General features: G+C 42.6%; 2 protein-coding genes across 2 annotated transcripts in view; both read right to left on the bottom strand.

Annotated features, from left to right (window-relative positions):
* tpm1 (tropomyosin 1 (alpha)) overlaps positions 1 to 3318 on the bottom strand; it is a 9597-nt gene extending 6279 nt beyond the window's left edge. Inside the window, exons 1-2 of the mRNA XM_083973345.1 lie at positions 3008 to 3318; positions 2163 to 2288 (exon numbers count right to left, since the gene is read on the bottom strand). Of these exons, the coding sequence (XP_083829471.1) occupies positions 2163 to 2288; positions 3008 to 3121 (240 nt within the window). The 5' untranslated portion in view covers positions 3122 to 3318. The remainder of the gene's footprint in view (positions 1 to 2162; positions 2289 to 3007) is intronic.
* A 13482-nt stretch (positions 3319 to 16800) lies between these two features.
* Positions 16801 to 63797, bottom strand: tln2b (talin 2b; the record flags this gene model as incomplete). Its single annotated transcript, XM_083973148.1, has 56 exons — positions 63634 to 63797; positions 63441 to 63538; positions 63119 to 63248; positions 62300 to 62455; positions 61685 to 61827; positions 54734 to 54861; positions 54360 to 54423; positions 54033 to 54137; positions 51801 to 51956; positions 50917 to 51018; positions 50734 to 50810; positions 49333 to 49516; positions 48710 to 48823; positions 48224 to 48332; positions 47379 to 47587; positions 47032 to 47130; positions 46181 to 46348; positions 45524 to 45818; positions 43823 to 43989; positions 43022 to 43150; positions 41779 to 41892; positions 41461 to 41574; positions 41242 to 41376; positions 40872 to 41000; positions 40641 to 40743; positions 39439 to 39647; positions 38906 to 39025; positions 38531 to 38728; positions 37841 to 37980; positions 37173 to 37266; positions 36629 to 36718; positions 36407 to 36529; positions 35748 to 35891; positions 35414 to 35575; positions 35119 to 35259; positions 34214 to 34395; positions 33402 to 33534; positions 33187 to 33288; positions 32893 to 33063; positions 32022 to 32168; positions 30470 to 30571; positions 30204 to 30323; positions 28806 to 28952; positions 27600 to 27766; positions 27030 to 27213; positions 26438 to 26563; positions 24767 to 24883; positions 24017 to 24202; positions 23462 to 23569; positions 22598 to 22703; positions 21094 to 21218; positions 18638 to 18763; positions 18485 to 18547; positions 18213 to 18395; positions 18001 to 18126; positions 16801 to 16929 (listed from the first exon to the last, which is right to left on the bottom strand). The coding sequence occupies exons 1-56, from the start codon at positions 63767 to 63769 to the stop codon at positions 16801 to 16803; spliced, it is 7635 nt and encodes a 2544-aa protein (XP_083829274.1). The 5' UTR covers positions 63770 to 63797.
* Between the last annotated feature and the right edge of the window lie 8292 nt (positions 63798 to 72089).

Here is a 72089-nt window from a genome sequence, read left to right as displayed (position 1 = left end):
GCAGCAGGCAACCCCCTCAGTAACACTTAGTTTGTGGTGGCACAGCCAAGCGACAGAGCCACCCGCTGCTCCGTTTGGGGTTTTTTCAGAAGAAATCTCGCCGTACCACTGCGTGTCAATTCAAAGTGAAGACACCAAATGAAGTGAAGCGCGGCTGCAAAGGGAAAGGATGTGTCGTTCGGCGTGTGATGTGCGGGTCCTGTCTGACTATAGGCGGTTATTAGGCTAAGCATGCTTACTTGTTCTCTGGTTTTCCTCTCCGCAATCAACTCCTTCTGTAATCTCTCGGCTCTGTCTTCAGCAGCGTCTGCCTGCCCTTGCAATGATTTAATCCTTCGTTTTACTGCGTCCAATGATGTAGCTCCAGCCATTGTTTACTGTGCAACTATATATAAATATATGTTTTAAGAAAAATCCCCTATCCCTGCAGAAGCACTATTTCCGAGAAACTGAGAGGCAACGAGGTGACGTCCTTAGATTGTGCTGAATGCTGCGTGAAGACAGCCAGGTCAGTGCGCAAGCTTTCCGGAGGCGCACTCTGCAATGCTCTCTCATTTGTTCAGGAAGTAGCACTACGCTGGTATCAAGAATAAGCCGTAAAAACTAAAATATTCTGCATGTTTTGTGCAAAACGTCACGCGGTGGAAACCTGTTGCATTGTCCCCTATAATAATTGAATATTGAATTGAATTGATGCAAAGTAACAATGTGTTTTAATGAGAGGATTACTCCCTGACACTACATTGTGTGCATCATGCTGGTGGTGGCGGAATAATGGAGCCACAGCGCCCTCTGCGGGTCAATCCTCCCTATTACATAAGGTCATGAAATATTCTGAGACCACAGGGAATTCAATAAGTCCTCGCTGGATCAAGTAATTACAGGCTGCATTCTGGACTTTGCGAATATCACAGGAAATCAGTCCAGACACAAGAAGAAAAAACAAGGCCATAAAAACTGAGTATCATTTAAAGTCATATGAGCGCTTCAACTATACTTAAAGATCCATAAAGGCCTATTAAGACAGGATCCACAGCAGTATGTATGGAGGCCTATAGGGAACAAAATTCAGAATTAAGCTTGACAGGCTAAAGCTCACTATAAAGCAGCCTAGAGCCTCTAAGACACTAACTCCCTGAGGGAATCCAATTAAAGTATTGTTACAGCAAGGTGTGTTCAGGGCCACTCTGCAAACTGACTGACTGTGGTGCTGCACACGAACTTGACCCTGAATGATTCATTAATGGGATTGTTGGTCATCAGAAAATGTTTATGAAGATCTAAAGTGTGTTTAGTGTCTCCAGCTGGTCGAGACCTTGAATTGCCTAAATCTAAATTCTTTACATAGTTTCACTTTTATGTGGTGGAATAAAAGTATAACTATGAGAAATAAGGGGATCATTTATTTAGTTTTCTGTAGACGAGCTTAATTTTTCTTTTCTTTCTTTTTTAAGGGAGACGCTGCATGGGACGTTGCTGATGGGAAGCAGCGTTTTTCCCTTTGGTAAGCAAAGAGCACAGGCCGCAGATGTGAGCTCTATCTTGACCATATAAAGCAGTGGGCTATATTTATCCGGGCGCTTGCTCCCCGTGCGCTTGGGAAGACTGCACATTTAGACTTGTTCACTCTTCACTCTGAATAAGACTGGTTGGGCCGGAGACATGTGAGACTGGATACTTCTGGATTTAAATGAATAAATAAATAAATAAATAAATAATAATAATAATAATAAAGTTTTATCCAGTTTAATGCTTGACTTAATCTATGGATGGAGTGGATTTACAAATTTAAAAAAAAGTCAATCTGGCTTTCGTTGGGCTGACTTGTAAGAGTTTGTGCATGTGATCTTTGATATAACATAAGGCGACAATTCAACAATAGTTGGTTTGATTAAAATGCCAATTAGGAGTTTGATGATGATGAGTTTTTCCTGGATGGGCAAATGTACAAAACGCACACCATCCCAAAGGAATGCGATTTCAGAGTTGATAGATAAAGTCAGTTTGGAGCAAAGATAGGAGACTTTATTTCTCAGTGGCGTTGAATTGTCGCCCCCACCCTTCCACCCCCCACCCCCCACCCACACACAGTGATGAGAGGTTGAAGATGTGAGGAAGAGTTGTGCAGGAATTGTGCCTTTGTGAATCCCGTCCCTACTTACATCGGTAGCTTTCTTCTCAGCCAGTTCAAGTTTCTCCTGGGCGTCTTTAAGAGCCTCAGAGTACTTGTCCAACTCATCCTCAGTTCCCTTCAGCTTCTTCTGCAGAGCTACCAAATCGTCCTCAAGCTGAGGCGCGAGTTTCAGTGCAGGACAGTTTCAGAGGTGATCAGCAGGAGAGTTGCGTGAGCGCGCACAGTGCGCAAGAACGCGGACAGACGGACACGCAGGACAGGAGAGGACAGGACAGGACAGGACAGGACAGGGGAAAAAGAAGAGAGAAAAGAGAAAAGTTAGGGAAGCTCATGCAGGTCAGGATAAGATACCTTGGTGGCGACCTCCTCAGCGGCCAGCAGCTTTTCCTCAGCAGTTTGGAACTCCTCAAACACTTTATCTCTTTCATCTTCAGTAACACGCAATTTCTTTTCCAACTCTCTTATTTCGTCCTCTAACTATACATGCATATAAAAGACATTACATATGAGTTAAAAACAATATGGAATAAACATGCAACAATTCAATTCATTATCATAGATGATTGATTTATGATTTTAAATCTTCAAAATGATAATCATAATGTATAAATTCTATATTTACATCACTAACTGTCAAACAGTTGAGAAGAGACTTAGTAACATCCAAAAAAAAATCATGAAGGTTGAGTTATTCTTAACTTAATCCTTATTTGGGATTATCCAAGAAAGTAATTAATCCGTATTTAGGACGCGATCCATTTAAAGGGCAGCAGCTTTATGCTGCTGCTGGTGGTGTTCCTGCTTTTTTTTTTTCTATGGATCTTTGAGTTTTCCCACAAAAGACAAAAAAAAGGAGAAAAAAAATCAGCCGACCTGTTTGCTCCTGTCCTCAGCTGCTTTCTTGTCTGACTCAGCCTGCTCAGCTCTGTCCAAGGCATTCTCCTTGTCGAGCTTGAGCATCTGCATCTTCTTCTTGATGGCATCCATGGCTGCTTTTTTCTGTTTGGCGGCACCAACAAAACGTCCAAATGAAAACCAAAGAGAGCGAGAGAGGAGCTGGGCGTCTGTGCCTTACTGAACGCTAAGCTGGAGTGCAGGCTCTGCCTGACTGTGCCCTGTCAAATATGTACTTTCAAGGGGGGGTGACTGGATTCCTTTGGACATCCAATACTTTTTGGGAGGAGGCGTGTGTGGGTGCCCGAGTGTTTTTTAAGGATCTGCTCAGTGATTCGTCGCTCCCAAACATTTGACTTTTGATACGCCTGTATATGGGGTGTGATGGACATGAAGGCAGCTCCCACGGAAAGGCTTCCAAATGGTAATGTAACAGAAGCCATTAAATGCACAGAGAAGATGTAGATGAACTGAGTTCTTACTGACTGAGCACATCTTGAAGTCTGTATGTGGCACTTGAGTACAGTTTGATTTTTGTTTTTACCACTGTGACCACTCACAGTGGTAAAAACAAACTGTACTCACATGTGGTAGTTATCGTTTTATCAAGTGCCAAAATAATTCATTTTCTTGAATGTTGAATAAATCTGGGGCATGGTTTCTTTTCTTTTTCATGCAGATTATACTTTCTGATTTCACAGGCTGGTAGTGTTGGACACCATGCAGCTGCAGTTACAGTCTGAACAAAGCATTTGTGAACCTCTGTCTTTCTGTCTCTCTCTGTGGCTGCCTGGATGGGTGTGTGAGTGTAACTTCCTGTGGGATAAATTGTAGTAGCTCTGGGCAAGTGGACTGTGTGAGAAGAGATGCTTTCGGTAAGCCAGGCAAGCCCTAGAGGCATTGTTCGGAGTCTGGAGGGCTCAAGACAGGGAAGTGTTTACCTGATAATGTATCAGATATCCGCCCTGTAAACTGTTGATGTGTCATTTGAATGTGGCACCACAGCATCCAGCCCCTGCTGGGCAGGATGGGTTTTATACCTCAATTACCACAGCTCAGCCACTGATTAACATGGCATTTGAGAAACGTTAACTGCTTTACAAACTACTAAAAAAGAACACTACAGTTTATGTGCAGCTCATTTGTTAGACACTTTATAAATATGAATGAATAAGACTGTGTTACCTTAGATTTCCTACAATTTTGCTATCATGTATGAATTAAGAACTGATCATTTAATTCAGAAATCCTATTTAAATTCACCAAACTGAAGGAAAGTTAAAGCACACAACTGTAGTGACTGAGGATCACTGAGTGTATATGAAGAGCTGAGGACACCCCAAGTGTCTTCAAGTCTCCACAAAGATTCTTAAGGATATTTTTAGCATCGCCTTCTCTTTCTTGCACCTGCCTTGGTCTGTAATATGGATCCAAGGGTCTGTGCCAAGAGTCCAAGGTCTAACGCTATTAGATATGTCCCCTAAAATAATCCTTCTCTTGCTTAGGCTTTGGTCTGTTCTATAGATTATTGTTGCTAATGGGAAATGGTCTTTGCAACTTTCTCATCACGTTACTTATATCATTTAATGTATTGTGCTGGTAGACTTTGACTGATGGGCACAGTAATAGAAAAATATTTTGATAATCTGGGCTCAGTTTAGACTGGTATTTGAATAATTGTGATTGGCACTGAAAAACACAGGAGCAGAGATCCAGACTGATTTCTTTTGCTGGATCACATTTCTGGAAAAAGCTTCTCTTTTTTTCAATGTGTTACCTATATGAATAAATATTATTCTACTTATAAAATATGTTGTACTTTAGGCTACATTGGTACAATTTTTAAGTTGTATGCTTACAGTGTTTTAATTTAAAGTTATTTATTCAATATTTCCCAGAAATCCTTTATCATACAATATCACTGACAGTAAAGCACAAGTGGGGTTTCCTTCATTCGCAATTTGATCTTAATTATCATCAACAGTCTTTTCACTTAATGGACTCAGGGGAGTTTCATGATGGCACACGAGATTTACTGTGGCATTCTGGGAATGAAAATAAGCTCCATTATAATGTTTTCCTTTAACACAGGGGCACAGTAAAAATAGCCCAGGGCCCAATACGCTTGTTTTGTAGCCACAACTCTCTCCTCACATACAAACATTATTGAAAGCCAAATGTGTTCCAGCTTACATCCCACGGGAAGATTTACAGCACACACACATTAATACAGAGCTATGTTTCGTCAGTACATTATAAATGAATCAATGACAAACTCAGTGTTTAATCTTAAAAAAAAAAAAGTAAACTATTGCCCACAACATTTGAATTAGAATCAAGTAGTTTACTTGCAAGACCAGGAATTGATGAACAAACTAGTGTCTCCCTCCCTCCCTCCCTGCCTATCTTTGCCATCAGTCGCATTAGTGAAGAACTTATCGCCTTTGTCTGTGTTGAAAACAGCGAATGCATGAGCTCGTTCAACAGCCAAGAATCTCCATAGCATTCATCCTACTAGGCAGCAAACAGCTGTGAGGATGTAGTATGACTTTACTGAATGACAAATTCATTCTTCACAACATAGACTGTTTCTTACTCTGAAAAAAGAAAAAAAAAAGAAAACAGACTTGGCCATCAAACAACTGTTGCCCATTTTCTGGACAGATCTGAAATACTCTGTTGGAATCCCAATCGTCTCTGTTTCTGGACTCAGTCGTCTACACGAGGCGACAGCTGAGTGAAACAGGTGCAGCAACGAGCGAACGAGAATCCAGATTCATGCTCACTACACTACACTCCACTCTTTGCCCTCCTACCAAGTCAGAGTTTTTATGGCCAATGGTGATAAACAAGATTATAACAGTTGCAGTATCACATAAAAACATGAGACGCCTCTGAGTCGAAAAAGTATTTTTAGTGTTATGAGTAAATATAGATGTAACAAGGGCAAAACTGGACACATAAGGGGTCAAATTGTCAAATTTCACACAATTCAAGGCATTGACAACTGAGACAAACACAACAGTCCCTGAACTCTCACACTTCCAACTCTGTAACCCTGTGACCTGGAGGCAGCAGCACAGCCCGTCCTCTTGTCAATTTAAATGACGCGTCCCTCTAAAGCTAGTACTGTAACACTGTATTAGTGAATCTGTTCGGCCCACAGTGACGACCCACTGTGTATATGGAATGTCCGGTTCCTCTGAGTCGCCGCTCAGGGAGGAGCCGACTCGAGCTTGACTTGGCTGTTGTGCCAGAAGTCATGTTTTAATAAGAGCACCCTTGGGAGAAACATTTAAGGTGGTTTTCTCATGTCCAAAATCTCACTGCATTAGAGAAACTATGTGTCTGCTTCTGTTGAGGCTCAGCCATGACGCCTGCTGTTCCGGGAAAATATATGAAAGTACTTGTTCTTGGAAAAAATTCTGGCATTTGGTATGAGAATATAAAATATTCTTTAAAAAGTGAGCTATTGATTTCAATGAACACAAGACAGTGAGGGAATACAGTACTGAGGGAGGTGACTTGCCCTTCTCTGAGTGAAAGTCTAAGAAGCAGAGCTCTGGCAGGCTCCTCTTCAAATACCATGTGGAGATTTCTGCAGACACCGTCCAGATATATATAGAGAGAGCTCCTTGGCCCTTTGAGACAGTACCCGGGGGATTAGATCGCTCCATGAAGGGGCATAATCATTTAGCATAGCAAAAACGGAGAGGGGGTAACTGGGAGGGTGTAACCCAAGCCGTAACCCAACCCTGGTCGATGTCGCGCTGCTGCCGGGTTTATTCACAGTAATGTTCCACTGACATACACCGGTAGTTGTAACACTTGAACTGGTATATTAGTGAACACAGGTGGACAAACTGGACATCTAAACACAGCCAGGGCACAGAGGCAGTCTCAGTATTTTCCTTGATGGATAGTTGCAATACGACTGTGACACTTTGACTCACACAGTTCAGTGTGGTGATAAATCTGTCATTAAGAAAGTAAATCACACATAAGCATCCCCTCAGAATGTTGTCATTTCATGTAATATTTTTGCTTACTTCACTTTACTTTATTGTTTCTGTTTACCACAGAACGAGGAGCTCAAAATTAATAATTTTCCACTGCTTGCATCTGAGGAGTCAAATTCCTGGGCTATGAAGGTCAAATATTTCAGCTGCAGGTGTTTCATTGAAGATGGGTAGCATTCCTCCTGTGCCAAGTTTTTGCCACTGTACAAGTAGCTGCTGTGAAAAGAAATGATCTGTCAACTCGCAGACTGTTAAGGCCAGACATGAATCTCTCACGGACCTGGAATGAGGCACAAACTTTTACAAACTTTTACTCTTACACAGTTTTATAGAAACGCCCATGACCACCACTACGACTCTAAGGGGAAAACTGGGAAAAGATTTGCAATGATAGTGAACATCTAAAGGTAAATTTGAACTTCAGATTTTCCCTATTGTGCAAATACAGAAACAGTGAACAATTGAGAGGGTAAAAGAGATTCAGGTGTAATTTCCATAAGAGACTAAAGTTTGCAGAGAATCCTGAGTGACACCGTGCAAGCAGCTATGACCTACTGAGTGAAAACACAAGCTGGGCTGTGGAGTAAAAATACCAAACGTGGAGGCTTCCAGTACTGCAAACACAAATGTGGGTAGAAGTCATAATGGAGGAATATTTGTGGCCTCGACGGCGCTCCTCCCAGACTGTTTGTTTGTGTTCCCCTTCTGCAGATGGGGACACACAGAGAGGCAAGAATGTCAGCCATATCTGATGCTGCTCAGTCAGCTTCGACCGAAAGAGGGGAGGGGGGCGAGAAAGCATTCGGGGGGAACTGTCACGATTCATTTCAAGCTCATGTGGGATGCCATGCTAGAATCCTGCTGTAAAATTAAATTCTCCAAAAAGGCCAGACATGTTGTAGCCCGAAAAACTGGAGCAGAGAAAAGTCAATTCGTCTGACATCCTGCAACACATTTCTGTCTTCAATTTAGAAAAGCAACTTTTTTGCATCCTAATTGTGTTTATTTGTACGCAGAAAAGGGCAAGTCAATAGGGAGGTGGAGAGTAAATGATTGTTTACAGGCAACTTGGACTTCTCCCATTTCCAGATAAGAGATTCCTTCCGCAGCATCACGGTTGTGTCCTGCTCAGAAATTCTTCCCTCAGGGATCAGTTTGCTGTTGAAAGATCTTTCTAAATCACACACACACATTAACACTCAATGTCCTTCATCATATACAGGACATGATGTCTTCACCCTCCCGCTGCCTAATTATCGTCTTTTTTTAAATCTTTTTATCCTGGTCATACTGGTTCACAGCTGCTCAGCATCTTGTTGATAGCGCTCTTGAAATATTTTTCTTCAGTCTTTTGCCCCTTATGTCACAGGGCTCGACGTTTTAGTGTTTGCACACGGAGGGAGAATCTTTCATACATGTGTCCATATATGGGCTCTCTCTCTCTCTCTCTCTCTCTCTCTCTCTCTCTCTCTCTCTCTCTCTCTCTCTCTCTCTCTCTCTCTCTCTCTCTCTCTCTCTCTCTCTCTGTGCTGCTCTCTCTCTCTCTCTCTTGTAAGTGAGGTAGAGGAGACAGACAGAGGAGAGAGCTAAGTTGCGGGGGCTTTTTGTGAGGTCCAAAGACGTACTCAATATTTCTTTCCATTCCACAGGGCTATAAAACTTCTTGGTATGTGCTTCCAGCTCAGCCACTGTTCTCCCGGTTACAGCCCTGACTGTCAGAGGCCTCTGGCACTGGGAAATGAAACAATTGCAAGACAAGGAGGATGCTGGGCTTGCCTTTGTATGTTTTTGTGACCATAAATGTTTCTTAATATTTCCTCTCAACAACAACATTCATTGTAATTACCTATCAAATCACTTAGAATAAACATTTATAACAAAAAGAAGAACTTCTTCTTTTCCAACTTTGAAAAAGAAAGTGAAGCTTTATGTGAAGTTTATGAGTAAGACTCCCACACCACAAAATGACCATAGCTTGGCTGAAGAAAAAGCCATAATGTGGAGCGTGTGTGAGAGTCTATGGTGATGAGACATTCCAGTGTGGTTTTGAGTGGCTGTTTCAAAGCTTGCAGGCTGTGTGTTCACCGTGACTGGGTCACAGTGGTCTCTCTACGGTGAGGAATGCTACAGGAACCCACAGCTCTGCGGCACCTGCATTCTTACACCAAAGCCTGCCTGCCTGCCTACAGCCCCACGTTTGATCAGATGCCGTGACCATTTTCCAGTCAGGCTCAGACTCACCACTCAGCCGGGGAGCTAGATAAAACAGTTGTGCAAAGTCACTCATCGAAAACAACTGTCTGAAGGCACAGACATGAGGATAAATAGACATCCATCTGGTGTGGTTTGGTGAGTTCCTGCTTTGAGGCCTTGGATGTCTAAGATAACAATATACAGTACGATAAGAAGACAATTATGCTCCTGGGCTGCTTAAAGACAGCAGTGCTCTCATCAAAAGCATGGGAAAGACCAGTGCAGCAAGGAGCTCTCAGATCCTCCAATTATGTACCAACAACCTTTAAACTTCAGTTTAAGTACTAGTACAAAGGTTTTATGAACAATATTTACATTGGATGTTGAGTGAGAATTTAATATCACTAGAACAAAACACAATCAGTGCTTCATTAGAGGTGGTTTAACAACTTTATATAGGCAGACAATGGGCTGTTTAGTTCAGTGGTTTTCAAGCTAAGGGCTGGGCCCTCTACTCAGGGTCACATGATAAATTGAAGGGGTGGTGATTTAATGGTTGAGATGGAAGAGAAAAGAGCTCTAGTTCTTCTGCTTCATAAAATTGGTGTTGTTTTTGGACTTCTTCCCACCAGTCTTTGCTTTTAAATGAGACTATTTCAGAAGTTTAGACAGGCCATCATTCTTGGGTGATAAAAATTCACAGACACTGGAACATGACACATTTTTCACAAAACATTGCAAGCTAAAGCACTGAGTTAAATAAGCTTGTCATCGGGTTTGTCCAAGTGAAATCTTAATCTGAATAGTACAGTAGCTAGCAAACTGTCACATGAATTAGGCCAAGTGGTGTAAAAAGTTTAATCTCGTGGAGTATAAACTGGCAGAAAGTGTAAATTCTCGAGTAGCCTAAAGTGGAAGTAAACAAACAAAAAGAAAAACAATGCTTTAGAGCACTACTTCAGGCACCTAGGAACCATCAAAGAGAGTCAGTGGAGTCTCTGGCTGAGTGAATACAGCAGAGAGAGACAGCCCCTCTGTGTAAGACATAGTAGTGTGGAGAGAGTCATACTGATTAATCATTTTGGCTGTCCCAACACCAAATCCTCTCATGAAAATTGGCATCAGTGATGAGAAAAATCTGCTGAGCACTGAGCAGAGTGACTGTTTATTCAGCTTTAATACAGGGTGGGGAGGCCGCAGGATTGAGAGAAGAAAAGGAGCCAAGGACTTTTTTTTCTCTCTGCAGAAATGTGGCCTGTCATCTAGCGAGTGTTGAGCAAAGTTTCCTTATTAAGACAGAAGGGTTTGGATGGACGAGTGTTAGATTTCACTCTAGACAGCTTAAATCCCAGGAGACACTGCAGATCAGTTCCAGTCGGCAGCACAGTCTGAGACACACGGCTCCCCTGTTCCACAGCTCCCTTCTCAACACTGTACCAGGCATGAGAAAAACCAAGAGAAATCACAGTAAATCAACGAGGAAAACCTGATTTTAGAGGAGCGCGACAGGGAGTCAAGACGGTATCATTTAATAGATGTTCCCGATGCTACATGTGGGGTTGTCCAAAATTAGCACTCAAGTTTTAAGTCTCAGGTCAGTCCCAATATAGCCTTGCTGTCATGCTGACTGAGAAATACTGTGCCCTCCTTACTTGATGGTTAAAGGAGCTGCTGTGCCGTCATGGGAGAAGCAGGCAGCAAACACTGTCACTCAAGACACTCAACACAGGTTGGACTCTCTGAAGGTGACTGCCACCAACTCCCAAACTTCACCGAAAAAGCACCACCCACCTGTTTTCTTATGGAAATGTGGTGAATTTTTCTGCCTCATGTAGTGTTACATAACAAGTAAAAATATGGGGCACTTCCTGCAACTTGACACTCACAGTGCAAGTTCTATGATCTTTGGCTGGAGAGTTAAAGGCCATGTGAACAAGAATTTGTTAATCATAAAAAAAAGCACTGGTATCATGTCATCCCATCCTCTTCAGTTGTCCTCAGATGATTATATCAATTGGATGAGAAATAGAAACAGTGAAATCAAGCAGTTCAGTTTTTTTTTAAAACATCTTGTATGAAGTCACAGCCCAGACAATAACCAGTTATGAAAGCACAGTCATCTTCCACAGACTCTGTTTACTATTCTCATTAAATCAGAGGCTGCACACTGGATAGGTTATGGAGCCAGCATGTTGGGACACCCCGGCTGATTACCTAAAATAGTCAAGGGTTCCAGACCTGAGTAAAAGACTCTCTTCGATCTATCAGCTGCTGTCTCCCAGGTTTATGTTAGGGAGCAGGGCTTCTCGGAGCAGGCAGAGGGGTGGTATGTGAGAATGAGTAAACAGCAGCATCCTTATAGCACAATGACCTCACTCACTTTGGTAAAACTTTACTGTAAGTCGCTGCTCTGTTCCGCAGTGTTTCTGTTCTTCGGCCCTTTAACTACAGCACAGTGCAAGTGTGTTTACATGACGTCTATACAGCATCCCATCCGTGAAGTGCTGAACAGAGCGTGGGTAAACACAGACTGAGGATGATGTTTAAAAAAAAAAAAAAAAAAAATCTCTAAACGAGCTTTTGTGGTTAAAAGATAAAATAATAATAATAATAATAAAAAAGCACAGATATTGAGCATAGGATAAACAACATAAAGAATAAGAAAAAGGAAGTTGGATGGAAATTACTGAGAGGCTTTGGTAATTCTCTTAACAGTTTAATTGCCTCACTTCCATACCATCTTTGGGTCTGGACTATGTGAAACTTCCTGACAAAGTGGATTGAAGCCAAACACTAACTACAGCTATTCAGCCCACGAACAATGCTGGCTTCCACTGTTTAATCAGCTTGAGCAACCTGTAAATTTATTTTTCTGACATGGCTCCCAAACCACTGCTAAAGCCCTTCCTTAGCCTTCATTCTCCTGAATCCTTCATATCACTACCTCAGTAGGATTATAAACACAAAAACACTATTTCTGAGTAGTTTCATAAAAAATCTCAGAGAACAGGTGTGCTCAGAGAGCAGCATAAAGGATAAAGGAGGAGAACATTGCTCATGTTGCCTGAAGTTTACAACTACTGAAGAACTTTTTTTGTGCTCACAGATGTTTTAATGTGACCAGGAGCTCAGAAAGAAACTGTCACATTGAAATGTTGTCTATGAGCAAGAAAAATCTAAGGAGCATGCTTTGGACAAATAGCCCAGCCCAAAACCCAAAAGCCTTTCCTGGTGTGCATTTTTTCCAAACCTCACTTCCTCTTTCATCCTATTTCTCTAGAACTGGAGAAAACCAGCTAAGAGCAGTCTCTCCCTCCCTCTGTCCTGTAAAAGACCATTCTGCTTTTCATGGCCTGTTTCATCTTTCTACACCAGAACAGGTTTCAAAACAGCAATTAACTGGTCAAACTGTCAATTAATTAACTGACAGGTTTCTTCTATGGTGTGGTCTGTTTTTTTTTTTTTTTTAATATACAGTAAAAAAAATAACCACTGTTTAGTTACTGTAAAAAAAAAACCTATTTCATATACACGGAGTATCATTAACACTCTATAACTGGCCACATAGCTTTCCAGTGTGACAACTCTCAGTTTCACTGCGGCTGTTCTTAGCAACAAGCCATGGCTCCATGGCTGAGCAGTATCATGTCTGAGCTCACAGTAGCTAGCATGTTCCAAACATATGGGTTTAAGGAAGCTGTATTAGCTTTGTGCATTGACTGTTGCTCTGCCATGGCTTAAGTATATTGGAGATTAGTGGTGAAATGATGAAAGCAGGCAGTTGACCCTGTGTTGTTTGGTTTAGCTACGGGTTAACACGGCTTCAGGTTTGAGAACTTGAGCGTGGAACAAAGCGTGAACTAAATGGTGGCCGAGCTGTGGGGATTAGGAAATGGCACAAGCCTCTGTCGCTGCGACTTCCAACGCAGCAAATAGGAAACACTTCAGATGCTAGAGATGCACACGGCTAATGCTTGGGATTACTAAAGCATATACAGTATACTACATGCTTTGTCATGAGAACTGAAGAAATAACACAACAACGTTCTTGTGCATTTCTTCATTAAACAACTTCGGTGAAATATTCAAAGCCAATTTTATGGTCTGCATAGAAAATTCTAGACGTCTTGTGTATCATTTCATGTAATCTAGCTCAACATCAATGGCATCTTTGGAAGAAGTGAAATTTTGACAAAATTTCAAAGGCTTGAAATTTGACTCTGTGGGGGGTGAGGAGGTCAATGGCATATGTCACGGTGTAAAAGATCGGATTGAAAAGGGGCATCTAGAGTTCACACCTGAAACTGACATGTGACAGGAAGTCTCTTTAATGGCAACCAATAGAAAGGCAAAGAGTGTGAGGAGTAGATATAAGTAGACTGAAGAAGTGCACAGAGAGAGAGAGAGAGAGAAAGCACCAGAAACCCTAATCCTAAACTATTTTCTGTTTTCTTGCAGACATCATGCCGACCGTGTGGCTTCTTCTGCCAAGTGGAAATTTTGCCGTAAAAAAGCTGTAGATGCACAACCCTTGTGGAAACTTGATTATAGCTATAACAGAGTGGTTTGCTAATTAGTCAGAAACCATGAAGTTCAGGACAATGAGAGGAAGAACTCGCGCAGACCACATCTCTGCTTTTCATCATTAATCTACTGAGGTTTTAATGGCTCTGAACAAACGCCAGAGTCAACCAGACAAACATCCTGCTGGTGCTCAGGACTGGAGGGAGAGAGAGGGTGAGTAGTAGATGGGCACTCCCAGTTAAACACATGGCTTCAGTTTCCCCTCTCCACTGTGTGGCCTGGCCTTGCATGAGACCAAAACACTCAACCAAATATGGTGTTCATTAGGACGACCCATTGTATTGTTAGGCACCTTTTAACCATCGTTTACACACTCTGCCCCTGTATATACCGCTGGCACAGAGAGGCTCGGCTTCAGGGTGCAGCACTGGATCACCTGAGGAAAAAATAAGAGGCCAAGTTCAAGTCTGACTTATTACTGGCAGAGCATCAAACTGTCCACATGAGGCTAATTATCAGCAGTCCTGCAAAGGTTTGAGCTATTAGCTGTGGAGGCCAGAGAAAAAAATAAAAATAGAAAAAATGAATGTGGAATCTCATTCTTGACCAAAACATCTAAATGGGAATCTCTACATACTTCAAGGTCTGGACTGTGAACTAAGAGGGGGAAAAAACACATCTACTATGTCCATATTTGGTCTGGCTTACTTTGCCAAACCCTCCAGTAGAACATATTTCTCCAAACATCCAGTGACCCCTGTGACTGAACTATGAAGGATAACACTGACATCTGCTGGAAAGAATGTAGCATGACTGTTATTTGCTCCATTACATCTACATGCATTGATATGAAACATAATAATCTTAATGCTACAGGTTGTTTGAAACTCTTTATTTATTTATTTTGTGAATACAAAAAATACTTTTGTGACCAGATAAATATTATACATACAGCATCAAATCATAAAACTAATGCAGTCTGTTAAAGAAAGCACAACACCGATTCATAACAGAGCTAGTAACTTTTTCTATTTCCATTAATACTCAGACAAATCAGTTAGACAATATATTTCAGGGTATTTCTGACATTTACTGATAAAAACCTTTTTTTTAATATAGTGATTAGACAATGAAACAAGGAAGTTATTCAGTCCAACATTTAAGAGGGACTCAGCGTAATGAATTTCAACATTTCTTGACTTCAAACACAAATTGCCACATGCTCAAGGAATGCAGTCTAGTGTTAGTCTTCCGATATGGTCTCCTAATCCTAAGGTATCCACAGATGCCCTTTTATATCAGCATTATAATATTGTAGGCAGGTAGGTCACCAGCCAAGGCATTGTACTGTATGGCAAAGGACTAGGTGTCAGTTTATTAAGACCCCTAAGGGCATAATGTTCTGATCCAGAGAGGAAAAGGCTCAGGCTCCCACCCAGCATGATCTTCAGCTGCTCACAGGGCAGACTCAAGTAAGGCACTCGTGCACAATGCAGACCAGACACTGGCGTGGATAGACTGAGATGAACTGCTTAAAATTTCCAATATATTACACATTACTATACTCAAAAATGAAAAAAAAAGAAATCATTGAATCAGTTTCCTCAATCAGAGCTGGAGGCCATTTCCTTCTATTTTGTTAGGAGAATGTCCCACATTTAATATAATGGAAGCGTTAAATTGCCTTCTTCAGTGCGTAAATTTATGAGCAACTTCAGTGCATAACGTTTGCTTGTTCCATTCAAGAGCCCAAAGCCAAATATCATTGCACACATCCAATAACAGCACAGGCTCTCGTTATCATTATCTTCTTCTTAATGTATTGCTATAGACACTCCGTCTAAAGTAGAAATGCCTTTACCAGGACAGGGCAGTGACTAGTGGGAAATAACTGAATGTGTGTGAGTGTATAGTACAGCGGGCACCAAAACCAAACCTGGCCAGTGTTGATGGGAGAGGAATTAAAACATGCAGACAAGAGAGAACAATCATGACAAATAATGTAAACATATATTCCTTTAGACAGCTGTGGATGTGGATGTTAGGAGAGAACTCGTGGCTGGGTAACACGGAGTGGCATGACGTAAGAGGAGCATGACGTATTTGGTCACATATAGTCCAGATTCTCATAAACAACACAGATTACACCTGTCCACTCGTAAATAACTACTTGCTCTTTAGAAAAATTAGTCAAGAATAAATATATTTATAGCTATTGTTGGCCAGTGGTCTGTTTTCTTTTTCTTTATAACTTGTCATTTGCACCAATCACAACAACTCACTGTTTGGTGCGAAGCTAAACATCAGTTCCATCAGAATCTGTGGTTTCCAGAGGTTTGCTGGATTAACAGCAAAACCATAATTTCACATTTTTATTAGTAAAATACAAGTGCCTTTCCTCTCTACACTACTCTATTGGTTAGTAGCTTCATTGATATGTATACACATTATGGTGCATGCAAGCCAGTGGTGACATGAGGCATAACCCCCCCTCCCCCTCCCTCCTGCCTTTTTCTGAACCCTTTGAGGTTTTTTTTTTTTTACCTACAGAATAGAAGCTATGGACCCTTAGGTTTGCTCTGCCAGTTGCAGAAATATCATCGGTTTATCTTTGCTCTGAACCTTCAACAGTTATAACACATTCAAAGATTATAGAGGATTTCTGCATTCATAACATCTTCAATTCATGATTGTAACAGTCAGAAATGCTCATGATGCTGTAACACTCACAAAGCAATGATACATTTATCATACAACTTTATCGTACTGTCTCGACTTGCTTATATTAACAGTAACAGCTTCCTCCTCATTGAATGTCAATGTCACCCACCGACAAATACATACGCACGTGATGCACACACACATACACACATACAAATACACTACAGAGCACAGGCACTTGCTTTTCTCACCAAACAGGCCTGTTTCAAGTGCTGTATATTCCTCGGTTATATGAGAGTAAAGCAGCCATCGGCAACATCATCCCATGACAAGAGGGTCTCATCAGCGCAGCACACATCCTCCCAGCTCAGCCAATCAGCCCTCATCCTCCCTCAACTCGCTGGGCAGGAACTTGTACTGCTGCTGTCGGATCTGAGCCAGCTTCTTCCGGGCTTCCTCCAGCTCCCGTTCCTTCCTCAGCATCTCCTCCTGAGCCGCAATGATCTGAGGAGAATGGGAACAGATGACAGAAAATGTGCCTTTCGCTCATCCTAATCCCATTCCTGTGGATAGCTTGAAATGAAAAACCTGCTCTACAGCTGCACTGTGCTCTGCTGACACTATACAACCTGTTAACTCATAGTATCGCAGAAAACAGCACCAAACAGCACTATATACTGACACACAGTTGCTTAAAAGTCAAGATTACATGTCAAAAGCGTCTGAATTTGGGGCACAATGTAGAAATCGGGCTGCCGTTTTCACAGTGTTCACCAAATGTGGATGCAAGCACCCAAGAATTAAAGCAGATGATAAAAAAACACGAGTGTTCAAGAGTGTAGTGGGGGAAATGGGGGATGTGATTTTTGCACAAAATATAAGCCTACAAGGTCTTTTTTGTGTTGGTGTATTTTCAATACATCATTTCTTACATTGTTATTTTGTTTTCAGATAAAAATGAATAGCAGCAGCAACAATAAACAATTTCCTTGAAATTATATAGTTATTGTTGGGCTTGTATAAAAAAATGATAAATGATCAAGCACAGTCTAAAGTGTTTAAAGACACAGTGTTGTCCACAGCTCCCTCTGAGCAACAGTGATCAGACATGAACGAGACAGCGAATCTCTCCGGTCAGACAAGAGAAACTGACGAGCTGAAGCCCTACAGGCACACACACCGCTGACTGGGACAGTAACTTCATCAATCAAGCTGAAAACTAAAGCTTCCTGTAGCACCCCGGAGGAAAAAAAAGGGAGACACACTCACATCAATTACTGTCAAATTTTTCCAAAGATAAAAAGGAAGCAACTTATCTGCTGTAACAGAAAAATGCTAAAAGTCTTCAAGAGATGTGATGTTTTTGCAGCTGTGGGTGTCTGCTAAACCTGGTAAACATCTTTGAAATGAATGAATACACAGTACCTACAGCAGATCATCACAATTTCAGAAAAACCACTGTGGCATTTCGGCAAATCAGCGAGAGGTGCAAATGTACAGTAAAAAGGGCAAACTGCACAAAAGGGATTAGTTTTGTTCCATGTTTCTCAAAGATCTTATAAAGTTTTGTCTCACCTGAGCTATGCCTCCAACAAATTTGGTCTTTACCACCACACTATCATCTTCATTCTTGTCAAATGCTGCTTTCTGAGCCGCCTTCACCAGGTTGTCTGAGGCTCGCTTCACCGCGTTGCCTGCAGCCTAAAAATAGCAATCTCAAAGTTAGCACACCATCCATGTACACACACACTTTCGATGGATACGTTATGACTGTGTGTCAGCTTTACCTGTAGTCTCCGCATGGCTTCAGAGTCCTGGTCTGCCTTCACCTTGCAGGCCACCAGCAGCTGAGCTGTGGAGGCTGCCACCTGTTTGGCTGAAGAGATGAGCTTCTCCTCACTGGCGTGACCCTGGACTGAGGCGTTGGCCGCCTCACACAGGTTACTGGTGGCTGCTGCTACCATACGTGCCTACAGAAAGCACAAAGTTCAAACATGCTCATTTTGTTTTCAATCTGGGTTTAACACACAAGGTTATACAAGCAATTTTAGCAACTTACTGCTGATATGAGACCCTGTGACCACTGGCCATCATCCACTGCATTGGCTTGATTGGATCCCACCTGAGGCAGGATATGTAGAAACATTATCAATATTGTATGACATTATTAGATGTAGTATGTTCATCTCCCAGAGTGAATGTTTTGACTGACCTTGCCTTGTGCCACTAGTTCTCTCTGAGCTGCTGATGCAGATTTAACGAGAGCACTAGTAGCTGCAGCGATGGACTTTGCGGCCTCTAAGATCTGCTCCTCAAAGTCCAGCGTCTCATCTGCCTGCTGAGAGGAAAACCACATATGAACTAAGGCAGTCAGGGGTGTCAGTGTCAGACTTTCACTACATGACTATTATATAGGCCAAAACAATTCATGATGATGATATTATTGGACAATCTACAGAAAATTTGAGGAGGTAAGTTCATAGTCCATATCTGTACAAGATTAAATGAAAAGAGCGATTACACTAAATGGATAGTGAAAAAGGCAACTAGGTGAACAGGTAAACAAAAAAACCACAAAGCCTAACATCTGCCATCACAATATTCAACATGTGTATTATTACTTACACAAAACTATAGAAAAGATTACTGCCTGTATACATTTACTTATATAGTCTGAAATTTCCATCAATTCTTTGATTGAAATACAAATTATTATATTATATATTATATTATAATAGACTGTACTTGAGCTCATGAAATATCCACTATCACAAAAGGTCTTCCTCCTGGTTTACCCCGCAATAAAAAACCAAAAAAAACCCAAGAAGGACACGACCTCATGTCCACAATGGTAGCTACAACCCTGAACATAACCTGAAATGTTCAGGTTTATCTTGCACACAAAGAACAATTGAAAATAATATTTTTTCAGTGTTAACAAGACTGTAATCTAGATCAATCCAAACCTGAGCTAAATACCAGACTGGAGTAGTGTATGAGTTCAAGGGTCAGTTAATAATTGGCCATCTCTGCCTCAGGAGTGAACAGCATTTGATAGAGCTCCATAAACACATAAGGCACACGTGGCTGGAGACAGGGCGGGACACTGTAGGAATATGTTTGATATATAGTTGGACTGAATAACAACCTAATATATCAAACATATCAGACAGAGCCCTGCAGAGAAGGCTTCCAGGTCTACAACGAATCAGAGGGGGGGATGGGGACGGGGACGGGCACAGGGCAGGGAAGCATGCTGGGAGCAGGAGAACCCACCCCCATCCTTGCAGGGTGGGAGGAATGAAAGAGCAGAGAGGAGAGGAAGTAAAGAGAAGGAAGAAGGAGAATTCAAGCTGCTCTAGACGAGTAAACCAGTGTTTGATGGAAGCATCTCAACACCTGCACAAGCTGGTGGATTATACACTGACTTGATGTCTCTACGAACCGCAGCTCTTCGCTAGAATAAAAATCAAATACTGTACTATGTTGCTCCTGTGTTTTTGTGAGACACTAATTTGTGGACTGCAAAACTTGCAAAAGCTTAACAACAAAAAATGAATGCTTATTCTATGAAAAACGTTTCTGCACAATATACCAGTTAAGCGTAGTTGTAGGTTGAGAGATCAGTGTTATGCCCCCTTTAAATGCTATTTGGTGGAGTTGCTTCCTGTTACATCACTAGAGGGAGACACTGACATCTAAAAAGAGGAAAAGCCTTTCACTCACTAATCCCCTTTTCATAAACGCAGTCTGTAGCTGTGGAATTATAGTACGAGAACAGAGCATTATATGGTACTTATTAAAACTGGGGTAATCTAAATAAGGAATCCTTCACATCATACAGAGGGTGGTACTGACAATCACTGAGCACAGGAAACAGGTACGTATAGAAAAGTGGGGAGGGGAAGCACTACAGGCACACAAGGAGGAGCTCTAGGATCCAACTATTCAGTCTCCAGAGACAGATACACACAGGACACAATCATCATGCAGTAGCACACCACAAACACAATCCTATTTTGCATACAGAACAATGTTAAAAAACAAAACAAAAAAACTTTCACTTTCCAAAAGCACTATCACTACCATCTCCCATCTTTTGTCTATTTTCTCTGTGTATTATGTGGTAAAATTGGTTTGTTTTTCTAAGGGACCACCGCAGCATTGGGGGAGATGAACAACAGGCTGAAAAAGCCTCCATGAGTTAGAAATGAGGAACACTGCAATAAAACAAAGGAAATAAGTTCAATAAGACAGGGGCCCACTCCTTTAGAAAGGGTCACAACAGTTCATCACACATTTGAACTCGCTCCAACACAAGCTCGAGGACCCAGCAGTGTAATTGCGTCTCTTGGCAACGCAACTCACAAAAAAAAGGAAAAAAAAGAAAAAACGTCCAAAAGTGTGTTTGAAGAAAGTTTTCCAAGCGTTGTATGTGAGGTCACTGGACCAGCTGTCTGACTCAACACAGTGTGTGCATCACAGACGCATTTTTTCCCTCCTTTAATGATATCAAGATAGCAGCTCTGTGACGGGAAAAGATGACCCCACCTCAAAGTCGGTGTCACCTTTTCCTACCTTCGGCCCACACAGACTCCCTGCTGATTAATCGCAGAAAGCCGTGCGTGGGTTTGTGTGGGTGGGAAGGATTGAGAGGGGCACTTATACCTTGGGCTTGGCCCTGGGTTTCAGTTGCTCTAGTTTCTTGGCTGCAGCTTCAATGGACGCCGCTGCTCCAAGGAGCTCAGTCTCAGCGATGACAGTGGGGTCCTCGGGGTCCACACACTCTGATCCTGAAAAAAAAGGGATCCACATATGCCCAGATGTTGGTTACAGCATGCTGATATCTAGCACAGGCTCACAAAGGAAACACCAGAGCAATACTTCTGGCGATAATATTTTATTTTATGTAAACACTGAGGTTTGAGGTCAACATTAAACTTGAACCAGATGTTCTTCTTCATGCATGCATTCACACAATCCAGGTATCACAGAGAGGCTAAAGCTCAACTTCCTTCAAATGCACCAAAGCCCATGAGGTGTGCATGCACCCAAAAAAACAGTTTGCAATATGACAGCAATGTTTCAAAGTTAAATAAAATAAACTAAAACTTAGAATAAACGCACATTTGATGGATCTTTGTCTTTTTATAGGTTTTTAAGTGCCTATAAACTGGAGATGTTTGGGAACAGCTTGGTAAAGCAGATGGAACGATGTTTTCATAGATTATGTCGAGCTCTGGGGAAATCTGCTCTGCACCCCCCACCACCCCTGAAAGCCGACCATTCCTCTACCCCACCCCACCCCACCCCTCCTTCTGACTCTATGAAAGGTGATCTGAGGGAACAAAAAACACCACATCCCACTTACCTCCATCTGAGGCGGCGGGGAAAGAGCACGGGAGAGAGAGGGAGAGAGCACATGGGACATTAGAGAGGTGAAGTGGATAGCCCCACTGGGTCTCGGGCTATACGCTGAAATCTAATTCTCGTCCAAACACAATCTATTACGCCTGTCAGATGTGGCACTGCAGTTTCTACAGGAGAGACTCCAGTATATCTGTGTCATAACCATCCTACAGAGCTTCATCTGGAGCAATTTGCAGGGCAATCGCTCTGCGGCGCGATTTCAATATTCTAAAGTGATTTTCATGACCTATCTTTATTAGGGACGCAGACAGGTTTGGTGGCTTCACTCAGTAACACTATAATATTATGCACGCAGAAGAGGATTAGCGCTCCTTTGACTAATCTCCAACATCGCCACAATCCTGTCGTTTAATATATTGGGTTGGGTCCCAATGGGAATCCCCTTGCTTTTAATCTCACGGTATGCTGCAATTTCAGCTTTCCTAGTTTTACACTGGTGTGCGTTTACTGTCTCCCAGTCATCCTAAAATTTAAATCTGCTGCCAACAATTTTTGGAAAGCACACGACCTTCTGTAGAAATCATGCCTTTCAAATGAAATAACATAATACTGTTTCATTGAGTTACCAAAGACTTGGACTGCTAAATATACACAACTTTCATGTGTGTTAAACGGTCCATAAAATCCTGACATCAGTGCGAACGGGGCCACGGGTAACTAAAGTTTGTCAAGCCGGACTCTTGTTTGTGTACGTTGTGTAAGAGCGTGTGACAGTGTACATCAGCAGTGTGTGTGGCCTCACCTTTCATGGCCTCAGCTGTCTGGACGAGCTCTGTCACACACGCCGCCACATGCTTCGAGTGTAGGGCCAGCTGCTGCTTCTGGTCCGGCGTGGGTTTCTGTAACACCTGAAAACACACACACACACACGGTTGTCCTTTAAACCTACTTAGATGTGAAAATTAACACTTATACCTGCAGCTAATGGAAAGTGACAGTCATGCACTCCCTTCCAGCGAGTCTATTAGTGTTGCCTAGATATTATCTTTTTTAAATTATGGATCTTTCCTTTCTTTGAAGTTAACTAACATGGTTTCAACAGTATATTCTTTCTATGATACCACAAATTCTAAAACACAGTATTGTTGTTGGTTTACTACATGATTTACCTGTAACTAATTATGTTAATTAGATGATTCATTACGCACAAATCAAGTGTCATACATGTCAACACATGGGAGCATTATAATGAACTAGGAATTTCATAAAATCTATGTTTTGCTCCTCAATATGCAAACTTATGCAACAAGCTGCTCAGAAATTAAATAATGTCCAAACAAACATGGATGCCAACAAACAGACTGCAGACATAGAGGCACATTTCAACAGCCTGCAGTCTTGTCATTCATGCTTAACAATAGCAGTCATTCAAAAGACCTTCTTTCCATTATCAGTTCATAGTCATGAGCATGGGTGACAGGAAGCCAGGAGAGATTTGTCAAGCATCACAGGATATAATCTTGTAGATAAGACCTGTGAGATTTCACTTGGTAGTGGTAAAGACCAGGATCCACCCATCCACAGCTAGAGACATGCACATGCACACATGCATAGGCCAAGTCCGTTATTTATTAATTCATGACACATGCTTCTGACTCATTCTAACCTGCAGCACTTGCTCCAGAAGGTTGATGTATCCGCTGGTGCACTCAGAGCCGTACTGCAGGGCCCTCACCCTCAGTTCATCCCCCACTTCTTGGTGGTGCGCTGCTTGCTTGAAGGGGGAGAGAACACAGATACAAAACATTGTTCCCAGTAGAAAGTGAACATTTAACAGAGGGCTTGATATCACAGTGAAAACGTACTATGTGAGGCCTGTAGTAACCTCCATATTATTTTACTTGTGCAGATGATCCCAATGCCAATCACATATCAAATATACTGTACGGCTTATAAAACAAATCTCTTAATTCTTTACTAATTTGCTTGTAATGCCTACAATGCTCTGTCTTCCCTCCGCTTTATCTTGTTGCAGCCGCTCTATGGTCACTGAAGGACATGCTGACTTAAAAATGACTGAGTCACCACCAGTGGGAGCAGCCATAAAGTGGATGAAACTCTAATGTCCTATCTGCTCTCAGCAGGCCGGACCCACATGCTCCCTGGCAGCCTGGTGCTGTCTGTGTGAGGCCCGTTCTGGCAGGGCAGTGTGGATTAACACCTTGCAGGTAGTCAGCATATCGGAGATGGCTTTGCGGCTCAGGTTGGCAGTGGCGATCACGTCCTCCTGCTGGGCAGAGTTGCCGGCAGCCACCGCCTTGGCCGTTGCTAGAGTGATGCCCTTTGTCATGCGGATGAACTCCTCGGGCGTGGTCGGCTTGTCTGGGACGTCCCTGGACTGGAACACCTGACATGATGATGGACAGGAGACGCAGGTGGTTACAGGCCTGACAGGGGCACAAACATTTAATATAGATGGGAACGTCCTCGTAGAAGTGCACATGAATGCTGTGTTTGTTCTGAGAGTGTAATCAGTGCAAACAAAACCCTGATATGGGTAGCAGTGTAATAAGTAGTTAGTTAGACTGTGTTGAATTTGGCTTCAGCTGCAGTTCTTGGTAAAGCCTCCTCTCGGGCTGGGGGTTCTCTGATAAGGATTAGCAGTAAATTACAAAAAAACAAGCTCTTGAAATTGCCTTCCTGTTTGACTCTGCCTGTGCCTGCTATCCAGACCCTGATAAGAACAAGGGCTGTGAGAAACCTGCAGGGGCTGAGAGGGAAGAAGGAAAAAAAGGAGCTGGACAGACAATAAAGGAAAAAGAAAGAACAAAAAGCCTCCCTGTTTTGTTCAGAATAATAGACATAGATATCCCTGACCCTCTTTGGGCCAGCTTTGCAGAGAGGATGTGCCTCATCAGTTGACTCCCAATAGACCACAGAAGAAGTGCTTCAGCCTGTCAGGCACTCTTACTGTCAGCTCCTGCTTGATGCACTCAATGGTGGCCTCCAGTGCCCTCGTCCCGCGAGTGGCTTCATCCTCCACTGCCTTGACTGTTTTTAGAAGAGACGTCACATTGGTCACCATGACCTGTCAGATAAAGAGGAGCAATAATGAGGCTCACAGTCAAACCAGGAGGTGGAGCTCTTTCTCCTCAGCTGCTGGAATATTATATTGTAAAAATAATAAAAACTCTGCCTCCTGCTTCACTGACTCCATCACAGTAAATACTGGTTACATGTGCTGAGGATGCTGCTGATGGAGAGGACTGAGGGATTTATTTCAAAATTAAAAGAGGCTGATTTAGTGCTGGTGGTACTGGCAGAGTTTATTCAATGGCACCTAAAGTGGAAAGATACAGCTCATGGTGACATATTCTGTTCTGTCTACGCTGCATTCAGCAGCAATAAGTGCATATTATTAGGTTTGGAATTTGAGCACCATTATGGCCAGGAGTTTGAGAGGTTCCCATTTGGAGGTCACCATATGTTGGAAGAACAAAAACAACCTGTCCACCCGAGCAGGTCTATGGGTGGCCCTAATTCCATTTAGATGAGAAAACATTACACACCCCAAGCGCCACTTAGATGAGATGATAGTCGAGAGAAAAATAAATAAATTAACAGAGGAAGTTTGCAGAAGGGGAAGAAAAATCAAGAGGTTCACAGTTATCTGATTCAGTGCTTTCATCTTTCTTTCTCTATTGCAGTGACCGGAGCTGCGATAAGGTTAGACACAAAAAGGTCTGATCTCTAGTTTTCATTCCTCGGCAGCTTGGTGAAGTGGTAACAACAATCAAGGGCAAAACAACAATTCTCATCTCTCAGGTTAGTTCTCACTGACCTGCCACATGTCTTTCCTCTGCTCCAGTCTTCATAAAGAAAATGCATTTGTACAATTTCTCTGAACCCCCTTAATTGTTTTTTTCTTTATTATAATAATTCACACTACTTTATACTGTGGTTTTCTTTCCAAATGTTGATATTGTAGCTCTGTGGTAATTCTGTCACTGCTTTTTCTTGCTTCTTTTTACATGTACCACCAACTGCATGTGTCATGTCTTGCTTTTTCACCTCAACCAAGGACGCTGGGTCTTCACCCAGGTCTGTTTATTTATTTGAGAGCAGGAGTATGCAAAAGTGCTAATCTGACTGGCACGAAGCATGGTTGAGGAATGGGGGATGGGCCAGGAGAGAACCTATTAGATTTTGATAAAGGGGCAGTTCCTTTCCTCACTTTCCTGAACAATGCAAGATATTCTCTCCAGTTTGTCAGGATGATGATTGATGGAGATGCAGATCACAATGTGGTGGAAGAGCCTGAAGGATTGTTTGGTCTTACAGTTCTCAGTAAAGCAGATTAGCCTTAGCTCTCTCACACAGAAATATGCATCTTTGTAACAAGTCCACTCCTACAGACAGATAGGACGGAAAAGGTGAATAAATCCACACCCTGATAAGAACAGTCACATCGTTCTTGTAAAACAGCAACAGCACCAGATACAGCAGTAAAACAAAGACAGGGTTTATAAAATACACTTCAAGCTGCCGTATTCTCTCGGTGAGAATGCATCAGCTGAAAAATAAATTACAGATAAGCTAAAGCAGATATGACAGTCGTTTGTTTGAGCGGTCTATCCTTTACCTTGGCAGCGCTCTTTAGCTGATACATGGACGGGTCGTCAGCTGGCTTCCCCGCGGCACATTTGGTGGCACCGATGAGTTCGGCCAGAGCCTTGGCAACATCACGCACCGCGTTTATCAGAACCACCTGAGGAGATAGAACAGGAATCAATACGGCACAATGGTCAGAGTATAGGTTTATCAGTGGTTTCCTGGGGAGAGGATTTAACACTGGAGCCCTTATCACTCCCACCTAGTCATGATACTTCAGACTTAGTGCAGGGCAGAGATAGAGGCATTCACACCAGGGGAAGAGGAGACACAATGTGTGTATCGGATGAAACCTCAATTACACGGAGAACGTGACGCAGGCTGCATAGACAGATAGAAGTCATTCATTGTAAATGACTGATATTAGAGAATAGAGTGACGACAAAGAATCTTAATGGCAGAACAAAGCTCCGTGCCACTGAATTAAAAAGTAATAACTGAGCTTAGTTAAAGATTTAAATCTTTTAGAAAATTAAAGCATGCAACTGTGACTACTTATGGCTGAAACAGCTGTGCATCTATTACACATCCTGTAGTCTAAATGTATTTTGGATCGTGATTACCTGTGTCTCAGGGTCCTCAGAGCCCATGCTGGTAGCTCCCAGTTTGACCACCTCAGTGAGCTGGGTGATGGTCTTGGCCGAGGACTGGGCAGCCTGAGCCAGTTTCTCCTGGCTGGACGCAGCTCCGGCAACCAGCAGCTTGGTGTCCTCCACCAGCGCCTTGGCTGTCTTCAAGATGCTCTCCCTGAGGGACGGGACACATTGTGTCACAATCTGCTCCACAGTCACACTCAAGTACGAGCAATATGAAAGGAAGCTGTTGCTTTTCGTAACAGAATGCGTGTTTAGTACGGACAATTTTCAATTTGCATTCATTATATGAAATGCATCTCGGTATTCTGCACTATTGGCAAACTGCTCTCCTCCTGAGTGAGTCATCAACAGAAAAAAGCAGCTCTGGTGTAGCAGTGTAAAAACCTAGCAACTGAAATCTTGAAAGCCATTAATCTATGGCCTGGTTTTTTTTTTACATTATCCAATACTGCTCTTTTTCTTTCTTTCTTTTTTTGAGGTTCTCATTTAACATCTTGTCTAGCTCTGCTTCTCTTGTTTGTGGCAAGGTCGTTGCACCTGTGGTCAGCAAAAGACTCTTCATTCTCAGGGTTCAGTGTTCCAGCTGAGGCGAACATGATGGTGGTGTCCAGGTCAGCAATGATGCCAGACACAGCGCTGGCTGCTGTGATGCAGGCCTGAGTGCCTTTGTTCCCCGCCTGCAGTGCTGACAGCACCAAGGACACCTGGAACATGTGAAGCCCAGTATTAGATATGCAGCAGAGTCCTTCAAACATGCTGTTTTCAGAGGTGTAAAGACAGCTATAAATAACCCCAGTTTCTGCATGCATTGCAACTGTTTAATGATTAAACTGTTTTTTTTTACTCTTCACAAAATGTTGGTGTAGCCTCTAAAAAAGCAAGTGAGCGAGGCTGTAAATGTTTACAGTGAAAGATCTGGACAGAGCTGCAGGATTAAAGCAGGAAACTGGGACTAGTGGAGAGAGCAGGGTTAAGTATGCATTAAATCAGAGTCTGCTGCACAATCACATTAAGTCAATGAGCCTGACTCTGCAAATCACACAACTCCCTTGAAGACTGGCATCTGCCCATCCCTTCTAAACAAATGGACAGTCCTGAGAGGTACATTTCAACAAGGCCCACGCTTCAAGTATCAACAAGCGCAACACCACAAATTATTCCGGTTAGATTGAGCCTTGAATCAAGTCGTAGCCTCAGAGTAGAGATAAATTCTAATGTGTGAGCAGCACTGGTGAGCTGCTGCTGCCAGGGTCACAGCAGGGAGATGTTAGTATTATTAGTAACCGCACAGTGTGAGGGTGGTCAGAGGGCCATGCTCTTGTGACCTGCATGATTAGTACTGAAGACCCAGTTATTACTGCCTAAAATAGCATACAATACGTCAAACCCTCATTCCTCTAATGCTGAAGGCAAAAATAAGCTAAAAAAAAACAACGAAAAGCATACGTATTTGGAGTGGTATAGCAACATCTTACAGTTGCACATGCTTATATGTTCTCGATCACTTTATGTAAATTGGGATATACTTTACATACTGTATGGCAGCGACGCTGAGAAATGCATGAAATAGTTTCATAAAAATGCTAATGCCGAGTTGATGCTGCCACCAAACTTCAAACAGCAGAGATGGCAAATTATGACAGCAAAAATAGACTCCTCTTTAAAAGTCAAAATTAAAAAAAAAAAAAGCTTTCTTCTGCAATAGTTAGAGATGCTGCACCAGTTTCAGTCTTCATGGCTTACCTTCTCGGTGACTGCGCGGGCACACTCGATGAGCTCCCTTTTGGAGAAGCTGTCAGTGGGGCTGAGCTGCAGGGCTCCAGCCTTCTGGACCAGGTAGATGCAGCCATGGCCCAGCTCTTGTACCCGACACCTAATCTGGAAGCTGACCTGAAAGCACAGCCCGGGGATAGACTTACGCTTGGATCTATCTTCTCATTTGCACCCATCTTCTTATTTGTGTCACTGTGCTACACAATCAGAGTCTTGTACTAAATTGGCACGTCTCTTATCCAGCCCGTGGATGAAAATGATTTCAAGCACCCTCAGAGAGGCAGTGCTGGCACTACACCTTTAATTTCCAGACTGAGTTTCATGGGTGGGTGGTACTTCATTATAAGCATCACTATAGGCCTTTAGACTTGTAGAGGCACAATGTCGCTATGGTAACCAGCAGGGTTTCCAGCAGCCTGTTATATACAAGATATTGATAAGAGTTGTGTGCTTATTAGTGCAATGTTTCCACACACTGCTGTCCTCTGGACTACACAGAAAAGCTTTAAGAAGAGAATATGTGAGGAGGAGAATGATGGAGGCCGGGGGGATACAATATATTTCTGTTTGATCTCACAGTGTCGGGAACAGTCTCATAAACTTGTGAGTTTATATATCCGAGAGCATTTTTTGGAGTAAAATTCAGACTTAAAGGGATGGTTCAACATTTTGGCAAATTGGCCCATTGCCATAATCCCTATAGTCATAGCAGTAGGTTTTTTAATTGTCGGTGCAAGCTATTTTTAGAGCGGCCGAGCCGCTACGCTACGGAGGCTTATAGGATTTCTTGGTTTCCCTCATCAAACTCATCAAATACACAATCCAACAACTCCAGAACGCTCTCATGGACAAGTTGTGACCTGCACACTCACCACGCTATGAGATAAAAATGGAACGCAAAGGCAAATGCAGAGACTGCTTGCCGAAAAACACCAGCGGTTTTGCATGAATTTACCTCGAAAACAACTCTGTTATTATCTCATAGCGTGGTGAATGTGCAGGTCACAACTTGTCAATGAGAGCGTTCTGGAGTTGTTGGATTGTGTATTTGATGAGTTTGATGAGGGAAACCAAGAAATCCCATTAGCCTCCGTAGCGTAGCTCTGAGCAGCTCGTGGCTCTGCTCTTCCGTTCTAAAAATAGCTTACACCGACAATTAAAGGTAACGAACCTACTGCTACTGTAAGACTATAGGGATTATGGCAATGGGCAATTTGCCAAAATGTTGAACTATCCCTTTAAGCTAATATTCCAGTCTGAAAATCTAGGCAAAGAAGAGTAAAGAGATTCATGGCACAATGTGCTAAATCTTTCATGTGTGTGATTTGCTCCTACATCCTCTGTAATACAGAGGGTCTGGCCTCTCACCTCCTCTGGCTCTGCAGTGGCTGCGGCAAGGCGTCCTTGGTGTGTCAGCTGTCCATAGTCCACCGTCACCTGAGAGGCAAGGCCACCGAGCTCCTCGGGGCAGGTTACCGACTTGGTCATCTGGCAGCAGAGAGAACATACATCATCAGCAGAAGCAGATTAATGTTTCTCCAGTCCTACTGACAAATATTGTCATTGTAGATTGGAAAAGTAATGGAAAAACACAGAGTCGGACATGGCTATCCCAGCTGCATTAATGCACTCACCATCTCCTGTGCAGTGATGGCAATGGCCTTGGAGAACTTTACCATGGTGGTCTGGTAGTCCACAAAGGATCCCTCAGGTTCTGGGGGTGTTCCTTCATCCAGCTGTGAAGATCGACCCTTTAGTACTTACAGTATCAATTTCAGGGCTGGCAGTACAATATATTTCTACATAAGGAGTTTATATGTGGTGAAAATTTTGTTTTTGTCTGATAACACAAGTCATACTAAAAAAAGAGATTTTGATGAATTATTTATCAAATATTCATACTACACCATTTTCAAGGAGTGGTCTAATAGCTTCATTAAACCTGCGCTGATAATCAGTAAATTTTGGCATAATCCGCACATGGATAATAAGTTCACACCAGTCATTTCTTCATTCTCTATTCTTTCATGAATGCATTTTGCATATTTGTATGAAGATGTTACAATACTAAATATAAGGAGATTTTGGTTTTCTAGGTTGTCACACAATGAAGGAAAGGATTACCTTGGTCGATCATCTGCTTATTTCTTTTGCTTTGTCTTTTGATGCAGGTTCTATAAAGAAACCATCCCACTGACTTTCTGATCCCCCTAAGACGGCTTTAGACCAAATTACAACCCAACCATAAAATCAGTCTTTTTACACATACATCTGTATTATCATATATATTGACCGATAAGTAAGAAGAAATGACAGTGGAGTATAGAAATAACAAGGATATCTGAAGTACCTGTTATATAGTTGGCTGCCTGAGAACACTGACAATTTTATCTTTCAGCTAATGATGACATTTGATCATGACTAAATTTAAAGAACCGAAGTTAAATTACACACATAAAGTTTATTATAACTGCAAACACATATTGAGATCTAGATATTTCTCTACATACTGAGAATTTTTCCACACTACAATATCAAGTCTTCAGTTGCAAATTTTTGTCATTAATAACCAGCTGGCCTCCAAACTCAGGGTGATTAATTTAAGAAGCAGCTACAAAGATAAATCAAGCTGTGCTGGCAACACTAAATCTGAACACACACCATTTGGTAACCCAAGTTCTTTTTATTGTACACTATCACTTGTTAATTGATGTATAATTTCTTAACAATTAAAAAGCTATTAGCGAGAGCATATAAACCTTTTTTATGCATGCATTCTTGTTAAGTGTTCCGACTTTATATATGCTAATGGGGTTTTAATGGTGGTCGCCTTACTTGGTTGAAACGGAGGGCACCATAAAAAAAAAAAGAAGAACATGGTCAATTATTAAACACACTGTCAACACATTGACATGTCCCCCAGCAGGATGAGTGACAGCCAACATCACCAGTGGGCTATATGGATTTGAAACGTGTCATCCATTGGACTAATGAGAGTCACTGACAAGGACACTCTCTCAGCAGCAGACCCACCGTGGAGCTACTCTTGCAGGGAAAACTCATTTTGTCTTCAGACAAATAAGATAGGGAATAAGTGCCAACCTGAAATCCATTTAACACTACCTGTGCAGACTTCTCACAGGACGGTATCACACATGTAACACACACAAACACATTCGTTCTCACCCTGCCCATGGCCTCGGCGATGGACTCCACCATGCCCCCGACCATGCCCCCCTCACTGGCTGCTTCATTCAAAGTCACCATGATGTCGTCCACAGCCTCCTTCATCAGCTGGGAAGCCTCAGAGATGGCATCGTGGGTGTGGGACGCCTGGGGACACAGTCAGCTGATTAATGCTTCTCTGACAGTCTTGGTCTAGCCAGAGGGAAATTTATCAGCTTGACCACAGCTTCAGAGTGTCCCGTCCCTACAGCTGGTAAGTAGCATCTCACTAGAGGACATGACTGGATTCTAGCTGCTTGAACCACTCTGTAATATTTCAAATTTTTATTACAAAAGTTGACAGTAATATGCAATACATCAGAATATAGTTACCCAGTATTAATAAAAATAGGGTAGGGGCAATTCAGTGACATGAAAGAAATTCCTCACAATGTAATTTTATTATTTTCTGACTTTTAAAAATGGTAGCTGAGTTTGAGCAACAGCAGAATCAACCGTGAACACGATTAGAAACTGTGCAGTGAATGGGTTTTAAAAAATGATCACTAAAATCTGAAAAAATCAATTCTAACACTAATAGAGAGTCATAAAAGCTGAGGACTCCCGTGGCTTTGTTCTGTATGAGAGGAACAAATGACTTATGGCTGCGAGTGGGACATATAACAAAGAATTACAGAAACTGAGGCAGAAGGAAACACTTCATGCTCAGCAGTAAAGAATGGCTCAAATCTCCTTAAAAAAACTTCATACTGGAAAAACATGGCTACATGACGGTATTACTGTATTGATCTACTCACAGAAATTTAGCCAACTATCACAGATCACCCTTAAAATGGTGATCATGGTGGCTTAACATAGCATAACATAATACCTTTGGATTCCCCCCGCCTTCCTTGGCAGCGTAGAGCATCTGCAGGGCGGACTCGGACAGGGTCTTGGTCTGGTCCAGGATGGTCATCTGCTGCTGGTGGTCAGGGAACTTTGAGGCCAGGCCCACCGATGCCACAATGAGGGGATCGAAGTAACTGGCCAGCTGAGTCACCTGGGAGAGCAAAGTTTAGGAGAGCTGTCTGAGAAAGGATTGGCTCACAAGACAGAAAACAGAAAGAATGGATCTTTCCTCTAAATCCAGAGGGGATGAAGGGATATATGACCAGACCAGCACCTTGTGTCCTAGTTGGGCAGCCTCGCCTCGGGCAGCAGTGGAGACAGGATCAATCAGATGCCCAATCTCCTGCACCGAGGATGTCAGCTGCTCCTGGAGAGCCTAGCGAGTTACAAAGGCAGAGAATTACGGTATAAGTCACAACAGAAAGACTACAGATCCCATTAAGTTCTCTCTCTCAGAAAAGATAGAGCTGATGGGGTACTTGAACTCACTTCCATGGAGATATCATCTCTGCAGGGCAGAGTCTGACCGACGGAGGCTAGGGAAGCTTGCTCAATGTCCCGGATACACTTATTGATGTTATCAATGGAGTAATCACACTCCCTCTGTCCTGGTGCCTTGTCCCTATCACCAGAGATATTGAACAATTAAAATACATTTCTATATCTTTTGTACAAATGAATATGCTGAACATTTTTTTATCGCTTACTTGAGGAAGGTTATAACAATGTTGACTGCAATTGAAAATCTTTACAGTAAATTTAAAGCTATAAATCACATTAGCATAGTTTAGCTTGGATTAGCTTATTTTAGCATAAAAAATGTCTATTCTGGTTTTGCACCCCAAAATGTCAGCACTTTGAAAGCTTAATTTTTAACGTGTTATATCTAAACAGTGTACATTATGCATGTCAAAGCTACAGAACGGTGTATAAAAACTACTGCTGTGGTTTTAGAGGAGGAACTTGGCCGGAGCAGTGACTTCCTGGAGTTTTGTTATTGCTGTGAGGTTGCCTGGCAACCAGAGGACACTAGTTCATACTCCAGCTAATCAGCTGCTGGTTTTAGCTGTTTAGTTTTGGTTCAGCAAGACAGGGGGGGAAAGGTACAGTACTTCATAAAATGCTTAACTGTTCACTGACCTATTACAAATCTATTACTAGGTAAGGGGGATCCAGTAGCTACTGTAAGCTAAGTCTTAATAGTTATTAAATGTTTTCCTCCAACTGTGAGCAAACCTTTACAAGCTTGATTCAGGGTTATACTGTAGAAACAGGAGGTTGTGGGTGGGATTAATACAAACCTAATGGAGGTGATGAGGCTCTTGATGGAGTCAGAAACTGTCCTGGAGTGGCCCGCTAGTATGGACCAGGTGGGAGGATCTTTGGGGTTGAGGACCAGTGAGCGGGCCGTTTCTAACAGGTAAGTGGAGCTGTCGAGCATGGAGCGGGCTGACTGTACAATAGGCTCCTGCGCTGCTGAGCCCTGTGGAAACGAAAAGATTAGTGCAGGTGAAACAACAACCCAGGTAACAGCTCAACAACTAAGAGGTGGCCACATTTGTATGACAGAGTTGTTAATATTCCTTGACTACCTTGGGAAGATCAAAGGTGTGATCAAAGGGAGGGATGAGATTAGAAAGGCAGCTTTACACAGATGCAGGAAGAAACACCTTCGGTCTTTATGATCCGAGCCAAAGCCTCCCTCGACAATTAGATTAACAAGCAGAAGATTAGAGCAGCTGTGCTGAGAGAGAGTGCCGTTAAACACTGCCCTCCAACAGATTACAGCCATAAAGCTTTTAGAGGACTGTGCGAGAACTGTTCTGCTCAGATTGAAAAATAAAAATCTCCTTGAGTCTTTTCATGACATCAAAAGAAAAGGGAAAATTGAACCTCAATCCAATCCCCCCCACCCCTATGTTGCTTGGCTGTACAAACCTTTTTGTGTTGGCTCATATAAAAGTGCCTGTTTCAAGAGGGTAAGCAAGTCACAAACACAGTCATTAAATCTTTCTGAAGAGTGGCTTCAAGATCCTCTGTGGGATGAGTGGAAGAAATTTACAAATGGGATGTTTCTGAGAACAGAGGACATCATGAAAGATTGCTATTCATTCTCATTCAGTTCAGGCATTTCCAACTGTAGGAGAAAAATGAAGAGAACATTTTAAGCAGGGTATTACAAACAGTAATCAAAATGGATGAATACCTCATTGCTGATCTGAGCTGGGATGCTCGCAAACTCAGGGTTGCTGGCGAAGGTTGAGAGGTTTTCTACAGCCTCAAGGAGGGGGGCTGTGGCAACGCGGCACCTGCTCCTGTTCTCCTCAGAAAAATCCCCATCTAAGGCCTGAAACCAGACATGGCCATTTGAATATGTGTCCATTTCTGGCTGTATTTTTGTAAATAATTGAATTATACACACTTTGACAGCTTCTCACTCGACGGAAAAAAAATGCTGTAACAAATTTACACTCAACGTTTTGATCAGTTGGGGAGTTGACCTTGATGGTTTTGACGAGGTTGGCTGTGGTGTTGGCCACCTCTTTTGCTGACTGCACAAACTGTCTCCTAGCCACAGGGTTGGAGGTTTTAGAGGAAGCCAGGCGGCAGGCATTACAAAGAGCTGAGGTGTGTTTGGCTACAATTGTTGCTGCTGACAAGACCTGGAAAAACAAATAAGTTGCAGAGCTATAAAATAAAAAATCTGGTAACATGTTGACAGGTTGATTTTAACTGTTCCAAATGTAATGAGCCATTCAAATGAAGTTACAAAACATCTACAGTATATCTAAAGTACAGTCCCTATATCCCCATCTCCCAGCCTCTGATTCTTACCTGTGAGGGGCTACTGGCTGGGTCCACTAGGTTCTGACAAGCCATCTGTATAGCCTGGTGGGCCCTTGCAAACTGGATAGGATCCACCAGCCCTTCATGGCCCGACTGACTATTGGGATCCGACACACCTACAAGATAAGAAGCCTGCAGAAAAACAGAGAGACGGTTGTACTAAAGCATCCGTTTGCACTAGACACGTCTTATTGTCCTGCAAGGCTACAATTGCTGTCACAGATAAGCCAACACTCAAACACACAGTCCACATTTTCTGACATACATACACAAGTGCATGAATATGTGAATAGATACATACATAGATTCATATTGTATACATGATGCATAATAGGGGAGCTTTCTGAGGGAAGATAAGCAGTGGGAACAAAGGATTTGTCAGTGTGCCCTTTTTCTAGAGACAGCAACTGAATCTTGCATGGAGGTGAGGATGTTGTTTTACAGCTTCAGGGGTGGGAGTCTGTAAAACCTCCAATGAAACCTGGCTCACTCTGTCTCGCCATCAGGATTTCCAATGCAAAATAAGGTAAAGACTACGGAATTTTAATGCAACTTATAAACAGTTCCCACTTGTGAGGACGTATCAAAAATCCTTTGTTTTCCTCACTGAAACGTGATGTGATTATCATTAGGCAACGTAAACTCACCTGTCCTCCTGCCTCCGTCAGCCCACACAGAGCTTTGGACGCCACACCCACGCTCTCCCCGAAGGCTACTACGTCACCTGTCTTACAGTGCTGAGAAATGCCTGCCATCGACTCCCCAAGGACCTGAGGCATTTGGAAGTGGAAAAGCATGTTAAAAAATGTGTGCTATGCAATATATCTCTGGATCTATACAGTACGTGCAATTATTTTCAAGAAGCGCACCTTTGAGTTTTCCATGACGCTCTCAATGCAGTCAAAGTAGGACAGTTCATTGACAGGCTCGTTGGGATTATCCAGGAGCCCTCGAACAGCCTGTGCGCAGAAAGAGATGGTAATGACTACAATAAACACACCACTGAGTGATTCCACTAACATACCTTTACACTTTCATCAGCTATTTAAATTAGATTTGAACAAGCAAGCACTATAAATGTAAATCAAGCTGATTTATAATGTACTCCCATGATAATCAAGGCTTTAAAATGCACAGTGTCGTTGTTATTTTGAGTTACTTGAGTGTAAGTGAATGAAGGGCTTCAATATGCAAAATGCTGTTATTCAGCCAGGGTCACTAATGCAGCTACTGTAGTTGTGAATTTAATGTCCATCCATCTACAATGGGAATAATCAAATGAAAAATAGATGAAAAGCCAGGGTGAAAAAAAAAGATGAAAAACAAACAGTAGAGGCATGCACAGGCAGCATAAAACAGGCCTGAAGAGAGCGAGGTTTGTGTGTGTGGTACAGTGTATGTGAGGACAGCTACCTCCAACTCCCTCAAGGCGTTGTCACACTCCTTTTGTCCTGCTGCTTGCTGAGTACAGAGCGTGATCAGCTGGTTAATACTCTCTGTCACCGCCCTGAAACACACAGGCAGCCACACAGGCTTTTTAGTTCTCACATGTGTCCGCTGCATGCATGCACAGCCTGGATGCACTCACACTCACTCGCACATGCTTTTAGCTCCACTATTCAAGCATGGCACTGCCGGCCTCTCACTGTGATAGGCTAACACAGCACACAGGAGCGCCGAGATTGTCTCGAGTTTGTGTTCAGCCTTGCTGAGCACAGACAGGCTCTATCCAAGGCTTCCATCTTCCTAATTAGACAGAGAGAAGTCAGTCAGGCCCAAAGCCCTGCGGGACCAGCTGCTTGGCTTCTCTCCACCAGGGGGAGGATATGTACTCCCTCCAGCAACGCTGAACAGACAGAGCTTAAGGGGTGGCATACAGATGCAACAGGGATATATTTTGTGACATTTAAGTATAGAATCTTAATTTTTCGCAACTTCCCGCAGGCTTGAATCTGGAGCAGGATTCACATTTAGGACAGACAACATGGTTCTGTTTACCAGCAAATAATGCAAGAGCTTAGTTGGAAACAAACAAGAAGAATGTCAGATACAAATCAGGTGTTATTCACATCTCATCGCACCTTGCTGCCACAGCGAGAAGATTCTTAGCATTGGCTGCGCCTGGATCCACAGAGAGAGACTTGGCAGCCAGCAGCAGCTTGCTGGATGCCATGGAGATGTTCTTAAGATTGCCAATGACTTGGATCTGGTCGTCCTTGCTCTGCAGGGGAAGAGTAAATAAAAAAACACAGGTGATATTTTTGAGATCGATTCAGAATTATATTAAATATAGTGAATTTCTAAACAGTGTTTAAAGAATCAGCAATAACTGTTCAGAGACAAAAAACTGCAGAATGTTCTTAACGTGTCCCTACAACCTATATCCTCCCTCAGCAGGCGTCTTTAAGCCTGATTAAAGCTCGGGTGTCATGCTACATCAACTCCAATCCCAGACGATCTTTCCAAATTAATGAGCAAAATAGCTTGAACAAGAACATCACAAGATCTCATTACTTCTGACTATGTTAGTGCTCTTGGGGACAATCATGTGCCTAAGTGAATTAGATGAAAAGGTCTAATTAACAAACGACTTAAATAGCTAAGGTACTAAGGTGCTAAAAAAATATGAGCTTGATCACCCAGTATTTAAAGCTTTTATATTCTTCCAAGGTTTGGGCACATTGTTTGATGTGTATTATATTGATGGCAGTAGATTATCACTGGACTGTTTCAGTGGAAGTGTGGAGGGACCGTATGATCATGAAACCTACTTGGGTGTGTCCTGCCATCTCAATGCCGGCATCCAGGAACTCATCAAAGTCCTGGCTGAACTTCCCCGAGGCCGCGGCCAGCTGGCTGCTTGTTCCACGAGAAGAGTGGACGACCTCGCCTGCAGAGTGGTTGAGTTCAGCTGCCGTGTGGTTCAGATCAGTCTGGGCCTCCTGGAATGTCTTACTGCAGAGAGGGAGCTTCAAAGACGAGACGCACGTTAGCCGTACCGTACAATATCAAAAGTCAAGTTAAATGGAAATGTCCTGTACAGTTATGGGCGAGATATCAGAGCGTATGATCACGGTAGAGATGTTTGTGTCAATACACATACCCATTATGTCAATAAATTCCCGAGTACAAAGCTTGAGACTTACCATGTCCACCAGCAGCTTCTTGCTGGCCTCTCCAATGCTCCTGAGGGCCATGTCAACATCCTTCTGGCCTGGCAGGCAGTTCACACAATTATTCAGGGAGTGTGACACAGCTTTGGCCACCTGAAACACAGCACAATGCTCTGTCAATGGATTGCCATTACTCATCCTAACAATGTGCAACACAATACAAAGTCCCAGGGCAGAGCTATAAGGGGAAAAACACCTCAAATGCAAATTGGGCTCACAGCAGTGCACAGTAATCCGTGTCACTAATTTATGCTGCTGCCACAGATATATGCCAAACAATATGTTTATCCACTGAAGAGCTGCCGGAGAATGAGCAGTTTTACTCTGGCACTCCTGAGAGACGAATACCAGGCGATAGCAGGGAGAAAATAGCAACGCTTAGAGGGGATGATTGCTAGGTAAAGAAGAAACATTTACAAATCAGTAGAGGAGAGAGAGATGGAACAATGCGATCGCTTCGTGAATAGCTTTGTCTCTGGGGCATATATTACTGGGAGCTATTCTACCTGTGCCAGTCTCTGCTGACTCTCAGCATCTCCAGGATGAACCAGGGCCTGATGGGCTTCATGGATCAACATGGCAGAGCCCTCCATGACACATTGGGCTGAGTCGAGCATCGCGGCCGCAGCCTGCGGCTCCTTGGTGCTGGCTGCCACACCTCTGGCTGCCTGGGCCAATGTCCTCAAAGCCTGTGCTGTTTCCCTGGCAGCCACACCTGCAAACAACCACGCACACATTGAAATGACAATGGAAACTTTCAAACTGAAAGAAAATCATGACATAAACTAAAATATATTTGTATAATAGTATCAGTAAATGCAATGTAACGTCTATGACTGTGACATAAGTGTAATATTCTATGGATATGGGAAATGTAGTGTTCACTTTCTCCTGTGCTATACATTTTTAATGTAGTGTGAGTAAGTAACAATGTTTCTAGAGAAATTGAAACTGGCATTGCACTTAATGCTCTAATTTCAGCCTCATTACTTTTTGCTTTGCAGCAGTCTGTTTAAGCACCACAAATCCAGAGGTATGAGTATTAGCTGTCTTCACGCTAATTGTAATTGCATTGTGAGAATCAGTTGGCAGGGACTAGTAATATACACACAACGAGAACAAACTGCGATACTGAAATGCCCTCATTGTTTAAATAAATGGGTTAATATAATAAAGATGGCCTCATACAGGAGGTGCCCTTAACTTATTATACATAGAGACGAGAAAAGAAGCAGCAAATTGCATCAAATTGCATTAACTAGCCAAGTGGAGCCGTTTGCTGATGGAATGTTAAATCTAGTGAAAATAAATTAATGAGTAGCAAGCAGCACCCTGAGCCACAGCATGAAGTGCAGCATGGGAGCGTTCATTGTTAGTGATGTTATTCTCTATCTGTCTTCATCTCTGCTCCCCTGAGATCTTCAATTGAGCCAGAATTGATGGAAAAACAGCCAAGGAATGTCGGATCCAAAGGTCTCACATCAGGGCAACAGTAATAGGACAAATAGAAGGAGTTGTAATTTTTCCTGCTCTATCCTCACACTCCCACTTTTGGCACAGGAGATACTTTTACTATAAAAGTTACACTCAGCAATCTTTACATATGCATTATATCCATCTACTCCCTCTGGCAATGTAACCAATTAAGACTGAAATAAATTATTAAACTAAATTGCTACTTATGCTGTGTTGAGTGAACTTCTCTTACCTGTGTAGTGTTCATTGCCTTGTGCAGCGCACGTTAGCAGCTGGGCCATGGAGGAGCCCACAGCCTTAGATGTACTCCCCAAATCCTGAGCACACTTCTCCAGCTGTGTCAGCAACAGAACACACAAATATATAACATTGTTCATAGCGGTGATCTCATCATCTTAGCAGTTATCCAGTTGGATATAATGTTTTATTTAAACTTCGCATGTGGATGTTGGTGTGTACTGACTGTTTCCCCAGGAAGAGGTTTTAGTTGGCCTTCGATGACAGACATCTTGGCATCCTGAAGCTCACTCTTGAGGGTCTGTACTGTTTTGAGGGCTGAGTCGATCTCCAGTGGGCCACATGCTTCATGAGCCTGATAACCACACAGACACACACACACACAGTTCCTCAAGTGTCCCTCACATGCATGCATCCATCTATTATACTGTAAGAAGCAGACAGGATGCATTCTTATCTACAGTGCACGGTATCTCTGAATAAGATCAGGGATCAGGGCTTACCTAAGTGCAACCTAACATCCAACAGCATTTCACAAGAGAGCAAGACATTTCCTGCATCAGTGAGATATCTCCACCAGTGTTGTGTATGCATACCTTCTGGGTGGCAGTCCTGAGCTCTGCCAGGCAGGTAGCCAGGTTCTTGGCACACTGGCCAAGTTGCATAGCAGCTGCCTGGTCAGCCACCGTCGGAACTGCTGCCTTTGCAGATGTCACCATCTTACTTCCAGGCTAAAAGATGGTGACAGACGGAAAACATAAATGCAGTTGTTTGTGTGTGTTAGTAACAGGCTATGTTATGGTGTAAGGACTGACCTGTAAGAAACTCTGACTGGCCATGATGAGGGCGAGCTGGGCACCCAGCTCCTCAGGTTGGGCCTGGCTGCTCCTCATGCCCTGCACCAACTGGTGAATGGTATCTGCTACTGCCTGCATTTAAACATATATAATAAATGCTTCATATCCACATCATCGTGTCTGAAAGAGACATGTATGGACTACCAAAGCATACATATTTATACACGGTATATTATACGTTTTGAGTTTTCCAAGACATTATTTGACATTATTTTTTTAAATATACGTTCAAGCAAAAACAAAAAAAAGGAAATAAGAAAGAGTACATGGCCATACCTTACAGCTGTGTACTAGTTGTTGGTGTGAGGCAGTGTTCTTGTTGGAAGCAGCAGCGTTTTGGGCAGCTGCGATGGTCTGAGTAGCAGCAGCCGCCGCCTGCTTTGCAGCTATCTGTTCAGTAGATACAAATGGAAATCATTCAGGCAAAAGTAAGAGGGCGGCACCTGGATAATATTCACTCTGGGCACTGTTTTCATGTTCTGTACTCAGACAGAGCCGTTCTAATCAAACTAAAAGGGGTCACAAACCAAAATGTTTTGTAAAAAGGGGAAATAGATGGGATTGGGACCGCACAATTTTGATCTTATGAGATGATCGGCATTGTTTTCCCTCTGCTATGCTCCCAAATCTGAAACACTAAGAATACACTGCTTAGCTCACATCAATTCATAGGCACAACACCAGCTTTGAAGCGATGACAAGGCTGAAAAGAGAGGGAAATATATTCCTTGTTGAGTAGATGAGGAGGCGAGGATGAAAAAAGAAACATGGAGGAGATGATATCATTATACTGATAAAAAAAACAAGGCTGAGCTGCATGTGGAACTGACATGATGGGTAAGGAGATTTCCTGTCAGTGGCGTAGCATGCTTCTGATATTTATAGGTCCTATACAGAATACTGTATTTGCTTGTATGGTAAATAATGTCAGTGAGACAACAGGTGAAATTAATGGGGTCTCAAGGGCCCTGTGCTAATTGCTACATGGCACACTTGCAGATTAATGACACTTTGGTCTTCACTGGCTCACACACTTCCTTGATGGAGGCGACCATTAGCACCATTACTGTGACCATCTGATGCAAGGAGGCGACTGAGATGTGTGTCTGATAGCAGGCTGATCCCAGCACTGGGTAATGCACAGTTTATGTGCCTGGGAAATTGGACATTGGGCGCTCTGGAACTGAGAGTGGGGCTGGTCATTAGGGGCAAATTGATACCGAGGGCTACACACAGATCTTTAAAAGCAGATAGTTCATTCACAGCACTAATGGGATTTAGAGCTCACTCCTAGAGCAAAGAGAAATAACACAGACAAATACTAAATGGATCATATTTGCACATACTGTACAGTATGAATGTTGAACCATTTTAATTTCTGGTGTATATTTCATTTGTCAATAAAATGTCAAAACATGGACATATCTGCATGACATCTTTGCTGGTAAAGAGAGTTTATGTGGGTTAAGCCCAAGGTTAGACAACACAAAGATGAGAACAGTTAACTCGTATGACTCACCTCCAGTCTGTTTACCAGTTTTTTCTTTATTGCATTCTGAGCTGCCGCATTAGTGGCAACACGGAGCCCCTCTGCTGCTTCCCTGAGCCTCTGCTGCTGGTCCTCATTCTCTGGGTAGGCAGCCGCCCCCTGAGGGCACATAAACACAGTAAAACACACACATCCAGGCATACATGCAGTTGCACACACAGACACATGTGATGATGACACATGTATACAGTGTATAACTATAGCTATCAGACTGCAGCAATGAGAGTTTAACAACTCTGGTTATACACATTGCACAATAGATACAAAGAGGCATTTAGCTCGGTCTGCTTTCTGACAGTTTCCAGGGAAACCGTCAGTGCCAGATTCCCACTTCCTCTTTGATAATGGCAGTGATGTGGTGATTAATGTGTCACAGATCAAAAACATCTAACGAGCCATAAGCAGCGATTCACTTGCTTGGTTATTTCACACTGATAATCTCCTCCTCGACAGTGCCAGGGGCTTATTAAGAGCCACTGATGCTGCACCCTTTCATTTTGGATGTGAATGATGCTGGTAGTTAGCGCTCACAGTAATGCCAAAATGTGTATTCTATCAAATGGAAGCAATTCAGTTGGTTTCATTTTCATGCATCCATTGCAGCATTAGACATGCAACACAAAGGTGCTCAAGAATAAAATGCACAATATCAGTTGTGGGTCAAACATATTGTTTGCAATAAGGTTGAATCAATGAGAAATGTTTCTTTATATCAAGTAATGTAATGATGTCATATATTACATTGGGAGAGTAAACCTGTTACACTCTGACCTTAGCAGCCTCCACCATCCGAGCTGTGGCATCAGCCAGGAGTTTGGCTGCTGCCAACAGTTTCTTGGAGTTGTCAACATCTACTTCTGCCTCCGCGTCAGATCTCATGGCAGTGACCAGGTCAGAGGTGGCCTGGGCTAACACCCTGGCCTGACGTACCATCTCACCTGTTCACACAAACACAAATATACAGCACATAAACACACAGTAGCAAATGCCACACACAAAACGTCAAGATTATCAACTACAATTGCAGCAAGGAGACAAACCCATTCAGTTTGTGCTGAAACGCTGATTTGGCGCTGACGATTTGTTTGCTGTGAACACTGTTGTACATTTGTATCCACTTTGACAGGCAGAACTTTGAAACTTGTCTGCATCCATTTAAACAACAAAATGGAAGAGGCATTTCTTGACAAAATCATTCTTAAACAAAGTGACAAAAACAGCTGCACACACTGTCAAATTAGTGTCAGGTCAGTGATGGATTTGTGTGTCTGCAGCCTAAACATATTTGCAAGTTTCAACTGCCAACAGCACCTCATTTGTCCTGGCAAATGTGCATTAAAGGTGTGTGAAAAATGAATGATGTCCTTTATCAGATCTGTAATTTCATCTCGCAATACCAGTAATCATTCATGCGAGGACCTGGTACACATTGGACAGGTTGCCAGTCTACCACAGCACAGACGTGCAGAGACTACCACTACCAGAGCAACCAGTCATGATCACATTTAGAGTCACCAATTACCAAAACTTGGGAGGAAGGTGGTAGGTTCAAACCCAGAATGTCTTTGCTGTGAGGCAACTGTGGTAACCAACACACCACTGTGCCTCCAAGTATATGTACAGTATATGGTGAAAAACTGATCTTTTGGAATATTAAATTGAAGAAGCTGTAGAGATAAAACGACCAATGGCAATGTCTATCTTTATCCTATCTTTATCCAGTGACTTAACTCCTCCCAAGACTCCTCCTGTATATTCAGTAAGTCTTTGGTTGTATTATGGACAGTGTTGCAGATGTTAAAAAGGGATCAATATTCAAGTAGAAATAACAGTTGAGTGTATGATCGTAAAGCCCGCCATTGGTGCATGCATCAGTAAGAAACTCTCGGTAGTCGCATCACTGTTTCACCTTTATGTACTCTTAAACCTGAAGGTTTCTAGTGAGTCATCCTCTCCCGCACAAATGAAAGTCTGAATATATGTACCATCTCCCCACACACCTGCTATAAAAAACCTGTGTTTCCCAAACACCCACCTACAGCTTGAAATAACTCACCCAGAGAAGTCTATGAAGTCTTTTTTTTTCCCTCGTAGATTTATTGGAGAAAAAAAGTTTGTCCTTCCAAAAATGCCCAGGTCATGTGTTTCCTTTTAACTTTCAAAGCCTCCCTGATGCTGATTGGGACCAGATTGAGAGCTCTGTAGTGGTTTTGGATGACATGTTTCCTACAACCCCTTGAGAATTGGCAGGGTTTGGAAATTCTTCAGCCTCGTGGCTTAAAGCATGAGAAATAGCCTGAGCTATGAAAAATGTTTCAGCTGGATTGTTAAGATCGCTGCCCTCTGACGCAGTCATGATAGGTATTAATTAAACTCCACCTGATTCTGCGTAAACAGGTCTGGATAAACTCAGGAGACACCAAACAACTCCAATCTGAGGCATTTCTCTCACAAACATCTTTTTGTTCTCACCAGCGTCACCCATGGAGGTGAAAATGTTCTCCGTCACGTTCATGATTGTGTCCGTGGCCTGGTCGTAGCGTCCAATAGGTTCTCCGCAGCTGGCGTAGTGGCGAACGTGCTGCAGCAGATCGCTGAGGGCCTGGCTCACCACGCCAGCTGCTGCCCCAACTTGCTTCAGCAGTTCGCCGTCGTCGCTGGCCGAGCGGCAAGCTTTGACGCAGGTTTCCACCGAACGGTCCACCAGCTTCCCGGCCTCAACAAGCTGCTCCTGACACACTGGGGAGCTGATGGTGGGACTCACCACCTGCACCGCACACAGTCATTGGCAGAGGCTCAAGATGAATTACAATAATTGAGAACTACTATACGGAGATATTATACAGACTATATCTATGGTAATACTTTAATCTTACCAAGAATAACAATGGAGTCTTTTAAAATGAAACACGGTTTCATGGTTATTCATTAGTTTCTGAATCACTTACTACGTTCAAGATATGACACAAAAAAACGTTTTTGAATTTCAAAAAGGTTCAACATTGCATATTTCTTAAGTAAAATCTAACAAAGCTTATGTGTGGTACATTGTCACAACAGGGGGTTCCCGCCTGTTGGTATGTCCTTTACCTACTTGGATGTGGAGACGGACAAGTTTTAGATCAGTACCTTGGTGCAGGCTACCAGCTGTGAAGTGGACAGGGCACACTGAGTGGCAGCTGCGATCACCCGGTTCTGCAATATGGTGTCCTCGGCCACCTGGGCCACGTTCTTGGCCTTCAGGACTAACATAGCAGCTGCATTGGCCACTGCTTTGGCCAGATTCATCAGGGTGTCCTGCAACATATTAATCAACGTCCTTCACTGAAACACAGCACAGCTGCGCACATGTGACCAGGAGGAAACAAGTAAACAAGGTAAACTCATTTTGTTTGGATGATATAGTGGGGACACTGGACAACTAATGCACAGAGGAACAGGAGTGTAGCAGTTTAGGTACCTCAAGCAAGGGGCAACGAGTGATTATGAATTTTAGGATGTGAATAATAAGTTCTATCTGCGTTATTAAGCAAAGGTAATGGATTACAGACTACAGTAATCTTGATATACTGGGAGAGCGCCGGCTTAATGTCCACAAGGCCAAGAATGTGGATAATATACAAGCCCTCCTGGGATTAACACTAAAGGCTGTGAGGAGACATCCAGGGAATAAAAAATGTGTATGCAGCAGGGAAATGAATTCAGATATAAAATAATACCCGAGACTGATGGCAAAGGCTACAGATAACCTTGACTTAATGGATGTCTGATACACTGTATATAATTATTATAATAATAATAACAGTTCACCTTTGGACCGTTTGTGATCAAATCAACATAAAGTAACAGTCTAATAATAAAGCTGGAGGTGATTACATAAGTCTGTATTGACATTTTTTCAAAGCGGGGCCTGAGAATATGTGTGTGTCTTCCTGTTTGGCCGGCCGTGTCATAGAAACAGTGAGTGGGTGGCGTCCAACCTGGAACTTCTCATCGGTCTCGCCCTCCCCCATGTGACGGAGCAGGTCCCCGCTGGCCTGTCCGATGCTTCCTGCCGCAGTCAGCACCGTCTGTCTGGGCTGCATGAAGATGACATCACCACATTCATTACACAGGCCTGGCCCGTTCTCACACAGGCCTCCATGAGTTATCTAAAACAGACTTCTGGATCAAAACCATCACAGAAAAACCCTTCTGTAATATATCTTCACTGGGACACTGATAACAAGGACAGCATGCGGTTTAACGCTGTATGTGGCTTTATGGCTACCGTGATGACAATAGAGGATGAAGTCCAGTTCAGTAGAATAATCGGTGGGCGTCTCACCTCAGCAGCTGCGGGCTCAACAGATCTGAGCAGATCTGATACAGCTCCTGCCAGCATTCTGGCAGCACCCATGAGCTTGTGTCCGCTGCCCACCTCGTCGTCCAATAACGCCGCTAGCAACTTGACACCCTTGGACATCTCGGTGAGATTGGAGGAGATGGTGGTGATCGCACAGCCCACTGCTGTGTAATCAGTCTCGGTGGGCTCACCTGCAGAGAACGGATGGCCATCATTACAGATTACAACTCCACTGTGCATCATAATTTGCTGTGCTTCTGCCACGTTGATTAAACTAATGCGGGGGAGGGGGGGCAGCTCATGTGTCACATGCTGTGTAACACACACATCAGTGTCATAATTAGAGCCTATCTGAAACGGTTCCACAGAGATGAGCATGTTGATGGAGCAAGTGGTCGTGAAGAAGAAAAACTTTGTAATAGATAGTGGAGGGAGTGTAAGAGCAACCAAACAGATGGTGAGGTGAGATTAAAATCCTGCAAAAGGCTGGCAGGAACTTGACTGGCTCTGTGCCAAGCAACATGGGAAGCAGAGAGAGACGTTGCCAGTGAGTTGAGATTCAGGGGCAAAAAGTTCATGATTTATTTATCATCAGAAATATTTAGTGGGAAAAATGGATAATGCAGATCCTCATCATCATTTAACTCTGACTTGGAAAACATTTCACAGCTTTGTGATACAATGATGTAAAGATAAACAATATCCTCCTTCAGAGCCTTGTTCAGCACGGTTTCCATGAAACAGAATTCTGGTGTAAAAATAAATGAAAACAGAAAATAATACTACACTCTATCCTTGAGCTGTTTAGTTTTCTCTCGGGCACTCACCTGCTGTGAGATTGACCACAGATGCTGTTCCAGCGGTGATAGCATCAACCTGAGAGTGGATTTCATGTTTGGATTCATCCACTTTGTTCTGAACCCAAACTCTGGATGCCTTTGTGGAGGAGGAAAACGAGAGCTATAAGCTTTCATCATAGTGGGTGATTTTCAGCTCATATTAACTTTCTTGTGGAGGATTAAAAGACTCTGGCTGTAACACCTACATCTTTGGAAACACTGAAGCATTAAATACAGCCTCCACAGTTACAGCCAGTTCTACATCTTAATTGTATTTGAGAAATATGACGGACTTTGATGTGATGCTTCCTAAGATCTCTTTGCTGAGCAAAAACCAGAGGTTGTGATATCAGAGAGCACATGTTCACGATGGTTAGAAAAGTGGAGGAGGAGGAGTTGCTATAAATAAAAGGATGTAAGGAGTTGTTACTTGATCTATCCTTGCTGCATCTCCGGCATACAGAGGAAACTCACCAAGTCATGGCCCAGTGGAGGAAGATTATCAACATATCCCAGGTCAGATTGGGCCTGCTGTACAGCCTGCATACTGCTGTTGATGGTCCCCATAAGGGCCTGCTGTGCTAGACTCTGGCAACAACAAACAACAGAGGCACACAGTGTTCAAATTATTACGCAAAAGCAATCCCAATACACAACCTGCATTATATGCGGCTGCAAAATTGTGAACCTCTCAGTCTTGCAATCTAATGTCTATAAACCACAGGAGACAGATGGGCTTTTAGTGTGAGCATAAGTCACATTTCATTCCCTATCTCACTCACAGCCATATTCATGTTATTATTGCGGTTCAGTGTTGACAGCAGGGACCACGAGCAATATTTCAAACGCAGCAGATCAGATTTACATAAAAAATGTGTGAATGACCTCAACACTGTGTTCTGACATTTTAAAAATGACAGCACTGATCATTTTCTCATCTCCTCTGTTCCCTATGTTAAATTGCACACAGAGGCCCTTGTTTGGCTGCCACACATTTATACGGTGACACAAAGGGTATATTTGTATATTTGCTATACTGTAGGCACATTTGCCTGAGACACCATATTTGCTTGTAAATTGCCAATGCTCTTTCTCACCAGAGGGGGCATATGTCCTCTGTGCATCTGTCCTGTGGTGATCTGCTGCTGGGCAGAGGGCATAGTTCCCATATTAAAGGTGTCAGGGCCGCCGATGGATCCCGACCGAATTATACCAGGAAGTGCTACTGAGCCATGCTCCACACGACCCACACGATTGAACTGCTGCTGCAAAATTGTGGACCTTAAAACAGGAGAAAGGGAGAGACAAGAAGTGCACAATGAATTTCATAATTAAACACACGTCAATGAAGTTGTTTCACTATGAGTGCACATCTGCATTCAACACAGGATGCATGCATGTACAAGACAAGTGATATAATGACAAACAAAGTGAGAGACAAAATTACCAATTGCATTCAGGACTACAGACACTGTAATGATACAGTATACATGATGCTGTTGAACTAATCTTCCATCCTTATGAAAACTCATCAGATCAATTATAAATGATCCTATTTTAGGATAGTTATGTCTATGTCTAGACAGTGCAGTGTGCTTTCCAAACTGGCTCACAGAGGTGCTCTTTTTTTTATTTTTATTACTCGTTGGCTCTTTAAATTCAGATCATTAATCCACATAATAACATAACTGTTGGATGACGAAAATTACAAAAATTATAATCAAAGCAATTACCACGCTTGTTAGCAACTGTTCCCAAGGTGAGTAGACATCGTCAGGAAAGATATCGCACAGAAAAAAATGTCTGTTTTCCTACCCAGCTCAACAGATGCTCCTGACTCCACTGGTTAATTACGGCTTGTTTTGAGAGGCGGCAATTATGTTTTTGTGCTGAGAACCACGACATGAGTCAATTGGCCCATGAGCAGCAGGAATATGATGCCCCATTCTGCCAGAGAGTGGTTTCACTCAGAGTCGTGTGGATTTCCAGTGACAACAAATTTCCAAGCTCTGTGTGATAAGAGTCGTGGTCCATGAGCATCATCAGACACTAAGGTACATGGGAAAAATTGTTCGAGAGAGACGGCAAACAATAGCGAAATAAAAATGAATGAATTCAAAAGAGCCTCCAATGAGATAATAGCTTAACCTTCCTAAGATACAGTACAGCATTCTTTTGTGAAATAAGATAATAATGTAGTGGATTTTACCCTTAGGCAGGTTTTGTGTTTATAAAAATAAAGAAATCCTACAAGCACTTTAACAGATTGTCTTTTGGAATATCAAGAACGGTGGTATTTTAAAATTCAAAGTGCTGTTTTTGTGTTTTATTCTAACATTACCCCTCCTGGGGGCACTACACTGGGAGAAATGTAATTGCATGCACAATTAAACAACAAGGTTTAAATTCACCAGGAATAACCGGACTGTGCGCACAGAATAGGGACAGTCAGCATTCTGCACAGCCAATACAGTCGATGATACATGAGCACTACTCACTTCTTGGGGGAAACAGATTCCTCCAGCATGGTGGATTCCTCATCTCCCTCAAGGCCAAAGCGATCCTTACTCTGCTTCTGTAGAGAGCAGAGCCACGGACATCACAGCAAATAATGCAGGCACAAAGAGCTGTGTGTGTGTTACTAATTCAAAGAGCTTCACTTTAATTTTTCAATCACTTGCCTTTTTGAGAATGATGTCGATGTAACCTGCAATGAGTTGGGATATCTGCTCCCCCTCTGTGGTCTGGACAGAGTAGTAGCTCTCCTGATACTCCCCAAAATCCTTTGTAATGCAAAAAAGATGGCAGAGATTCATCATTTTAATCAGGTTACAGTATTTTAACATCTATCTCTTTCTTTGGCACTGATAACATATTCTATACCTGATAAGAACCTCACAGTCTGCTTGCAGATAAAATATAAAAAATGCCTTAGTGGCACAGAGGTTCTGAATAATCTTGGCAGCATCTTCATCATTTCTATAGCCTACCTGACAAAAAGAAGAGCTGACTGGCTTCTATGGCCCTATTCCTCTAAAGAGCTGATTAAAAATGAGGTGTGGTGAATCTCCAAACTGCTCACTTCAAAGCATTCGGCAGAATCACAAGGGTGAATATTTTTTTTGTTTAAATCATTGTTAGCAAATACACCTGAGAGTATTTTTTTTTTAATTTGCATAATCTATTAATCTTTAAATTGAGTACTCCGCTCCAATACGAAACATAAGACAGACAGTGCTACTGCCAACAGCTGGTAAAGAAAATTGAAAAAGCTTTCAGATAAATAATACATCCAAATTCTGCACGTTCCTCTCCAGGCATCTATTGTTAACTCAGATGAAATGGCTGGGTAGCATGCTGAAAACATTCAATAATGGAGTTGGAGGTCTCAACAATTTTTTTTACGGATGCTGTTTGTATTGGAAAATGAAAAGTGGGGAAAAGATTGAATATGTGAGGCTGTGTAAATCACATGCCACACAGAATAACTGAATATGTGCATAGGATTAGGAGGGTCCAACATCTGACAGTCTAACTAGTGCTGAGGCAGATGGTTGCACCGTACCAGGGTGAAGCTCTTCGGGGAGGCGGCCCATCTCTTGACTGTTGTCAGAGGCCACTCCTGCACCACGTCCTTCGTCTTCTCATCCACTCGCATCACCGACTCTTTGGTTATCCCCAGCAGCCGTGGCACCAGCTTATTTTTACCCTTCATCTTTTCCTGTCAGAGAGGACAACATCAAGCAACATTTATGTCGGTGCTAAACACCCACACAGATGATTCATTCAAGGTGCGAATGCAAAATTGTTGTGCCATTCAGCCTGCGCCGCTGTAATAACACATGCTGCGCCCCGCGGCTTGAAGCCCCCTAACGGAGGAGGGAGAAGGGCAGTTGTGAAGTGACCCAGCAGAGTTCAGCCTTGTTTAACTGCTGCTTTATTGAGCAGGGTCTCCACAGGCTTTAGTCACTGTCAGCACCACCAGCATGGTGCTTCCACCAGCGTTGTCTGCCTGACCAGCTCCAGTGCCCTCCACTCTCTGCCCACTGAAAATCTATTACAGCTCACTTTAGAGACCGAGCCTACACTTGGCTCCCCTCCAGGGCTGCAGAGGACGACACAGGAATTAACAGAATGTGGACACAGAGGAGTTCAAAAATATATACATTTTACGTTTCCAGGCTTTTTATTTTCCTTTCTTATCACTGGAGAGGACTGAGAATGGAACAAAGGCCAATAAGTGGAAGGGCTTTTGGGGTCAGGCCTCTTAAACCCAAGGACAGATAACATTATCTGAGGGTTCGCGATATCTTCACACGAAGGTTTATTAAAAACATCCATTGTTTTATTTTACATTAGTTGATTGTCACAAGTATCGACGCTATATTCAAGCAGGAAGCTTGGTTTTCTAATCTAAAGTGGTCAAGCTGAGGTATTATGTTATTTTAAATAGTTAACCTTGATTATTGTTTGCTTGTGCAACACATTACAATAGAGTAGAGGTCACACATACACACACATTTACAGACGTATTTACTTCCCATGTACAGTATTTCCAACATGAGAACCTGGAGTGATTCAAGTCTGCCAGATGAGAAATAGAAGGTTTACAACAAACTCTCAGATCTGCTTCAACAAAGCCTGGTCTGTGCTTTTGCCTCTGTTAGCATCGAGAGCGGAGTGCAGCTGGAGTGAATTATTTAACAGTGTTTTGAAATCTCCATCAGTACATCTCCTCATCGGAGGCTCGCACACCGAGGTGCACGCACACTCACACACACAAAGATAATCTGAACCCTGCAGTCTGCTTTAACTGTGGGGCCAAATATTCCATTTATCGTCCATTAAGAGCCCAGTAGACAACTGCGCTCTTCCTCTTTTTCCTCCCTGCTTGGGCTGCCATCAGAGAGCTTTTATAATACCTGCTGGTGCGACTTCATCCCATCCGCATGCCGCACTTCCATTCCACTTTTGTGTTCGCCAAACCAGAACAGAACAGAATTGCTATTGTCACAAGTATTTCACAGCACTGAGTGTGCTGCTGAACAGCAAGTGCACAAGCTTTCACTCTGAAGCCGCTGATTTGTTGTGATAATGGGGTTTTTGGAGTTTTCAACGGGCTTTCATACCTGTTAGACAGCGGAGTGTATATCAGAACTGCTTTCTCACAGCTGCCACTCATCGGCACAGAACCATTAAGTGCCTGTTTTCCACATCCAGTTGTGTCATAAAACTGATAGCGCTCAGTAATTATTAAAGGAAAATTCTAGTTTATAACAACTCATTCATAGTGATGTCCCTCATTTACATAATTTATGATAACACTGTGCTCTAAGTGAATTAGTGTGTAAGTGATAAACAAATGTAGCAACTTTACTACAACCAAATTAAATAGGGCACACAAGCAGTCTGAAGATGAGACTTGTACACAAACCAACCGTTTAGCTCCATATTATCCACCCCTTTATTTGGAGGTAAAACAAAACGTGCCTTTGTTTCCTTTTTCAAATAAATTCAGATTACCTTGGGGCTTGTTTACAACCTGTATGATCATCTGACTGTTATTGTCTCTTCTGCGTTTTTGTTTGTTTATGCATGCTAAGATCACATGCAGTAAATTAGGTCAGTAAAGTGCTACAATAACTAACAGAAATGGTGGCCTGAAGAAAAATATCCAAGGTGTAATTATGCTTTAAGAGGCAGAAATCACATTTGTTGGGAATGTGGGCTTATTGTCTGCTGTGCTCGTGACTTTAATGTATGCAGTAAATCTGTGAACACATTTTCTCTCTCTTACTTTCACCAGGAAGAAGGACACGCCGTACGTCTGCAGGGACCTTGCCAGCTTCACGTATTTCACTTTTGCCTCAATCTCCGTCATCTCTCCACAGTTCTTATGATCCTGGTGAAACGACAGCAGTTACATCTCCAACATATGTCGCCTGATTCTTCCATATGTACATTAACATGTTGATACTCGAAATGCTGCGATGTGCATGTTTTGTACCTTGCCAATTTGTGCCTTAACAGAGAACAAATTACTACAATTCCCATGGGGCAGAACACAGTTTCTAACACACTATATTTACTTAAAAGCAACATTCAGGCGATGTAATGTACATACTTGGAATATTTTCTTCTCGGACCCTCTCTGCTTGATGTACTCTTTGGGTAGGAACTCCTTCAGGCTATGGAGATAATAACATTTTTACATGGTTACTCTTTTGAGCTACAGGCATTTCCTTTTCTGTTAGCATTCCTCTACATATGAGGTCATTCTTGCCCTACTGCCTACATATCAGAAAACAGTTGTAACAGCTGACATCACCCCTGAGCTTTCCACCAGAGGAAATCCCTGAAGAAACAGCCTGCATTGAAGCAGGAGATAACCACAGCATATGTGCAGCTGTGGACATGGTGAAAGCACAATGCACCATGCAGACTCATTGTGAATGTTGGTTTTTAATGTACATGATCTTGTTGAGGAGGAAAGCTTACTCCAGGAATCCGGGCTTGTGCTTGTGCTCCACGTGGGGTCCGAACTGGATCTGAGCCTGGATTCCTGCGAACTCGCAAGCTTTATCAAAGGAGACAGGGTGGGATCCATTCAATATATCATCCCTAGCCTGGAGGAGACATGAGGAGGGGGGAGAAGAGAGAGGGTAAGTGAGAGGAAGAAGCACACATCCAGGAAAAGGATACAACTACAAAGGCATGAGAGTTATCCAAAATTCACGCAGCAGAGCTCCGTAATGAGCTCTTATTGTGTGCTTTGAATGCACCGTGGCTCCAGAGAAGATGTCTTCTAAGTGAATGACTAAGTGTATATCTAGAGCAAGAGCATCATAACTGAGACTCTGCCACGCTGGGGAGCCAAACAAGATTTGTTTGCGACAATAAAAGCCATTCTGCCGGCTTTTGAACGTAACCACTCCAACAGTGTCATTACAGCCCATTACGTGTTATTAAAGAGGAAAAGACATTACAGGAAATGCATCAGTCTATTGCGATGTCTCGTCATCTGCATTATGGAACGGCCCTCTACTGTACATGTTGTGTCTTAGAAATCTAATGACAGAAACTGAGCAAATGTCTGGAGTTTGGAGCTGCTGAGACATCACTTATGTTTCTGTGCACTTTCAGCCAGGCTGTCTACATTATCTTCACCATTTAGGTAGATCGAAAGGCAGAAGCCTTTGTTGACATCTTTCAAATGGTTGTCAGTGTGTGCTGTTTTCTCCAGGGGGCAGTCTGCTCTGCCACTCTGTCTCTCCCTCTGTCTGTCTTCTCTCACTCTCTCTTTCTAGTGTGCTGCTGCAAAATTAATGGCTCCAAAAGCTGAGAGGCCTTGCTGACAGTGAGAAAGGCTCCATCAGCGCTTTTAGCATTAGCATATCAGCGCACAGCGTGGACTTGACTCATTCTTACGTCCCATTACATCAATGAAAAACTAAGCAGCAGCTTACTGCTGTAATGAGGACAACAATCTCCTCCACTCACAATCAAGTCCTTTCCCCAGTGCAATTCACAGTGGAGTACATAAGCTCTTACTGAACACAAGAAGACACTCTAAAATTAGCCCTCACACATGCCATTCACGCTGCTTTGCGTTACTACTCTGTATTATTCTGAAGTAAGATGCAAAGGGATGGTGGAAGAACTAAATCGGAACGTTGAAATGATGAAATGGGGTTTTCTTGGTGAACGCAGGTTGGTTAGAGTGCAATTAATTTATCAGTGGGCCTCTAGTTCCTTGTAGAGTAGTGTAGATTTGCATATTCTTTACAACTTGACCCACTGATGCAGAGGTACTTTTTCTTCATAATTAGTGTTTTGCATGCACACTAGTATGTTATAATCATCAGGATTGTGGAGTATCTTGGTTTTGTGTTATCATACAGTATGTAATGGGCTCATGCATAAATGTGTACTAGCATATTCTAGTTCTAAAGAGGCTCAAATGGGCGAGCTTAAGTACACTGACAGAAACCGAGATACCATTAAATGTAAACAGGTTATCAAGGTTGTGCAGATGCATCCTCAGCTTTAGCTCCTGGCACTTTGTCAGTAAAGGATGCATTTTATTAGGTGTTACTCTCATCATCCATTACTGGTGATAAGATGAAGGAGTCATTATCCAAGAGAGAGCATCCAGACAGTTGACTCAGTCGATCCAGAAGTGACGTCTCACACATAGAGGTTCAGAAAACTAGATACAGTACTAGTCTAATAGAATAACGCATACAAGGATGTAACTAACCCGTTTCACTGTAATCCATGAAAAAGTCATAAGAAATGCACTTTTTTTTGCACATGTTTAGAGAGCTTAATTTAACAGAGAAGGTTCTGTGAGACAGTGTTGTCAATTGTGTCTCAGCAGAATAAAGTGACAAAGTATCTGGTTAACGCTCCCATGCCAAAATACATGTTGCTTTGTTTACAATATGCTGTATTTTATTTTATTTAGTTTGGCTTTGCTATCATATGGGTTTCACCACAGAGAGTTAAGTTTACTATTGACTTTGAATTGATCATTGGCTGGGTCACTTCATCTGCAAAGAGGTAGTTCCCTCTATTTGGTCAAATGACCGGCCAGATAATTTTACAACGTTACAATACAGTGAGGCCAGTCCCTGATTTTCTCATAGCAGATACGACAAGTGATACAGGCACTGGTTCTGGGACATTTTAATAGAGCTGCATGAGTGGAAGTGAAGCACAAGACATCAGAAGCTGTGACACATACAGCCTGGGGCTACAACAATGAGGTCAACAAGTCCACCCCGGCCCAGCAGAGCACACAGAGTATAATGCAAACATAAAAATAAATGCTGACGTAGGGATATGCTAAAGCAACTGAATGCACAGCGCGGCGTTCGATCGGGACGGATACTAATAGACCAGTGAATAGAGCATTTTCTAAACAGTTCATGACTTAGATGACACGGTTTTGTGTGAGGAATAGTCTTAAATGTTTGAAAAGATGAACTGGGGGTCATTCTGATGTATTAGTTAACTACAGTAAGAAACTTGAATTGCTTGGTTCAAATCCAACCTGACCCTTCTTTATCTATTTCTCTGCGCTGTCCATTTTCCAATAAAGTACAAAATGTTCCAAAAGCTGCTAAAATGCTATCACAAACTCTTACATACCTGTAGCAACAGGATGAAACTATGTAATGTGACCTGTGGGATAGAAGGTCCTTAGCTGAAAAAGCACTACTGTATAGTGGATTCTACACCTTACAAACCTTATAAACACCTTTAATCACAGTTTTTTTTCCCCCAAGGATACAACCTAAAAGATGAAGATGATTCTACAACAGCGTCTCATGGTTCAGCAAGTTTCATTTAAAAATCAATTAATGTGAGCGAAAGTAAAAGCGAAAGAGCAGGACACACATAGCAATGCTATTGCAATGGATGTTGATCCTGGTCTTAGCACAAGTACATGACAGAAGGGGAGTGGTCGGGTAGTAAAGAAGATTAGTCTGTTACTGGCAGAGCCTCCATTACAGAATGTGTGTGCATATATATGTGTGTATGTGTGTGTGAAATCATGAAAGCTTCAAATCATTAATAAACATTTGAGATCATTGCTGATTCTGAGGGATGCTCTGTCAAAGAAATGCCAGCAGTAATGTCATCATCCGCACAATCCGAATTCAATTACTCTATACTGCTGAGGTTCTGGGAATCACAGGAATTGTGAATGATGAAGGATGTTAAAGAGGAAAATGGAGGGAGGGTGAAATGGAGAGTGTATGAAAGAATAGGAAAAGAATGGAGAGAAGAAGCCGGGGGTGTGTTCCATTCTGCTGGAGATCTCTCTTCTGGCTTTGTTTGGCCTTTTTAACACAGTGACAAATTAGAGCCACTGCCATGCGAAGAGTCTCTGTGATCTGCCTGTGTAACAATCCGTGTGTGTGTGCGTGTGAGAGAGAGAGAGAGAGAGAGAGAGGGGGGGGGGGGGGGGGAGGGAGAGCGAGAGAGAGAGAAGGCGAACGAGGGAAAGATAGATGGGGAAGGGCAACAGAGAGGCAAATGGAGGCGGGGGCAGCGGGCGGGGATGTTATTGTGAAAGGAAATATGAGTCTGTGTTGAGAGGAGAGCATGATATGTGCTGCGCTGTAATGTGTGCCAGGGTAAGAGGGTGGGGATGTGTGCGATTATGTCAGAATGTGTAGGAGATGGAGCAGGAGTGGAGACAAGGGAAGGAAACAGGGGGGGAGAAAAGCAGAAGCAAAAACAGAAACAGATAGACAGAGAGGATGGGCTGGCTATGTCTTCTATGAAGATGTTTTATAGAAGCAGCAGTGAAAAGACTGAGAGACAATGATTTTACATATTTTAGACATGGTATGTATCTCTGAGCAGTGTTCAGGGCTGTGTTTATGTGTTGGAAGGTATTCAATCATCTCTGAGTAATTATTTTTCAAAAAATATAGTTTGTGTGTGTGTGGGTGGGTGTGTGTGTGGTTACTCCATCCTGTTGTTTGAGTCCAGGTGTCAGGTGGGGAGCTCTCCTCTCCTCTCCTTGACAGTCTAATGTGAACTCAGTGGTGTGCAGTGAGTAAACCCTGCTGACTAGTATGGAAGGGGAATTAACTGACCCCCATCAGGGAACCCCCCCCCCTCCCTCCCTCCTGCAGGGACCCTCTGCTTGCAGAGCTACTGTAGTAGAAATAGCAACTGCCAGAGATGGATAGAGACACAGCAAGAGAGAAGAAAACCAACTTAATAAACACACATCACTGCTCATCCACTCATAACTCCACACTTCTTGCCTCTAACTGAGCCTTACCACATCTATGCTACAAAACCCCACCAACAACAGGAAGTGTTTAAATGGTGATGTAACTCACTGCCACCCAAAACTCCTACACTTCAAAAACAACCGCTACATCACTGACAAAACCTTCTCAAGTCACTAGCTGGTCAGTTGTGCTGTGCAGCCGGTCATTGTTCAAACCCACAGAACCTAATTTGAAGTTGCTGTGAGGATCCTAAAGTTTCCATGGAGACTGAAAAATGTCAAGATTAAATTTGGGGAAAAAGCGTATGAAATGATGCACAAAACAACTTGAGTATCTCCATTTGCGGAAATGGTGTGGCTACAAAATTGAATATTTCCATCAGTGTAAAATGTGAATTGAAGAGAAAGGCAGATGGAAACTCTATTTTAAGGTGACAGAGTGAGACATGTCTCAACAAATGAATGGGTTATTACCTCTACTTATTTATCTCCAATGCAGCAGCAATGTTTTTCTGAGTTAAAAATAAAAAGCAAAAAATCAATGCCATCTCATCAGATATAGGAAGGGAAACTGGTCTATGCTGCACTATAGCTGTGTCCATCCTCACATTATCCTTTTCATGTGTCCAACCTACAGGATAGACACGGGTAAATCAGGCCATGTCAAATTCACAAACAGCAACAGTTCCACTGATTACATATACGTATGGAGAACACTGTGTGTTTGTAGTGGATAATTATATAACAAAAAGAGCAGAGCGATGGTGGGAATCATGGAGGAACTTAACTAACTTTTTTTATGTATATTTTTTGGGCTTTTTACGCCTTTAATGGAAAGCACAGTCCAGAGAGAGACAGGAAATGGGAACTCAGTTACCTTTACAATATGGTACTGTACGTTGAATCCATCTTTGGCAAGCTGCAGTGTAGCCTACTTCTTCCTGTTTACAGAGCCGACGCATTGTTTCCGTTTATTTAAGTATGTGCGGTGGTCATAGAGAGTCATGGTCGATCACCGCCTGATGGCAGAGGAAGAGCCATCATAAGACGGCATGAGCAGGACTCTTGGGGAGGGGGGTAGGAAGGCGAATCCAAGTAATTTGACATATTTGAGCATTTTATAAAAAAAAGTAACACAGTAGTTACTTTTCCTGGTAATTATTTACTTTTATAATGTAGTAACTCAGTTACTAACTCATTTACTTTTTGGGGAAAGTAACTAGTAACTATAACTAATTACTTTTTAAATGTAACATGCCCAACACTGACTATAAGTAATGTGAAAGGGGTCGTTTGTAATGACAAATTCATATTGAGTTATCACCCAACTCTGCAGCCCCACTCGGCTCTTTGGCGTCTTTAAGCTTGTTGTTTTGGTTTTACTGTCTGCAAATGTACTGTTCTGGTGATCTCTCTCCACCCTCATCAGTGTTATTTCACACAGCATCAGGCTGATACTCTCAACGACAAAGATATTGTGAGGCTCCTGTGCGCTAACTACGTAGCCAGCAGTAAATGTAAGACCAAAGACGATTTAGAAACAAGACGCCCCACGATGAGTCAGTTTTCTGTGCCATGTGGGAGTCTAGCAGCAGGTCATAAGTCTTAAGAGTCCAATGGGAGAAGTGAACGTGAGAACAGATTATGGTCGATTCTTTCACCAAAGTAAATATTGGACTCATTTTTCACAAGCCACATCTCTTCTAAACATTTTGACACTAAAATGGCAAATTTCAGACATACAAATCATGAGAAAATAAACGTTGTCCCTGGCACAGATGTCTTAGGTAACATCAACAAACGTCTGCGAAGGCCCTCGCTAACAAATTTTCATAATGCTAAATATGACTGTTAGCTGTACATATCTAACGTAGGCAGAAGAAAATATAAAAAGCTCCCTTACAGTAATTCTACTGACATTTATCCATCCACACACACGTTCACAACACTTAGAAATGAGGTGGGGGTACGGGCAACCACGCCTACTTAGGAGACAGGAAGTGTACCATTTCATGTCATTGGCGCAGCTTGTAATGGGCCATCTTATAGTTGTAGACTATCTTTGATAAGACATAAGAAGTACAGTAAGCCACTAGCCTAGGTGGCTAGCTAGACTTTACCAGATAAAGAGCTGAAATCGTTTCTGACCAGAGCTAAATATGGGCTTACAGTAGATTCATCAGGTAGACACAAACACAGCTCCAAATGTATGCTAAGGTTACTCCACATCTGATGGACATTTAACAACTTCTTAAGGTGATCATATCTGGGTGTTTTCCTCTGTTCTGACATCACCTTGACAAAATGCAAAGTATTAACATCTGGAATCAAAGCTTTGCCTTCTTGTGCAAAGATTTATATTGCTTTGACACTGTACAGCAGAACCATGAATCAAGGCAAACCTGTCTGCACCACATCTGAGCTAACCATATTTCAGTCTGTCCAGACCTGGCCCAAATGTTAGATGCAGGCTAAAACATAGTTATTGAGTCTAATTACAGTACACTCCTGTTGTCTCTTCGGAGAAACATTCAAATAACCACCCCAAAAACCTGCAGTATGAGTCATATGCTGGTCTGCTTGGGCCTCATTTTTACAGCATGGGCTGCAACAGCAAAAAATAGGCCTCCGTCACCTCTGTACCTGCAGCGTTTGTTGCTTTGTCAGCACAAAGGTGTGCGCATCTGGTTTACCTGAACATAGAGCAGGTTTAGCTGAACAGGGTCCCGCGAGTCCACGTTCTGGTCCGAGTAGAAGAACTTGCGCCTGAGCAGCAGAATCTCGCTCTCCTCCACCCCTTGCTCTCTGAAGGTCCTGCTGTGGTCCAGCCAATTCACTGCCCAATCAATAAGCACACACTCTCGTTACCACATGCACTGAAATGAATACACATTCACTTAACAAAGATGTTACCAGAGCGGGGTACTGACGGTGAAATTAACCAGGCCGTTCAGACAAGACAAGATCAGCTTAGACAGACAATTTACCACATTAATCACGGAGAAGTGAAACACTGCCGTTTGCTTTATTTTCCGCTGAGACGAAAGCTAGTTTTCAGCCAAAGTTAGGAGGGTGATTTATATATTCACATGTTTCAAAATTTAATTGATGTCCTCTGGGCAAAAGATAACAGTGGTAATTTCATTAAACTTTGATTTGTTCATGCAATAAATTAGACTTGAGTGATAAAGCACATGTCCAGATGATGGTGTTGAGTCAGATTAATTCATGTAAGGATAAGAAAGGGGCTGAAAAACCATCAACATATGAGTGACACTTCTGGAGGCTTTTTGCACGCTCGCACTCACAGTCGTCATCTGTGTGGAGTTTGGCTTTGAGCTTTTCCATCTTCCTCTCGTCTCGCAGCAGCAGCGTCCTGTCTTTCTTCAGCGTCCCCATCCCGTCCTCCTTCTTGTCCTCCGCCACCTCTTGAATGAGGGAGTACTCTTCATAGTTGGTGATTCCTGAAAAGGGCACAAGTTAGCCAGGGAGGGGGAGAAGGAGGAGGAGGAGCTGCCTCAAGCTGGCAAGATAACTGCTGCCACGATAGAGAAAGCAATTCTCTTTCGCTCCCTTTTCATCTCTTTCTCCCTGCTTTGCAACACAAGTGAAGGAAAGCTGGGACGGAGCCAGCAAACTAAAATGGGGAGCTGAGGAGGAGAAGAAGCCAAGCAGAGAGGCCTACTCCAAACAAACATTTTCCAATAAAGCTATCTGCCAGACACACATCCCTCTCCTCCTCATCCAGTCGAGCTTGATGGCAGCCCATTATAATTGAAATATACAGCTTAGGGAACCCCTGTGTGACAGGCACCCAGGGCACGGTGTGAGCCTTCGAAAGAAACACTTCAGCATTTATTAGAAACAAGCCTGTTTAAGCCTGATAAATGATGCCAATCAGGCTTTAAAGAATGTGATCAGGACTTAATCAAGTGCACATGAATGCTCCAGAGTAGTTAACTAATGCTGCTGTTCAAATACGAGTGTATCAATGTAGCATAATGCAACTCAGTGTGAAGTCAAGTGGTATTCTGTGGACTAAAAATAAAATAGAGGATGAATAATTCAAGTCCTGGATGATGGCTTGACAAGATTCATACTAGCAGCACTGGGAGGGTATTACTTACCTATTCTGCTGCATATGGTGACGAGCAGTTCCCCGACTGTTTTGGAGTCATCCACCATGATGGTTTTAATGGCACCATCCAGCATTTTGATCTTTTGCGGCCTTTGTTTCTTCTTATACTCCAAGACGTCCTGAGAAAACAGGAGGGAGAAGCTCAGTGACATCTACGACTGTGCTGATCGTTCTCGACAGTAAACTGCGGGCGTTCCTTGTGAGCAGGGAGGCATGAATATCTCAGGTGCCTCCAGAAAATGTAAATCACTTTAAGAGATGATAAGTGACACTGACAGTTCTCCACCCCGGACTTTATGACTTAATCTTACTCCATTTCGCAGCATGTAGTAATCCAGGGTTCTCCCAGACTCGAGCCAGATTCCTTTCCTGGGATCATCGTCAGACAAGAAGAGGCCATAATCGGAGGCTGGAACACAAAGTGAAACAAGTGAAGATTTCTATAGATTTCAATTATGTAAATGAGTGTAGAATAGATTCACAGTTTGTGAGTCATCCACCAACCTTGTCCTGTCTGAGCTTCCGGTACTCTCTCTCTGATTATCCTGCAGGCGTCATACACAGGCGTGCATGGCTCAAACTGCATCGTCTTCACCACATTGCACTGGCGTACACATATCTTCAGCGACAAGGCCACCATCTTGGTGGGTAATACAACGGCCTCACCAACCTACACACCTGGAAAACACAGAATTCACAAACAGCAGGTGAGGTTCAGAGAGAGTGTAAAGTCATCCTGCTGCAATGTCTCCACAAGACGGTCCGTGTTGTGGCTGGTGTCAACAAGACATTATTAAAATGTCCTCTTATAAAACAATCATACTCCAAAGTGTGAAGAGGAAGCCTCTGAGGCAGAATGCAGCGCTGCGAGGCACAGAACAAATCAACACAATTACCTTCATGGGGACATTTTCACCTGTGAAATTGAATGTGTGTTATGCCGCATCCCTGCTCCTCGTTCTTCCCTGCTGTTCTGATATTAAAGGGTTACGTTTACAGAGAGCCTCTGCCTGATTGCACTGAGTGTAGAATTAGTTGAACCTCGGCAAGCGACACAATCTTTCAGAGGAAGAAGGAAGAAGAAGAAAAAAAATCGCTCTAAAAAATCTCTCTAATCGACAGGAATAGCAAGAGCAGAGTCACAACACTGAAAATGACTTTCCACCGCTGCATAATTATTCACTCTTCCTCTGGTTTGCACTCTCCCCCAGCAGCAGACTTTACCGCGAGACAAATCAGTGGATAGAGAAATACTGCAATTAGGGTGAATCAATTCAGGTACTCTGAGACTTGTACGTGCAAAAAAAAAAAAGAAAAAGAAAAAACAAGGGGGGGCTGATACTGCAGAGTGTTCCTCCTCTTCCTTGACCTTGGCTTTCACAGGGAGAGGGTTGAATGTGATGAATAGGGCTATCTACACCAGGGAGGCTCCCTACCTCTCATTTACATGATACATCTGAATTCTTGTTCTTACTTTTTTTTGTGAGCAAAGATTAGTCTGTGACGCCTTCAAAGCCAACTCATCTCCTCTGGAGAGGACGGGTATGGCAGCATAGATACAAGTCCTCACATACTGATGTAAATATATTCCAGGGCTGCGACTAACAAAGGTTTTTTGATCCAAAAAACACAAGAAAATTGTAAAGAAAAAAAAAAAGATGTAAAAAAAAAAAGATGTAAAAAAAAGAAAAGCCCAAGTTGGTATATTCAGATCACTTGTATAGTCCTAATGTTTAGTATAATATAGAAGATGAAAAATAGAAGTAATAAGACACTTGAATGAATTCTTGGCATCTTTATTTGAAGTGAAAGGACAGACCTGAAATAAAACAGTTGCCAGATAATCTTTTAGTGACTATTTGATGACCTCAATAATTGTTTCAGTTTTACTCTAAATTATTCTGTAACGCTGAAAGAATTGTTGATTTGTCTCCACAGTTGGACACAGAGGCAAAAGTTCAAATCCTCCTCACACTGACACAATTCAGATGTTGGCCGCACTGGGAAACAAAGAGTTATTTTGTGCTCCGGATTCACAGCTCATCCACAGACCCCTTTTTGAGTCGGAGCAGAGGAAGTCTAACAAGTAAATTTTCTCTAATGATGGAGTTGTGAATGAGGCCGCATGTGACTGTGTGGCTCTCAGTCATGGACCTGGGTTCCTCTCCAATAGACCCTCTGCTTCCCTGAGTTTTTCTTCAGACAAAGAGGAAAAGACAAGCACAAAGAAGAAGGGGGTAATGGCACCGCATGAGCTCTCCTCTGTACAGGCTGGTGGAGAAGCCCCACCGAGTTTTTGTCATCCAGCTCTTTCCACAGACACTTGCTTCTAGACAAGCAGCTTGAGACCCCAGACTGACAACACGGCAGGCCACAGGGGCATGTATGTGAGCTCACAATAGATTTACCAAATATATGGATTGGGAAGAAAAGAGTGTGTGTATTTTTCCGGACGTTTCCCATGGACATTTCAGATGGGTCCATCCGGTGACCTCCATGACGGGTATTTTATAGATTGCTGTAGGGGCTGCTGCTAAGGCTACAGTCGTTTCAGTATCTGTTGTGAGTAGCATTACTCAATTCAGAGTACTACAGAAACCACATGATGAAACCCAGGAGGATAATGATAATCCCTGAGCTTACAGTAGTGTGAGAGCACATTTTTCACCAGGATCCTCGTGCAAACACTCCAATGCTGCCAGCTCCTCATCAGCTCTGCTTTCAGGCATGGGTGGATCTATGTCTGTGAGAGGTGCAACGAGAAACAACTCACTTATGTGAGTCTCTGGTGAACCTTATTTATTCTATTAGCCTTGCTACATCACTAGGTAGATCTAAAAAATGTAATTTCAAAGCACTCCGGTGACAATCACTGATCCATCAGAGGACCCCCCTGTATTGGATTACGTTTGTTTACTACTGAATATTAAGACATGAAAACGGCCAAAGAGCAGCTTGCTGGGGAGTCTGAACATGGACAATTCAATAGAGACCAGGGAGGGCAGGTGCCATCTGGAGAGGATGCAACTCTAATGATTGACTGTAATACCAGCAGCAGCACAGAGCCCTGCTGCGATTAATGCACCAGTCTGTCACATAAGTAAGGAGGCGGCTGGACATGAAACGCCTGATCAGTTTGTTTGGACCGGTGTCCAAAAAATGCTTCTGACAGAGCAACTAATCTGAAGCCGAACGACCCCTGTGGACTAACAGGGTGTGGATGAGAATGAATAACATTCTTACAAGGACATTGTGCAACAATGCTGTACAGGGGTTCTTCAAATGTGTGGTTTTTATTTGATCAATACCACAGTAAATGACTGTGTGTTTCTCATGCTGTGCAGAGACAAGAATGTAGAGGAGGCAGAGTACAAAAGCCAGGATCAGCTGTTCTGAGAGAAATACGCCGGGCTACACGGCCACGATTTCCAACTGTGAAGAGCACACACGCTCTTTACTGCTGCTTTGAACATTTCAATGCAACAATCACATGGCAATTACAGTATACTGTACGTGTCAGACATACTGCACAAGACTGTCCCCTGCAATTTGCATCAGGTGCCAGGTTTTTTGTTGTCTATTAAATCAATTCATGCCTTTTTATTTTTGCAAATACATAACGCGTTTTCCAACCAAACCAAAAATGCTTAAGATCTAGGAGTGCACAGCATAAACACTTCGAGTAATTATGCAAATGGAAAACAATAACAAATGAACACAATCTAAAAGTCCTCATTCTTAAAACACCAAATCTAAATCATCCCCCCCACGTTGCTACAGGATTTTCAAGGTCAACCCATTAAACGGAGATCACTGGAGAAACAGTAATGATTCCCTGGTAAGCAAGGCGTTTTAATGCTCTCTCTTCTTTGGCAGCATTTCTGAATCGAAAATACAAGCAGTGATGTAGACGCAAACATCTCTTCTTACAGTACTTACACAAACAGCAGCAATTACCGTTCTGTTCTAAAAACAGCCACGGTGGGATAAAAGGTAGATTAGCATGGCGACTCTAAAAGAAAGCACCACTATTGTAAAGGTTGACAATTAGGCTTTAATAAGCTGTGATGCAATTGAAAATAACCCCAAAGCTCTAATGAAATAGCCAGTAAAGCAGCAGGAGGATACTGTGGCTGCCGCCTTCACTAACCTCCCAAATACAAAACAAGAGTTTGCATTTACTATACCGAATTATCTCCAGCCTAGTGAGCCTTTGTTATTGTGTAATTTAAGCATGTACTGTAGGATGGCAGTGACATTGAATGCCCGGGCTGGGAGTCATTCTGACCTCAGTGGTTCTCAGAGCTGTTGAGAACAGCAGGATTAAAGCATGCATGCATTGAGAAAATACTAATTGGCGAATCGGCTCTATACCACACCTCCTTTTCTCTCTGAACATCCCCCTGCATTGACAGCCTTTTATCACCGCCTGATTGAAAGCAAGGTCAGTTTCCTGCAGGACCATAGTGCCTCTCTGGAGACCACTAAGTTTTCCTGGAACACAGACACTCCAGCGGCAGCTCACATAACGGCAAACAAGGGCTGTTGTTTTGATCATCTGTGTATTCAAATCCAATATTTTCCTGCAATCCTGAAACCACATTTCCATTCAACTCCACTGTGGACCGCCCTGTCAAGGTCAGGTGCGTTATTTTCTTCATGCTGCTTCTAAATTTAATGACTGCTGGGTAATCTTTCTGACCACTTCACATCCTAATTTTAATTAGTATATCAGAGCCCTGGCGGTCCACAAGAGGAAGGAATTAATCAACCACCATTAAAAGATCTTTATTAGAATGCGTTATATTTATGACTACTGGGTATATTTGATTTACAACAAACAATACAGCAAAATGACTGCGCATCTATTTAATAGCCCTGGGCTGTAATCTAAATAACACATGGGGCTACAGAGACATCTTTTTATGAGCAGGTCTGTTCAACCTGAGAGTATCAATACAGATAAACTGCTTATTATCACATCTTCATTTTGCTTAGTAGATCTAAAATTAACCAGGCCCTGTATTTCCAAATGTCCATTTAACAGGATGTCCTTTGGTTCATTTCCTTGCAGGAAACAACCACCGAATTGGGATTCTACCTGAATACAATTCAAATAATTAATAAGTCAAAAGGCTTTCACCTCCAACCTTATCACTTCCTCCATACCTTTCATAAATTAATCATTGCTCCTGCAGGAAGCAGCTATCACCCGACAGCATTATGAAGCAGAACTGACCCTTGCTATTAAAAGTTCATTAGGTTTACTATGAACACGCTGTCATGTTATAAGGGGCTTGCACAGTATTATTTTTACCTAATAGGGTGTTAGTCAAGCAGTGCTTGTTGATTGAGATATAAATATAAAAAAGGGGGCTGTGCTTTAAATTGAGAGCTGCTCACATTTACGCCGACTTATTTTTTGAGCATATAAAAATGAACCATGCTGCTATACTCGCTAGGCTACCCACTTTACTCCTGGGTGACACCCTCCGCTCTAATGCAAATTTGAGGGTATAGACGCTGACAGAAATTATGAATCCTGCCCTTGTCACGGGAGGGGGAGAACAGCTCCTCTTACACTAAAAATATCCAGTGAAGTAGAGCGTCCTCCAGCAGCACTGCTTGGAAAAGAACAGCACAGCAGCAGCAGTAGCAGCAGCAGCAGTGCAATAAATGTAACTGTTTCTTCCTCGCCTTAAAAGACAATGGTATTTATTAATACCCTATGGTAATAGATCAAAAGAAATCCTGTACTTGAAGATTAGACGGCAAATCCTTCACTACACTGAGAAATTATAAGAATGGATATAACACACACTGTGCTCAGTTAGGTTATACTATTGACATATTATAGGTTTGAGTAGTCCTGAGGTCAATACGGTCTTATAACACATGGCATCATTCAATATGTACCATCGCTCATCCTCATTTAGAGCTGTGAAGAATGAGCCTCTTAATAGATGGAGACAGAAACAGCTACTAGAGGAGGAGAGCTCCACCCAGCAGCTGCACTCCCTCAACCAATGAGATGGTTAGGGGTAATGGTTAACGCTGACACACACACACGCGCGCGCGCTGCCCAAACATTTATATTCAATTACATCCACAGATGGGTGCAGATAAGCTCAAAACAACAGAGGACCCAGCCCAGGATGATTTCATTGTCATTCTCGACCACATTTTAACCATAAATAAACCATAATTTTCAGTATCTGGACTCTGCTCCACTAGCCTACATCTGGTTTTGACTGATAACTATTCCAGATGAAGTGATGTAATGGGGAAGATGTTGAGAGGCAATAGTCCAATTTTTAAAATAAAATAAAAAGTGGTAAGAATGCTGTGCTGAAAGAACACTTTATAACACTTCATAAGAAGTAATATTTTCACCGCACTTCTCTACACATTTGTTTCATACCAAAGAAAATATTTTTGGGATGTGATAGCCGTATGAATGACTATAATACATTTGTATTAAATTCTGAACAGCTGCTTGTCAAGTGGCTTCAACCACTCAATCCACACATGCTTGCCTACAGTAGTACCATAGTGTTCATTACATATGGGCACTTTGATGTCGACATACTTCATTACGTTAAATCTGGGAATCATTTCATCCCCACAGTTACATCCTGAATATCATTATTTGCTAGAAAAATGTAATTTTTGTTTAATAATATATCTCTATGTTAAAGCAGAAGTGAGTGATCCGGTCGTTTTCGCTAATGCTGCGTTCCAGGCAGGCTTTTGAAATCGTAAATTACAGCTTCAAGTCACAACTTACGACTTTGTAGCGTTCCAGGCAACCCACTCGTGTTTTTCCGACCTGTTTTACCGGTGAAAGTCACTATAACGGCCACTCGTAACTTCCGACCGGTGAACTCGTACCAGATCGAACTGGTACCACTTCACGGTCGGAAAAATACGAGTTTCCTTGAACGCACCATAACAGTCCTCGTCGCTACGTCACCACATTCACGGCGTTCCTTGGCTGCACACACAGCCCTGCATGCCGTTCTCTCTCCTCATTGGATAAAAACTGTAGGATACGATAAATGTTTTCTCTTCGGCTCAGAGCAGAGCAGAGGGACTGAGAGACCCGTGTTTCAGTCCAAACACTCTATGTAAGTGATTGCTGTCGGAAGATATAACTATTTAAGACTTATATTAACACAAATATATCACTCACTTCTGCTTTAATGCTGATATATGTGCTTGAATTTACATCCTGTGTAAAAGGCACAACGGCACTTCACTTTTGCCAAATGAAGTTGTAACACGATTTGCCTTGGTGTAACTATGAGTATCCCTGCATGTTTTCCATCCAACTCAAACACATTTGCATGTTGAGTTGTTGGAAACCATAACACAAGTTGTGGCATTAGCTGCTCTTAAACAACACTTGAGCATCATGGTAGTGGTGTAATGTAACTGCTGTGTCAAAGACCCCTGCATGGGCATGTGAATGGCAGCAATGATAGGAACTTGGCACTCCGCCCTCCTTCACGCTATTGGTTATCAAACAATACGCCAGGCGCAGTCTGCCTGTTAAGGGAGATGCAATCTGTGTGCAATCAGTGAAGTGTGCTCAGGTTCCTTTATGCTTACGGCTGGATTACACAAATCACAGGAGGAGGAATGATGAAGTGTGGAGTTGACACATTGTGCTGTATTTACAGATGCTCGATCAATTTGTGAAGGTTAGTTTAACATGGAAATGAATCCACCTGTCAAGAGCAGGTGCAGATTTAAGCAAAGACAAGTTGAGGTGGAGAAAATAATAAAAATAAATAGGGATAATATATGTATATTTTGTCATTAGTATTTTAGAAAGAAAGAGCGACTGAAAATGTACTGTATTAACAAACATCTAGAATGACTCGACAGTAATAACCCAGACACTGACACTTTCATACCCTAGAATTTATGTTATCCAATGGCAGGGTAGGAAATCTACACTATGCACTGCACAAAATACCCACAACATACCCAAAACACAAGACACATCGTCAGCAAAATCAAATCAAAGACAGTGTCTTCCTATAGAAACTTCCATCTGTGTCACTCAGACCAGTAAGTGAGACTCGTGGTAATAAGGCTTGTTTCCTTTCTCTGCTGCACTTCGCACTGTCACAGCAGGACTACAGTATGTGGCAGGCAATACACTGTGACAGAACTGAGATCTAGTTTTATCAAATGCAGACAGACAGGCAGAGGGAGATGAAGGAGTAGCGAGAAAAGACTCCACAGATGTGACAGTAATTAGTGTAAGAATATAGACGCACAAGGCAGAGCCGGCGCGTGAAACGACTGCGTCAGAATTACAGAAGGTCACAGTTAAGATGCTAACCAGTGTTCCCATCATCTCAGTGCCAATCTTACTCTCCCTGCGCCATAAAAGCACATCACAGTGAGGCAGCCTCTCCTTACAAAAAAAAAGGGAGCAGCCTGAAAAAAGCTGTCTGCCAAGCATCACTTCATTATGAAACAAAACATGTCAAAACATGGAGGCAACAAAAAAAGAAGGAAAAAATAACAACAAAAGTGATCATCCTGCAGAGGGCATAGAGTGTCAGATCATACTCCCACACCTCTGGCTCCCCACAATCGGTGCATTCTGCCGAGAGTGTCACGTCCTGTAAATCAGGTGACTCAAATCTCCTGTCTGCGCCGCCCTCCCCAGCACCGAGCCTCTCTCTCATTCTTGTGACGGCCTACTACCACTTGCATGCTGATTACAGTATCAAGAGCAGTGGAACGGAACATGCATTGGCTTCACTCCAGAGTGTGATGTCCCAGAGGACTCTATCAACATTTTATTATAGTCTGGCATGCTGTAAAGGAAGACAGGCATCGTATAAAAAAGGAGGAGATTCACCGTTCTAGCTCTTTAAGCAGAACCAAACATTTAACTAAGAACACATATCAGTTTAGTTCCTTTTAGTTTCTCCTGCGCT

The sequence above is a fragment of the Trachurus trachurus genome, assembly GCF_905171665.1.
Source record: "Trachurus trachurus genome assembly, chromosome: 6".
Lineage (NCBI taxonomy): Eukaryota > Metazoa > Chordata > Actinopteri > Carangiformes > Carangidae > Trachurus > Trachurus trachurus.
The sequence above is the reverse complement of the archived record's forward strand: the minus strand, read 5'-3'. Positions and strand labels throughout refer to the sequence as shown.